The 55,036-nt window shown below is 41.5% G+C and overlaps 2 protein-coding genes and 1 long non-coding RNA gene across 3 annotated transcripts; 2 read left to right on the top strand and 1 right to left on the bottom strand.

Annotated features, from left to right (window-relative positions):
* Nucleotides 1-5,658: 5,658 nt before the first annotated feature.
* Nucleotides 5,659-8,140, top strand: LOC121645196. The gene is made up of 3 exons (XR_006011364.1): nt 5,659-5,777; nt 5,840-5,900; nt 7,209-8,140. It is a non-coding gene; the product is annotated as an uncharacterized LOC121645196 (long non-coding RNA).
* Nucleotides 8,141-19,097: 10,957 nt separating this feature from the next.
* Nucleotides 19,098-23,740, top strand: LOC121644998. Its single transcript, XM_041993273.1, has 5 exons — nt 19,098-19,137; nt 19,675-19,970; nt 22,986-23,061; nt 23,193-23,255; nt 23,535-23,740. The coding sequence occupies exons 1-5, from the start codon at nt 19,098-19,100 to the stop codon at nt 23,681-23,683; spliced, it is 624 nt and encodes a 207-aa protein (XP_041849207.1). The 3' UTR covers nt 23,684-23,740.
* A 2,811-nt stretch (nt 23,741-26,551) lies between these two features.
* LOC121644997 lies at nt 26,552-38,863 on the bottom strand. The gene is made up of 6 exons (XM_041993272.1): nt 38,708-38,863; nt 37,279-37,587; nt 35,785-35,885; nt 33,665-33,800; nt 33,447-33,566; nt 26,552-27,964 (listed from the first exon to the last, which is right to left on the bottom strand). The coding sequence occupies exons 1-6, from the start codon at nt 38,861-38,863 to the stop codon at nt 26,552-26,554; spliced, it is 2,235 nt and encodes a 744-aa protein (XP_041849206.1).
* Between the last annotated feature and the right edge of the window lie 16,173 nt (nt 38,864-55,036).

Raw genomic sequence — 55,036 nt, 5'->3', positions numbered from 1 at the left:
TTGTTCATGTGTGGAAACAACAGTGTCATCAGCGTAGAGTTTTACAACCTCACTGTCACATGTTTCCTACATTAAACTAAATGATCAGGGGACACACACACCCATCACATACTGGTTCCTTAGAAACACTTCATCTTAATACTGAATAAAAATGGCTTCCTGCTTCTTCCTGTTTATATATTTGTATGATGTGGAAACTTGAGGTTGGAAGAGAAAGAAACTTACAACCACAGTCTACCGTTGTCAACACTACCGAACCTGTAAAACAAGCAGAGAAACAAACACCAACAACCCTGTTTTACACTTTATTGAGATTATCTGAGGAATAAATGTGGAGAACCTACCACACTGTGCAGATACAGGAGATTAAAAATGAAAAACAAGATAAATGCTGAAATATCTACAAGGCAGCTATATCATCTTCATTTAGTTTCTAACATGTCATAACTAACATATTTCGTGAATCCTGATCAAAGTGATGAATGAGATGAATTTATGAGATTTGATGGACTGAGAAAATGCCAGCAGAAAACAGTCGTCAGCATGTGTGCAGTTGGTGGACGGTATCCCTTGTTTCTGAGGATCATCAGCAGAAAGAGTCCACAGCAGTACACCAGACTCTTCACTATCAGCACTGTGGACAGCAGCTAAGAGCAGCTTCACCCTCAACTCAGACTGGACAGGACACTGACAGCTTCACAGGGTGGGAGAACAGGAACAGAGGTTGCAGCTGGATCAGATGGTGGAAATATTTCTCCCTGCAGAAGTGGAGGAGTTGTTGCATGAACTGGGTGAGGAGAAACTGGTGGAGGAGAAGCAGGTGGAGGAGAAGCAGGAACCTCTGGAAGAGAAAAATGTTGGAGTTACAGTGAGAAATGCAGTCCTCTGCTCTCTTTGACAGCGTCTCTCATGAAGCTGAATCTCTGCCTGAACACAGTCTCCAAGCCTTCATTACCTTGTTGTGTTTGGGCCTCCACTGTTCCCCCCTCATGCTTGACGTAGCAGATGTATTTATATCTACTGAGAGCATCACCATCAACCACTCTGATGACGGCTGATTTCTGGACCCTCTGAACTGTCCCTCAGCAGGGAGCAGCTCCTCCAGAGAGCCGTCCTCCTTCTGTCTTTTCCAGGAGAACTGGACCAGAGAGGAAACATGGCTGAGGCCAGACACAGCAGGGAGCTCTTCCCCTCCTGTTGGACGTTGGATTCAATGGGGCAGACGTTCACCACGGGCTTCACCATCTGCTCCTCTGAAGTTTGACAGCACAAAGTTTCAACTACATACACTGGATCAGCTTCATATCACACACACTCATCACCTCATGGCAGCAGGTGGACCACGTGGAAATCTTCTTTATAACGTCAATAAAAAGATTTAATAACAGTTTATGTTTTTATTGATGATATTTAAATGAACCCTTTCATGGATGAATTTTTAAATAACAATGGCTTCATGTTTTTCACTTAGAATATTTTTCAGATGTAAACAGTTAATACTTTATTTCTTCGTCATATTTTACTTTTTATTTATTTTATTCACTTTATCTGTTTTATAAATATTTAGACTCATAATACTTTATCTTATAATACATTTTCTTTTCCTGGTTATCACTGAAGCAAACTTGTTAATTACAATGTATGAATATACAAATATACCGTCCTCACCCATGAATAAACTAGAAAATAGATTTTAAATAGACGTCCACTGTAGTGGATACTAAACATGAAATAGTTAGAATATGATTGAATAACTATGTTATAGTTTTAATATTTAATATTTTCAACTAACTGCTTTCAAATTGCATTAATTTAAGGAGACAATACAATAACATTCATACAGCAGGTTTAACCAGCAAGTTGTCTAATGTGTTAGAAGATAAAGAAATTTTATTTAAATTAATTAATTACCTTCACTAATAAAACACAAACACGTAAATTATAAATATTTTATATGAATAATTATAAATAAAATTTCAAGTGTAACGCTATTTCTGTATGTTTTTATGTTTATTACTAAAAGTTTTATTTTTCTGCTTCATTGTGTTTATTCTTATGTCCAACATGGAATTAAAGCTCATGTAACATAAAATGTTACTTCTATTCTACATAGAAGTTTCATGAAAATTTGCACGTAAATTTATTGAAAATGTATTTTTTTATTCCACTTTAATGTTTGTTTTAGTTTCTACTTTAAAACAGTTTGTTCAGATGTTAAACAATTATGAGCCTTTTTCATTTCTTAAAACACATTTTCAAATGGAAAATTAATTTAGTTTTTTTCTTTGAAAAATTTTAAAACTATTTTAAAGTAAAAAAAAATCTATTTCCCCCAAAACCAGCAGATGTCAAAGAATTACTGAGAAGATGAAAAAATATGTTTTTATATGTTATGTATACAAAAAATGTTTGTATCGTGACTAACATATAAAGTAGTAATTACAATCTATTGTATCTATGTAATAGCAGAATTGAGTTTTTTTCTGCTTCAGTGTATTTCAACATGTAATTAAAGCTCATGTAACATTAAACTGTTATTTACACTTGATCAAAACGTAAGATTTTTATTCCACTTTCCATGTTTGTTTAGTTTCTTGTTAAAATACAATTTGTTCACATGTTAATTTTTTGAAGTGACATTTATTTAATTTTGTCCTCTACAGAAAATTCAAAACTATTTTAATTTAACAAAAATTTCTTTCCCCCAAAACCAGCAGATGTCAGAGAATTACTGAGAAGATGAAAAAAGTAAATGTTTGTATCATGACTAATATTTGCAGGAATAAAGAAAAAGTTTAGTTGTTCAGTGAGATTTGAACACGTTTTCAGGAATTATTGAGCTTTTCTTCTTTAACAATGGCTGCATGATGAATTCTCTACTAATGATGAAAAAAACTAACATGTAAAGCCTGAAGCAGCAGAAACTGACTTTAAACACATTTTAACTTCTACAGAAAACAAGTGAAGGAAAAGAAATGTTTGTTCTTACCTGTTACAAACAGTTTAGTCCCAGAACCAAGATGGGGTAGTTATATCCTCCAAAGATGAGGTACCTCCATCCTCCACACAGTGAGAAAGACTGGTACAAAAACCTGTCTGCTGGTGAACGTGTCAGCTGAGGTGAAGGAGTTCAAATGATGAAGCAGGATCATATTTCAGCTCCATGATGTGTTCTCTAATGTTCATATCAACATGACTGTCTCTTCTTCTCTTCTCTTTTAGCCACACTAGCAGCATGGCTCTGATGTTAATGTCAGTCTGTTGGTCAGTCCACTACTTTAGTCCAGATGGACTGGATCTGGACTAAAGGATGGAGGGACGGCATGACATGAAACCTTTAACAGACATTCTTGGCCCCCAGAGGATTAACTTCATGAAGGGACTTTGTTGATTCTGACTTTTTATCTAGCGCCACCATCAGGTGGACATTTGTGGTTCAGACTGAAATATCTCAACAACTATTGGATGGATTGTCTGGTTCAGATGTTTCATGTTCCCCTCAGGATGAACTGGAATAACTTCTCCGACTCAGAATATAACTGTGACTGTTTATTATTTGTAGGCTGGGTTTACACTAGTCTGGCCTAAGTCTTCGGTCAGAAAGACTGCAGTGGATCGTATGGTTTGATGACTTCTTTAATAAATCCACAGTAAGGAACAGTACAGGTTGTTTGGGTTTGTGAACATGTGTGTGTATGTGTGGTTTAGCTGTAATGGAAATTTGAAGAAACATAATTAGCATAAAGTACTCAGTAAGAAGGTAACAAATGGTGTATCAAATAAACATCTATGACAAATATTATGACCCAATATGTACATTATTCACATAGAAAGTGGGAAAAACACAGTTATATTAGCAAACAAAAATTACTAAATTGAACATGTCGTTGCGCTAGCTATCCACAAGAGGGGTGCCAGTGCGCCACCAAATGACGGTAGGTATAAAAAGGAGGGCTCTCGTGGGTAATGGCAGCGGTGACAAGGCGAAGTTTGAAACTTATGGGACGAGACATTAAGGTGTACTGTCTACAAACTATATTCCCACAAATAACTACTATAAACAAATTAAAATAATACTTACAGAGGCATTTACGCACAACATTGATAAACATGAAGTCAGAGTCACGAAGTTCACTCTTGCCTGCTCTCTCATACAACCTGAACACAGGAGCAGCAGTGTGCATGTCCTCTGAAGGCAATAGTACGTAATACAGCGGTTCCTTAAAGGCGCTGCTGCGTTATTGCAGGGAAATTTGTACAATAACTCTTTTTTTACAACTTAAAATGGATAAGCACACAAATGTTGCCCAGGCAACAATACCTGGAAACAAGCCAGTAAATCCTGGTTAAGAACAACTAACAGCTAACAGCTAACAGCTAACAACTAACAGCTAACAGCTAACAGCTAACAGCCAACAACTAACAGCTAACAGCTAACAGCTAACAGCTAACAGCCAACAACTAACAGCTAACAGCCAACAACTAACAGCTAACAGCTAACGCTGCTGACGTTGTTTTCTAAGACACTTGGTGAGTATTTTAACAATTTGTAAATAACGATGAATGGTGTGACCAGTGGGATGTTTGTGAATAAACATCCCAAATGATTCTAAACAAGGAGAAAACTATAAGCGTTTCTATTAATTGTGTCACCTTTATACCTGTAGGGACCTAAATGCAAGTTTTTGGTTAATTAATGGTTTAAGTTATCAAGGTAAAGATTTCATTCATGTTTTCAGATTATTTAATTTGATCTAAAAATAAGAAGAAAACTTTAAAATTTCTTTATATAATTACATGCAGGAATATTTTTGTAACTTCATATTGTGGCTTTAAAATTATTTACAGATAGGATTGGCTTGGCCGTGCTAGGAGGGGTGGGGCTGTTACCGGATCAGACAAACAGTCAGGCAAACATTGATAGAACCGCACAGTTGTTTTGACTTCTCGTTCTTTTATTTGATTTCTTGGAATTATTCTTTATTTATTTTTATTTTTCCTACCATGGGGAGCTAAACGTAACATTTTAGTTTGAACCTTTTCAAGTAAACTTTTCAACTGAATCTGAAGGATCTTGTGGAGTTTTTTACAAGTGACACGTGAATAAAAGCGAGGGATTAGCAGCATCAAACTCAAGGCTTTAAAAGAAAGGAAAATACAATATCATTAGCCTAGCTACTGCTAATTTCTTGTTTTATTTAGTAGAGTTCAACCACATGGACGGTTGTTCAAACATAATCTGATCGGATTTGGTTATTGGATTGGATCAAATCTTGAAATGGGTTGTTCAAAAGAGACAAGAAGGATTCTGAAATCTGACTGATCATGTAATCCAATCCTGGTTGTTATCCAGATAAAACCCTCAGTTTGTGCTTGAGCTGAATACTTTTGAGTAAGATCTGGATAACTTTGATCCAAAAAAACATGATTATCCTGATCCCAACAGAGGGTAGGATTGCAAGCTGGATTTCAGGCGGAAACTGCAGTAAAACCTCAAATTTTGAACAAATATAGTATCTTTTTCAGTCAGTGCATATGCTACTATTTATATGTTGCCACCTGACTTGTTTAAGCATTACAGATGTAACCCACATGAAAATTCCTCTTAAAGGTCATGGTAGATATCCTATTGAGTTTTCCTGGTTGTCGATGAAGGCACCATTTGGTCACATGACATCTGTTCAGCCAGTCCCACTTCCTGGTAGTCTCCATACAAGCCATCTGTATTACTCCACCAACAGATGTGTGGGAGTATGGGAATGGGAAGGCTGCAACAGGTGAGTCTTGTCCAAATGCTTTCTATTTGCATGGTTGATTATTGTTTAAAACTACGTTGTAGACGCTGCAAACTCACTGCTGACACCAGGGCTCTCATGTGGGATGGATTTTTAAGAGGATTGGTGAGTCTGTTTGGTTTGCTACATGCTGTTAGCATTAGCATGCCTTGTGCCTTGTCCCACTAGCATAATGCTAGTGTAGCATTATACTACATTAGCTTTGCTTTGAATAAGTTATGTTTCATTGTTAGGCTAGAGCCTTTTAAAAAGCCATGTTGGCCTAGCATGTATTTTAAATTTACTTTTGGTTTTATTAGTATTTCTGTCAATGCACTTTGATGTCAAATGGTGCAACATTATTTGAATTGTATTTGCATTTTTGTACGCACATGGAAATGACTTTCAGTGTTTGATGGTCGATGGTTTATGATTCAAAGAAATTTTAAAGGTCCCATATTATGCAAAATTCACTTTTTAATGGTTTTGGAACAGTCATACTGGTCCCCCCGCATGTGTAGGAGAACCGTAAGTGTGAAACTCTTTCAGGCGCTCTCTCTCCCCCCTGCTCCACCTCTAGGGAAGTAAGCGTTGAAATGAGCTTGTTTGAAAGCGTGTACGTTATGACGTCATAAGGGACAATAACCACTCCCCACAGAGCGATGGACCCGCCTACCGGCTCTCAAAGCCCGCCCTCTAAAAATCACCTAGCGCCCAGTGTTTTTTCCCTCTTCGGCAACCCTCGTTAGCAGACATGGCTAAGCGACAGAAGCACTGTTCTGTTTGTGGCTGCATAAATGAACACGAAAACGTTTTTTACTTCCATCCACTGAACCCACGAGGACTGAGTGATTAATTTTATTTTTGGAGGAAATGTACCCGGAAAACTTCCAAAGGTTTTGCATGTCTGTGGCCAGCATTTCAAAGAGGACTGTTTCCACAACATGGGGGCATGGAAAGCAGGCTTCGCCAAACCGTTTGAAGCTGAAGCCAGGTTCAATACCAACTGTCCGTGACACAGCTGGAGAGGTAAGAGCTGGCAGTTATTTTATCGTTTCGGCCTTATTAGTCTGATAGCTTGAAAATATATTAGCACTGTTGTAAATGTAGCCAAGTCACTGGCATCACGGGCGATGCGATGGGCGGAGCCAACAGCTGAGCTGCTCCACCAGGGTTCCGCCCACCATAAACGGCACATTTCTGAAGCTGCTAAAAAGAGGGAGGTGAAGAGAAGCCGCTGCACTCAAACTGAGGGTCGATTTGTCCATACCATGGTGGAAATATTTCATTTAGATATTAATGAATGGTCTCAGATTGGGAATAAAGTGTATAATATGGGACCTTTAATTATTTAATGGGTGTACACCAAGATAAAACTAGCTAGTCGTTATGAACTTTGAATGACTGAATGTTGGCCTTGTTTGTCTGATGCAGGCCAGGTGTGCCCTGTTGGGTACAGATCCTTCCGGATGGCGAGCTAGACTCAAGAGTTTGAACCCTGTAAAACACACCAACCTTCTGCCGTCTGGTAGGAGGCTGTTTGAAAGCCAGTCCACTCCCATCTTTTTGCCCTGCTCACCGCTCACATTTACACTGGTTGAATAGCGCGCATATGGACATTTATTCAATTTTCATGGACTCTGTTTATTATTGGACAACTCATACATACTACATTGTGAAAGGTGGACAGAATGATTGTAACCTAACTTGGTGATGATGATGGAACAATTTCAGCTGGGTTGAGTTTGCATACTGGCTCATTATATGTTGTGAATCATTTGGAAGAGTCAACTCTTGAAATTGAACCTTGTGAACATGTTTTTCCCCCTTTATTCTGCAGATTGTAAATATCGTACATACTGTTTTTTGGGGGGGGGTTCCACCGTATTGTGATATAAATTCACTGAAAGACAAAATTCTGCCTGTGTGATTGCTGTACCTGCACCTCCCTGAGCTGACATCTAGAAACTTCTGATTCAAGCCCAGACATTATTTCCTTTTTCCCATAGCAAATCTTAAAACATGTTACACAGGGATAAAGTGGTTAAAGTAGCACAGGCTACCTATTAAGCCTGTTAGCATAGTACAGCAACAATTAAACATAACATTAACTCGTCCCCATGAAATAAACCCTGAAGTAAATGTTAATAACAAAAACAAATATAACAATCCATGTTCCTGTCATTCATCGCTGCACATTCAGGGAAAATCCTGTCAGGAATAATGTCTAATAATTGCATCCCTCACCACACGTCCAGTCAGTCCCTCATTCTGACAGAATGTCGGAGGTTGGTCCGGTTCCTCAACATGAGGCTCCGGTGCATCATTAACATGATCACAGAGAGGGACATTGTGTCTTTGTGAAGACGATTCCAGAATATCCACAATATAGTTGTTAACAGAGTATTTTTATGTTTGTTGTGGCTTCGATGGGAAGTCATACAATTATACATAGAAGTGGATGTAGCTCAAAAAGTTTGAGAACCTCTGTCTTATAGGATGTATTTTTGGAAGTCTGCCGTGGTTTCCTCCAAGTATTGTATAAAATACATGATTAGTTATTTTTCTAGAGTAAAGATACCAGTACCATCACCAGTATATGATGCAACTATTTCCCCACGTTTATCTAGATACCAGTACTGTGATCATCTGAGCAAGTCCATCAAGTGTCGTTCTTTCTCTCATTTTTAAAGGTTTCCATGTTCGAGGAAATATTCTGTGCTGCTGTGTTGTTTATTGATGTGGTGAATAAATAGTCCATGAAAATATCACTAAATCTGTCATTTTTTTTTCATTTTAATATTAATTAATTATCATGTCTCACCTCTATTCGTCTCTGTCCTTTTATCAGGATCCCATCATACGCTGTACATTGTTCAGGACATTAACTAGACCAAGCAGTCTTTTAGTTTCCACTGAGTACTACATAGAATAATGAGACTGGGAGGATGGTGTAGTTTAGGTTCATTAGACAAGCACATATACAACAACAAGACGGTGTACAAGCACTGTCACAAGAAAGTTTCTTTTCATTTATAGTCGTTGTCTTTTCATCAATACCTGGGGGGTATTCCATGAACGTAGCTAAAGAAAGCCAGGCTGTATCGGGAAAGCCTTGCTTAAACTAACACCATCTCTGAATTAAGGCTCAAACCGTTCCACTAACACATTTCAGCTGCATCTACTTGAGGCTAATTCAAGCCAGGCTTACATAGCCTGGCTATGTGGAGGTCCTGAGGAACGTAGGAAGTCCTGACGAGTGGATGGTGGAAAAGAGGAGCTACAGAAAAAGAGAGCAAGCCGAGAGCTTCATTTTCTCAGCAGCTGAACAAAGAATGGAGATCAGTGACGTGCGGTGGAGTTCATGGCTGGTGAGGCACTGACTCCTCTGGAGTCAGATTTATAATGTAGGAACCGAAAAGAGCTTCTTATTTCACTATTCATCCAACAGCATGCAACTATGCCCCCTTGAGGTGAGGAAGAGTACTGCCTGTCTCACCTGCTGACTTTTGTCTGTACTTTATTCTACGATAAGCAGGAATAATTCTGTCACACGCACATTAAAGACATTACACAGCCTGTAGAGTCATGTTGTATAACAAATATTTCTGTAAAGTTCATATTAGCGAAATGCTGAGGAACAGAAACGGGCACGTGTCATGCAACCCAGTTTGTATTGGATCAGGCAGTCAGAGGAGAAGCAGCTCACCACTGCCTCACCCGAGATTTCTGCCCTGGTTTTGATCAGGAAATCCTCATTCGGCAATTTTTGTATAGTTGTGCTGAAAATACATTATTAACACAGATCAGTGTGAGATTTTATCCTGTAAGGTGACCTTAAGTGTCAAGAAATGCGCCCACAAAATAAATTTATTATTTTTAGTGGAAAATATTAATATTTATTTTATGTAATTTTTTCTTTATTTTCTTTTTTATCATGACGTCTCTCCTGACCGCACGTCACTGCTGTCAGTTGTTGATTTTACTGTCCTAATTTATTTATGATCTTTATGGTTCTTTAGGGAGTCTGTATCAGACCCGTGAGACACAGCTAAGCTAAGCATGAACGTTAGCCTGCCCCCGAACAGGCTGGTTCTGGTGCATCAGTTACCATGGTTACTCAGCGGGCATTCACGTTAATTGAACAGAACTTTGGCTTAAAGTTACAAAGATATGAACCCTGTCTGGTTTTCTTACTGTCAGCTCACACAACTCAACCCTCAACAGCTTCCGAACATCATCAGTAGTATTTACTTCTCTGCTCTCATCATGGGATAAATATCTGGTTCTGGAGCTCAAGTCAGCAGTTAAACAACAAGAGCTGCTGGAAGTGTTTTCATGAAGAGCTCATTAACATTGTGAAGGAGGAATGGACTTTATTCCAGCAGCAGCTCAAAGCAGGAGATTCATATTTATCTGGATATTTGAAGGAAAACATTCATTATTAACCAAAGATGCTGAAAATGGATTGATTTGATTGATGGTGTGTTGAGGTTTCATTTCATCATTTAACACTGCAGATATCTGAAATCTTCACAGAGTTGATGGTTTGAGAAATCTCTGCTAATAAGAAAAAGAAGAATAAAATGTTAAATCCATAAAGACAGCAGTAAAGAAGAAACTCCCTCAGCTCAGTGTGTTTGTGACTCTGTCTGAGATGGAGGTGAAATATGTGAACCTGGGCTGTGCTTTACTGCTCTCTTCCTGCCACTAACACTGTTTGACATCTGCTCATCTGAAGGTTTTTGTACAGGCTGCAGGGATCATTTCTCACTGTGGAGATCACGTTTTACACAGTTACAGTAGTAGGTGGCTGAATGATCCAGTTTAACTTTCTCTATCTGCAACTCACAGCTGTTCTGAATATTCACAGCTGAGAAATCATCTTTCTGAGGATGATTGTAATCAGAGTAAATTTTATTAGTACTTTTATCAATGTCAAGTATCATCCTGAATGTATCACCCTCTTTATACTGTATCCAGACCACTCTCCCATTGGTGTCACACAGGTGAATGTTTCCACATCTGAAGGAGACACTTTGACCAACTCTCCTGGTCAATGTTAAATCATCCTGAATTAGCTCTGCTGCCATGGCAACCAGCGCTGTAGAGACACAGCCAGACAGATGAAGGTTAGTGTGACAGTGTTTGTTCCAGGTGGAGTTTGTTGGCTCCTGATTGGCTGGAAACACTCACCTGAACACAGCCAGCACAGAGCAGCAGCTGGGAGGAAAAGCATTGTGTGCAGTGGTGTTTCCTCTGGTGAACCTGGGGAGAAGTGGTGCTCTGATGCAGCTAAGGCCAAACAAGGACGAGCTGTGAGATCAGAGCAGGACCACGTGCTTTCTAACAGGTCCTCAAAGCTCCCATCAGCCCCTGCGGCCCACAGATCAGACTGCTGCTGCTGATTGACAGCTCAGCTGAAGCTGCTGTGTGCTTTCATGCTCTTGATTTCAATCTGACAGCAGATGAAAAAAATCTGCCTCACATGATGCAGAAAGACTAAAAACATTCATGTTCCCACAAACACGTTCAGGTTGGTGGTGAATTTAGTACCACACACTGTTATCTGTTGTTTAGCAGCTGGGATGAAAATACACAACTACAAACCCACACAGCTCCTCAACTCTCATTCAGCTCTTCAATGTGGGTCTGTGGATCCTCACTGGCAACACAATCAAACATACTGGGACATGTGGGAAAGGATCCCAGTGTGCATACTGGACATATGTTACAGCATCCACAGGAAGACACTTTCTCATCATTTCCATGTAGATTCTGTCATTTGAAGCTCTTTCACAGTCAGATCTGGACTATAAACCATGTTCTACACTGTATGTTGACATGTAGAAATAATTCCATTCTGCTTGTAAGAAGCTCTTCATAGAAACAAACATGGCTACACTGGTGTTACTGGATTATGTTGATGCATGAAAACAGCTTTGCTGCACAGCTGAATGATTGTGCTGAAAACACTGAGAACAAACTGAAGATGGAGCTGTTGTGTTACTTTGGCTTCACAGTCAGTGTAGACAATATACAAAGCAGCTTCAAAGATAAATGTGGAATCAAACAGAGTTCAGGAGCTGCAGCTTCCATCTTCATGGAAAACTATCAGCTGATTATTTCATTATTCTTCATATAGACGACTCAATAAAGATGAAACCACTTGATTTCCTAAATGTTTACTGGTTCCAACAAGTTCCTCCAGTCCGACCCGACTTGGAACAGAATCAAATATATTGGGACATGTGGGAACGTCAGCTGGAATATTTTGGAGCCTCCAGACAAAGAACTTTATCATTGATCTCTTTACTATTGAACATGTTTAAAAAGGGACTTTGAACATAATTAACATTCATTAACATGATGATCAAACTGGATTTTTCTCCAGTGTTTCATATTTGTGTGGAAAGTGGAAATAAACTCCAGTGTGGATGTTTCTGCAGATGTTCAGGATGAACTTGATGTGATGAAAGTTGTTCTTGTTGATTTCATGCTGTTTAATGACGTGTTTCCTCTTCAAATCAGACAGGACTGGAACAGGAAAGAAAATGTAGATAATGGCTGCAAAAGCCAGAATGATGCTAAAAGCCAGAATTCCAGCATGAAGTGAAAGCAGCAGAAAATAAGTCAGATGTTCTTGTAGAAAACAAAGTTGTGGATGAAGTCTGCAGATGAGGCCTTCTTTCCTGATTCTAGCCATGAGTCGACAGCAGCTCCTGCATGAACAACCTGAGATAAAACTCCTGGCCGTCATCCACACACACTTCATTCCACATTCCACAGGTAAGTACTGCAGACCTGTGGAAGCAACAAGAAAAGCTAAATTCATTTGTGTCCAACTTTCAGACAGAAAGCTTCCAGATCACTTTCGTGTTCAGTCATTTCCTCTTAGACACGTGTTAGAATGAATGAGGACGACATTCAGATGAAACATGAAGACTTATTTCCAAAGTTTACATCACGTCTATATTTGAAAAGATCCACTTTGCTTTGATTTTGTCACTTGTTCATCTGTGTCGCTCCAATGTGTGAAAATAATCATTACAATTCATTTTTCTGCAGCACACACTCCTTTCAAGGCCAGACAGAGCTTCAACATCCTTCTTCTGTAGGTAGGACCAGTCTTGGAGACAGCCATGCATCCATCTACTCATTGTGTCTTGGCTGGACTACTGTTGTACTCGTAGTTGATGGAGGAGACAACACCACCCCTGTGTTTGCTGCTCTTCGTGGCTCCAGCTGCTGCACCAACATGCTCCAGTCAGAGCTTTGAGGATTCCTGATGGAGGTTTTAGCTTCCAAGCTTAAATCCAGGGATGACGGAACTTGTTTGGTGGCTGCTTCTAAATTATGAATCAGTCTCTCGTTCACATCCGAGATGCTGACTGACTTGAGTAACGTTTCTCTAGAACCAGATATTGTCCCATCATCAGAGCAGAGAAGTGAATACTACCGATGATGTTAGGAAGCTGTTCATGGAAGGGAAGGATGGTGTGTGTGTGGGGGAGTTGTGTATGTTTGGGAGAGTGGGTGATGGAGGGGTGGTGTGTGTGTGTGGGAGGGTGGGGTACGTGAAGGTGGATGTTTGGTGTAGGAGAGGGAGGACGGTGTATGTGTAGGAGAATGATGTATGTGTGGGAGGATGGATAGTGGAAGGATGGTGTGTGTGTGTGTGTGTGGGAGGTGTGAAGGTGGATGAATGGTGTATGAGAGGGAGGATGGTGTATGTGTGGGAGGATGAGTGGTGGAGGGATGGTGTGTGTGTGGAAGGATGGATGGTGGAAGGATGGTGTGTGTGTGTGGGAGGACAGAGTATGTGAGGGTTGAATGGTGTATGCGTGGGAGGATGAATGGAGGAGTGGAAGGAGAGTGTGTGTGTTTGTGTTTGTGTGTGTTGGTCTGGGGGGGGGGGGGGGCAGGACTGGTTCTCGGGGTGTGCGGCTGGGCGCTGGGCTGTGGGGCTGGCCTCTGGCGGTGGCCGTCTGGGCGGGCCGGGTCCCCCCGGGTGGCGTGCTGGTCCTTGGCCTGTGGGGGTGGGGGGTGTCCCTGCGCTCCTGGGCCCGGGCCCTCTGCCCCGTCTGTCCCGGGCGGCCGGTGCCCGGGGGGGTCGGGGACTGCTGGCCTCGGCCTGCCGGGGCCGGTGCCCTGTGTCCGCGGGGCGGCTCCTGCTGGGGTCTCCTGCTGCTGCCTTCCTGGGCGGGCGAGTGGTCGTCTCTGTGGACCGGTCGGGATCTGTTGCCTGCGGGGGGGCTGGTGGCCTGGGTCTCGGGACCGCTGGCCTGACTCTGGCCTCTGTTCAAGTGAGGTGGCATCTGCATGATCACTCTGCATGGTCACTCCTTCCTGAACGTCTCCACACAGTCTTTGCGTCGCCGTGTGGCCGAGTTCTCCAGCATATTCACACAGGTTTCTCTGCGCGTGTTCGTGAATACAGCAGTTTCACTTATATCTATTATCATATTTTTTTTCTTTTTTTTTATTATTTCTGTTCTTATTATTATTATTATTATTACTCTTACTCTTATTATTATTATTGTTACTATTATCAACTAGTTGTGTAATGACCTACTGGCTAGGATGATCTTAGCTATATATGTTGTAAGTAGTATGGATTACATGGTCTTCTGTATGATGTTTCAAGTCCCCACCCGCACTCCCCACACCCTTTCTTTCCCTCTCTCTCCCCTCCCTCTTCTTTCTACTTTCTTTTCTCTCTCTCTCTCTCTGTCCCCTCCGGTCGAGTCCAGCATTAAGAGTCTGATTTAATAAAGTTTTTCATGTCATCAAGAGGGACTTTATACATGTAGTATAAATCCCTGCTTGATAGAGTAAAATTGCCCAGCACCAGACAGCAACCAGACAATCATTCTGTTTGCAACGATACTGGACAAGACAGGTTTAAAAAAAAAAAAAAAAAAAAAAAGGAAGCTGTTCATGGTTGAGCTGTGTGGGCTGACAGCAGGAAAACTGGACTTTGATCAGAACCAAATGGTAAATGTTCTGTACTTATCAAGCACTTTTACCCAAAGTGTTTACATATACGTCACATTCACATACTGATGGCGGAAGCTTCTATGCAAGGCGCTTAACCACAACCCCTCAGAAACAATTAGGGGTTTGGTATCTTGCTCAGGGTCACCTCGACATGACCTCTCCGGGCCAGGATCGAACAGGCAACCCTTGGGTTACAGGTCGACCACTCTACCCTCTGAGCCATGCTGCCTCAAGAGAACCAGACTGTGATTACTCAACCCAGTCTCACAGCTAAATGTGAAGTAGTCACCATACAAACATCTTTGTAATCATCAGATGGAGACGAATTCTCTTCTTTTTAGCCATCCTGTACAAATTTAACATCATGTATTTCTGTGTTTAGTCGCCAGCTGTGATAAAGATAATGAAACCAGGATTTACTGGTTTGTTTCCAGGTATTGTTACCTGGGCACAGTGGTACCTCCAGAACATTTTCATAGGGGTGGCCAGATAGGACCAGAGATAAGTTCACCTTGTGGTCCAGGTGCAGGTGGACTGGCTGGCCTAGCTCTAGCTCCAGTACTAGAGGGAGGCGTCTGTCCCCTCTGAAGTCTACCATCATCTCCTTGGTCTTCTTCATGTTGATACAGAGGTTGTTTTCTCTGTGCCAACCCTCCAGATGCTCCACCTCCTGCCTGGAGTCAGACTCGTTGTTTTCTCGATGCGTCCAACCACAGCTGTGTCATCTACAAACTTCACAATCAGACATGTTTGCTGAGCAGTCATATGTGAACAGGGTGATCAGGAGTGGGCTCAGCACACAGCCCTGGGGGGAGCCAGTGCTGAGTGATGGGGGAGGAGGAGACATCGTGGATCCTAACGGACTGTGGTCTGTGTTGTGGTGTGGTGGACTTTCTCTTCATTGTCTGCAAATTGACATGGAAGGAGTGCAGTTCAGTTTCATAATGACTAACGTTGCTCACAGACGATGCAACTTCTGTTAATGTAACTGTGAACTGTTAGAAAATTATCCTGTAATGTTAAACTTGGAAACTCCTGAATGTAGCTGGTGGCACCGTGGAGTGTCGCTCTGGTCTTAGGTAGTGATGGTAAGTTTGACTCTTTTCACTAACCCAGGTCTTTTACTCTCGAACAGTAAAGTGAACGAATCTTGAACGAATCATGTCGTTCATTTTTACAGCAGGTGGCGTTGTAAAAAAAGTCTCAAGCAGTAAGTACTGAAGGCAACAAAACTACTGGTAATGCCACAAGCAATTCAAACCATGTGAAAACGTAGGAAGCAAATACACCCCACAATAAAGTGATTTGTGTCCTACATCCTCCCTGCCATTGTTTAACAGCGCAACAGTGACTCGGTAGCTATCACCTGACAAATGAACAAGAGACCGAGCCGAGAGCGAACGTACTGCTGAGCTTGATACAGCTTGAGCTGTGAACGAACAAAGGAAGACCCGTTCAGAGACCGAGTTGCCTGTCACGTGACAGAGAGAAGAACTAGAGAGACCAATCCGAGAGCGAACGTACTGCTCGCCACACAGCCTGAATGATGAACGAGAACGAGACCAAGAACGAGAATGAGACCGTGCAGCCCGACTTGCTGCTCGCCACACAGCCTGAGCAGCCTGGCTGTCACGTGACAAAAGAATGAGGCCCTGAGGACGGACCTGAGCGAGTCCTGAACGAATCATTTCTGTTTCCTGTCCTGACCTACTGACTGAGTTTATGCAGCTGCCTGCCATGTGGCGAGAGGAGGTACCGCATGAAAATGAACGAATCGCTCACTGAGAGGACCCGTTACTCCCGAGTCATATAAAGGATTAGTTCATACTGAACGAATCGTTCGTGACCGATACATAACTAGTCTTAGGGCTGTTCCTCTATAAAAGAGGAAGTGGCTCTTCACCAGGCAGTGCCAGTTTCCTGTTGAGTGTCCAGGGTGTTGCTGGGTCACATCAGTCTTTGTCCATGTTGACCTTAATAGCGATCGGGTAAATATGTTTTTTATATAATAAATTTTATATATTTTGGATGGGTTGGTAAGTGTATTTTGTAATGCAGGGTTGGGGTCTGATAAACATCGATCCACTGATTGAGTGTTTGACTGGACGCGGGAATTCAACGCTGCAGGTACGCTGTGTCTTTTGACATGTTTTCTTAGAGATCAAATTAAAATGTTTTGGTTGTAGTAACTTTGTGTTTTTCTTTGCAGTTTTCAGGTACCGCCACCTGCTGTCCGTTTAGATTTAAAGATCTGGCTTTGTTTTTTCACGTTAGTCCGCTCCTGGTCCGAGTTGTTTCTTTTGTGTAGTGACAGTTGTAAGAGCAGAATAACTGTTTAATCATTATGTTTAGTATGTTTTTGTTCACTGGGTCACTTTCCCTTAAAATCATTTATGTCCTCTACAGGTGGAGAAGGAATCAGATACACTGACACTGTTATCTATGTACAACAGGACCGGAAAATGCCGCTGTTCTCCGGTAATTTGGACGCTGCCGATTGTTTAACACTAGATGAAAGGATGGAGTGAATGAGAGACTTTGTACATGCTTGAGGGCGAACAGAGAAAGAACACGCTCAGATAGTTTTTGACCATCTAGAGCACATATGTCAAACTGGTCCAGCAAAGGGCCGTGTGGCTGCAGGTTTTTGTTCCAACCAAGCAGCAGCACACCAGATTTGACTGATTCAATCAACTGATCTCAGTCTTCAGACAGCTGATTGGTCAAACTGTGTGCTCTTGGCTGGCTGGAACAAAAACCTGCAGCCACACGGCCCTTTGCTGGACCAGTTTGACATGCCTGATCTAGAGGGCGCTGCCAGAACGGAGATAAAGTTCTTACTAACGGCTTAAAACAAACAAGTTCAATGTATTTTTGATGTCCTTAGGGAAGTGTACGGTTGTATGCATTCATGGATATCATTACAACGCAGGTTCTATAATCGCAGACATTTAGATGGTGAGTCTTTGCTTGATAATTTACTTGTCTTGATGGATTTAATGGATCAAGTGGGTAAAACAGATGTACAGGTAGCTTCAAAAGATTTATGTGGCCAGTTCTGTGATGGTGTGAGAGATCAGGCCCTGAGAATAAGACTGAAGGATTTGGTAAATGTTAACCCACAGTGGACAATTCAGGATGTTAGAGGTGAAGCCATAAAATGGATGAGTTAGTATGAACATCAGTCCTCTAAATTAAACCGGTACACCAGTCCAGTTTTAAAGGAAGCATCTGTTACTGTGAAAGCAATGTGTCGTGCTCTCCGGAATATGGTAAACTGGTGTCTTTGTAACAGACCCAGTTAGAATTGGTTTTGAAGCCTTTAGCTTTAAATAGTGTCCTGCCCTCTGAAGCACGCAGTTTTAGAACCCAGAAAACAGCTGATGGGAAACCAGTCTGCTTTAAATGTGAACAAAGTGGCCACAGTACCTGTAATTGTCCCACCATCATTAAAACTGACCCTAAAGATGGTGTTCAGTCCCCAAAGCAAGCGGGAAACTAGAATTCGCCTGTGTGCAGAGCCAAACAAGGCTCTGATAAAGCTGTTACTCAAAATGTATGTAACCTGGCTGGTGAATGCTTGGAAGGGGAGGTGGATTTGCTGGGGTTACTGTGAACTGCCTGTTCGATAGTCGATCCATGGTTACAACTTTAACTGAAAGTTTTTTCAAAGAGAATTTTTCTCATATATCTGAAAATGGACTGAAAGACTGTGGCTGGCTTGGTTTAAATGATGCAGATGGGTTAAAAATCCCTTATATTGGTTACATGGAGTTTGATATCACTGTGTTGGGAATGTCACTTCCTCCTCTGGGAGAACTGATAGTTGAAGCCCAGCTGACAGTTATATGAAGCAGAAGAAGACTCATGTCCCAGGAGGATTGGGAATGAATGTGTTTAACCCTCTTTATGCTGAACTTTATGAGAAGTATGGCTCTGACCTGTGGGACAGGCCGGTGCTTAAGTCAGCCCCACGGGGATGGAGGCGAGCCCTCAGATATTGCCAGATGATGGAGGCCATGGTGTTACGCATGGACCTCACAGAGACAAAAGACAGTTAACATATCTTTATTGGATAGGGAATAAACAGGAATCGTCTTACTTCACAGGAGAGGAGATGGGTCCATGAGGGTAAGAGCATCAAGGTCCGACAGGGAGTGAGTGTGGTGCTGGGAAATATAAGGGCTAGTGAGTCCTTAGGAAACAGGTGTGAAAGGTTGACTTGATTGGAGTGTGAGGATCAGGGACAGGTGTGGAGGATCAGGGAACTGCAGGTGGAGGAGCGGCATGACAGGCTGTATGTGGCATGACAGGATGTAACACATGGCCAACTCTCCTGACCCTTATCCCATCAGAGTGCAGGGTAAGAAATATATTATATAGATACATAGATTGTAATTACTACTCTGCATCTGTGATAAACAGAAAAAAAAGAAAGTTTATATTTAAATAAATATTTTTATAGAATAGATAAAAATTAATCAGTAAATTTTAAATTTCTCAATTAAAAGCATGAATGTAGTTTTTATGATTCATGCAGGAAATGTTTAATATATGAAAAGAGTTGCAGAAAAATAGCAAAAATACCACAATAAATAGTTTTTATTATTATTTTTATTTAGAAATTACAAATAAAAAATAAATAAGTTTTAAAATAACTTTATTGACTTTCTAAAGAAGATTTCCACGTGGTCCACCTGCTGCCATGAGGTGATGAGTGTGTGTGATATGAAGCTGAATCCAGTGTATGTAGTGAAAGTGAACTTTGTGCTGTATTGATGAGGAGTTTATTGATCAGAGTCCATGTTTCCAGGATCAGACTGAATGCAGTGCAGTGCTGGAAGCTGCTGCTGACTGTGTGAATGTGTGTGTGCTGCTTGTTGCTGCTGTCAAACTTCAGATGAGCAGGTAGTGAAGCCCGTGGTGAGCGTGTACCCAGCAGCATCCAGAGTCCACCAGGAGGGGAGGAGCTCCCTGCTGTGTCTGGCCTCAGCCATGTTTCCTCCTCTGGTCCAGTTCTCCTGGAAAAGACAGAAGGAGGACGGCTCTCTGGAGGAGCTGCTCCCTGCTGAGGGAGATCAGCTGGAAATCAGAGAGTCAGGACGCTCCGCTGCCATCAGGGTGGTCGATCGTGATGCTTTCTCACTGGACAAACAGACCCAAGATCCGGAGAGATCCAAGAGGATACAAGTCTCCGTATCCTGACTGTTTCCGGGGATATACGGGAAGACTGGTCTGTAACAGATCCTGTTATAGGATACCCTCCGTATACACATCTATAGCAAATCCTAGTATAGGATATGCCGCGGATACACTTCTGTGATAGATCCTAGCATTGGATACCCACCATATACACAACTTTAAGAAATCCTAGTGTATGGTATTCTCCGAATACACATCTGTCGCAGTTAAATCTCCGTCCTTCAAACGTCACGATCAACGGCCGTGTTGCATTTAATTTTAAACATGTCATCTCCTGTCTTTCTGTCTTGATTACCTTACTTACATACTTGATACAAAGTGAACGGTGGATAACATTATAAAAACGATTTAGGATAGACTTACTAGCTTGATACACATTTAATCATCAGAGTGAATGGTGAATAATATTTCTTGCAATAAAAATGATATAGGAAACTATCTGTGGACTTTGTTTGAAACAAAATGTCGCATCATCCTCTAGACACACACAAACTGTAAGACCTGCACCCGCCCTCTGAAATCTTATGTTTGTGTTACGCAACTTCGGCCGACCAAGCTGCAGGTTCCGCGTCAGAGCCGGTTGTCCTGGCAACGCGTCACAATGAGCGATATTAAATAGTCCACTCTGCTGCTTCTTGTGAAAAACTTACAATTTTAACGGTAAAAAACAACAATAATGTATAAATAATTGATTTAATATTTATTTATTTATTTATTTCGTAAGTGACCATGGTATAAGCAGGATAATGCCCTTCAAAGTGTCCAATATCAGAAACGGTCTGACGCGTGGACACATCGTTGGGCATAAATTTTAAAATACATAACAAATCCCATAACCCAACTCGTACACAACTTGATTTTGCCCTCTCTGGTGACCCTCGTTCATTTTTACCCCTTTAAATGACATTTTGTTTGAATGACTTATTTACTAATTATTCACTTTTTAAAGTAAAATAAATATAACAATTGGAGTTTTGGATATGTCTAAGATTAGCTAAATAAATAAATAAATGAATGGAAAAAAAATTCATTGTATATTTACTGTAGTATCAAATGCTTCTTCTTGAGACTTTTGGGTAAAACTGTTCCACTGATTTTTATTACAACTATATATTTTAATTATTTGTAATCACAGTTTAAAACTATTCATTATTTAATGTTAGCATTTTATTTGCAAAAAAGCTGTGATATTTGACATTTTTAATTTTCACCAGATTCAGTTGTTTTCACATTGTAGGCAGATGCAGGAAATCCTGGTATTTTCTACAGTGATGTTATGGCATCATGGACCCACCAGGGGGCGCTAATAGTGATTTCTTTGCTTGTGTTATTGTATTATTTCAGATTATCAACATGTTGATTTAGATGTTAATTACAAACTTGTTTCACACATAAACTGGAAAAAAAAAAAAAAAATCTTGGTGTTCCCATGTGGTCCCAAAGCTCCATAATACAGCTCTCCATGAGAAGGTCACAAGACGAAGAATTATTAAAACAGAGGTGGAAAGTAACGAATTATATTTACTTAAATTACTGTAACTAAGTAGTAAGTAGTTTTTGTGAGTAATTTGTAATTTTTCCAAGTAGTTTTTGAAATGGGTAATTTTACTTTTACTCAAGTGCATTTCGACCCAAGTATTTTATTTCATTACATTGGAAATCTCCCCTGTTACTGAGTAAAAAATGCCGGGGAATAAAACATCAGCCTGAACAGCCATTATGCAGAACCACACAAATTGTCCGTCTCTGTTCCTAATATACCTCGGTCACGTTCCACACCTACTGAAAGGAAAATGCACATGCGTGCACGGGCATGCATGGACGTGTGCGGGTTTGTGCAGGCAGAATTCTCACTGATGATGGCTAGTGCCAAGCAAGAGATGGAGATGGAAGACGCTGATGCTGAGGATTGCCAAGCAGAGACATGGAATACCGGGGGAAGACATGAATCGGAAAGGGAAGGAAATCCTTGGCCATATCTCAGCCAGCTCTTTGTGTTCAAATGCAAACAAGGCAATAAGTTCATCATACAATATAAAATGTGTCTGCCTCGCCAGAGATGTCGGCTTTCAAAGATTCCACATCAAATCTACGAAAGCATGTGGCGGTAAGTAGCATCAGTAGCTTATTTTAGTCTTGTTCATTTGTTTCTTACTAACAAATACTTAGTAATAAGTGGACAATACAGAATACTATTATCTTTGTCATCTGAAGTTGTAGCTGTTTGTAGGACTCTAATGACAGATAAATAATTACTTAATTGTCAGATGTTTGTCATTCAACAGGTCTTCTCTATGTTAGACATCACCTCAACAAACGGCTGAGTCAGAGGAGCATGCTGGAAAAGGACAGCAGCATTCATCAGATGAGGAGGATTTCTTCTCTATCATGAGGTCCAGAAGGTCAGAGAGGAGTTAGAAAGCTACCTTGTCTGCGTCTAGAACGTTTGGATCTTCTGAACTCTTTTCTAAAAATAAACAAAACTGTCTGAAACTCACCACCGGCCTTCTGGCCTCAGCTGCTTGCAAGCTTCTTTCCAGCTCAGCTGGTTTGTTGTTCACAGAGAAGAGAGCGCGGATTAACGCTATAAACTTTGAAAATCAACCCCTGCTCAAGCTGAACAAGCGCTTTACAGTCTAATGTTGTCGTATTCACTTGGCAGAATATTCTGTGGGGCATGGTACTTTATTTCATTTCTTATATCAGCTGTCAGTGTTTGTTCATTAAGACAACTGATTATTTATGTTTGTGCTATAAAGAAAAAAAGAACACAGTTTTGTTAATATGGAATTGCTTTAAACTTTCATCATCGTGGATACTTTGATTTGGTTTTATTTTCTCTCTTTTACTGTAGTGTTTTAAAAGTTTTTATTAAGAACAGCGTTGGATTGGATTTATGACTCATCTTTTGTTTACATCTGGTAATTTAAAGTAACTCAAATAAATCTAGTACTTTTTACTTTTACTTGAGTAGATCTTTGGTGCTTACTATAACTTTTACTTGAGTAGAATTTAAGCAAAGTAAAGAAATACATCTGCTACGTCAAGCATGAGGGGGGAACAGTGGAGGCCCAAACACAACAAGGTAATGAAGGCTTGGAGACTGTGTTCAGCAGAGATTCAGCTTCATGTGGAGACGCTGTCAAAGAGAGCAGAGGAGCAGAGGACTGACATTTCTCACTGTAACTCCAACATTTGACTCCTTTTCTGTTTCAGAGCTTCCAGCTCCAGCAGCCTCCTGTCCTCCAGAGAGAGAACCAGCAGACCTGCAAGCTGACTGTAAGATCTCCTGCTGCCTCTCTGCATGGACAGCTCCAATGTCCAATGAGGACGCTAGAAGTACTTTAGGGGCTTAAAGCCACTGTACACTACCTGCTCAGCAGCAAACAGCAGACAGACCATAATATGTCAGAGATCAGTTTGGTAGTTGTTGTGGAGCTCTGCTGCCCCCAAGTGGACGTAAAAGAAAATTATTAAATAAACTTCATCTCATAATATTCTTTGTTTTTAGATTTGGACTTTACATTTTATCAATGATCTGATCTGTCTGTCTTTCAGTGTCCTTCCAGTCTGAGTTGAGGGTGAAGCTGCTCTTGCTGCTGTCCACAGTGCTGATGGTGAAGAGTCTGGTGTACTGCTGTGGACTCTCTCTGCTGATGATCCTCAGAAACAAGGGACCGTCCACCAACTGCACACATGCTGACTGACTGTTTTCTGCTGGACTTTTCTCTCCATCAAATCTCATGAGACTATGGAACAGGGTCACCATGGATTTGAAGCAGCGTCCAAGCATGAAACAATTTAAAATGAGCTGCAAAGACACTGTTTTCCAGAGGTATAGGGATGAGGGAGGTGCTGGGTAGCACTAATGGTTAAGAGGATAGTGTGCTGGTGTTAATTCTTTCTTCAGGGGTCATTTTTCTGGTTTCGTCTTCTGATTGTATGTGCATGTGTGTATGTAGGTGTGTGTATGTATGTGTACATTAACATTTAACATTGTTGTATTACGAGTATATTCACTAAGTTTACATATTTATCAAAAAAATACCTGAAACCAAATTTATTTAACTGCTAATATTCTGTTCTATTCTATTCTACAGACGCTTTTATCCAAAGCGACTTACATTTCAGAAGAACAACACAAGCAAGAATTCAAACAAGATGGGACGTCGTAATTAAGTGATCTTGTTCATCTGTGCCGCCCCAATGTGTGAAAATAATCATTACAATTCATTTTTCTGCAGCACACACTCCTTTCAAGGCCAGACAGAGCTTCAACATCCTTCTTCTGTAGGTAGGACCAGTCTGAAGAAGAACTAATCACCATGATTTCCTCTTTCCACAATCATAGCAGCTGATATTGATCATGAAATGGGACAATGCAGGTTGTGAATGTGGCTGTTATGGGATTGTTGTGTGTTTCATGTTGAATCAGATCGTTTGCAGCTAATAGTCGGCTGAAGATAGAAATTGTGTTTGACTTTAATAAGTTCCTTACTTTTAGGAGACATGAGCTCATTGTCATTTGAGTGTTTAACAGCCAGATTATACATAAGCTGCTATTTCTAACTAATGAAATGACATTTTTAGTCTAATCTAGAAAACACGTTTATAATTCTGAGTCGTCCCAACTGGTTGTGGATGAAGACGTGTTTTCTGGATGTTCTTAGCTATTTGTAATCATGACAGGTGGGTATAAAATATGTCTGTTGAATTGTTTTAAACACTTGTGCTGCACATACAGGCACACACATCTACACAAAGATGCAAAAAGCAAAGAATGAACAGTGTGATGAAGCAGCTTCACACCTCAGTTGTGGTTTTTCACCACTTTCCCAGTTTGTTGTGACACAAACAGCCATCTCTCCAGATAACAGAACTTTAAGCTTTACAAAGACGTTTCAGCTGAGTAGAAACTCCAGGACCAGTAAAAATAAAGTAAATTTAGCTCCTTTGTCTGGTGACAACAAAGATGAAAAGATCCACAGACCCACATTGAAGAGCTGAATGAGAGTTGAGGAGCTGTGTGGGTTTGTAGTTGTGTATTTTCATCCCAGCTGCTAAACAACAGATAACAGTGTGTGGTACTAAATTCACCACCAACCTGAACGTGTTTGTGGGAACATGAATGTTTTTAGTCTTTCTGCATCATGTGAGGCAGATTTTTTTCATCTGCTGTCAGATTGAAATCAAGAGCATGAAAGCACACAGCAGCTTCAGCTGAGCTGTCAATCAGCAGCAGCAGTCTGATCTGTGGGCCGCAGGGGCTGATGGGAGCTTTGAGGACCTGTTAGAAAGCACGTGGTCCTGCTCTGATCTCACAGCTCGTCCTTGTTTGGCCTCAGCTGCATCAGAGCACCACTTCTCCCCAGGTTCACCAGAGGAAACACCACTGCACACAATGCTTTTCCTCCCAGCTGCTTCTCTGTGCTGGCTGTGTTCAGGTGAGTGTTTCCAGCCAATCAGGAGCCAACAAACTCCACCTGGAACAAACACTGTCACACTAACCTTCATCTGTCTGGCTGTGTCTCTACAGCGCTGGTTGCCATGGCAGCAGAGCTGATTCAGGAGGATTTAACATTGACCAGGAGAGTTGGTCAAAGTGTCTCCTTCAGATGTAGAAACATTCACCTGTGTGATGTCAACGATTATGTGTTCTGGTACCAGAAGAAAGAAACATTCATAGTGATTCTTAATATTAATGAAAATTCTGGTTCTGTTCGAAAAGGTTTCAGTCATCCTCAGGAAGATGATTTCTCAGCTGTAAATAATTCAAACAGCTGGGATTTGCTCACAGAGAAAGTTAAACTGGATCATTCAGCCACCTACTACTGTAGCTGTTGGAAATATGGTTTCCACAGTGAGAAATGATCCCTGCCGCCTGTACAAAAACCTTCAGATGAGCAGATGTCAAACAGTGTTAGTGGCAGGAAGAGAGCAGTAAAGCACAGCCCAGGTTCACATATTTCACCTCCATCTCAGACAGAGTCACAAACACACTGAGCTGAGGGAGTTTCTTCTTTACTGCTGTCTTTATGGATTTAACATTTTATTCTTCTTTTTCTTATTAGCAGAATTTTCTCAAACCATCAACTCTGTGAAGATTTCAGATATCTGCAGTGTTAAATGATGAAATGAAACCTCAACACACCAATCTGGTTGCTGTATCGTGCTGAACAAATTTGCTCTGCCAAGGGGAGGCCTATGGGTAAGCCTCCTCTTGATAATCTGATTCATTTATTTATTTATTTACTTTGAATTACGGATTACAAGATTCTATGTAATCTTGCTGGACCTGACCGGAGGGGACAGAAAAAGACGGAAAATAGCAAAAAGAGCAAAAGGGAAAGAAGAAAGAAGACAAAAAGATCACAAGGCAAGGCAAGGCAGTTTATTTGTATAGCATATTTCATGTACAGGACAATTCAAAGTGCTTTACATAAAACAAAGACATTACAGATATTTAGAATAGTAAAAGGCATCAACACATAATCAACACATAATCACAATAAAATAATAAATTACATTAAAATGATTAAAAGCAAGATAAGTTAAAAAAAGTTACCGTGCAGATTTCATGCATAGGCGCATGAGAAAAGAAAAGTTTTTAACCTGGATTTAAAAATGTCTACATTTGGGGAAAGTTTAATCTCCACTGGCAGTTTATTCCATTTGTTTGCAGCATAACAGCTAAATGCTGCTTCTCCATGTTTAGTCTGGACTCTGGCCTGGACTAGTTGACCAGAGTCTTTGGATCTAAGAGCTCTGCTAGGTTTATATTCTCTGAACATATCACAGATGTATTCTGGGCCTAAACCATTCTGGGATTTGTAAACAAGCAGAAGGGTTTTAAAATCTATTCTGTGACTGACTGGAAGCCAGTGTAAAGATTTTAAAACTGGTGTGATGTGTTCAGATCTCTTAGTCCTGGTTAAAACTCTAGCAGCAGCGTTCTGGATGAGCTGCAGATGTTTAATGCTCTTTTTAGGAAGTCCTGTTAAAAGACCATTACAGTAATCCAGTCTACTGGAGATGAATGCATGGATGAGTTTCTCTTGGTCTTTCTGGGAGACTAAACTTTTAATTCTGTTGATGTTTCTGAGCTGGTAAAAAGCTGTCTTAGTGACAGCTTTGATGTGGCTGCTGAAAGTCAGATCTGAGTCTATCAACACTCCCAGGTTACAAACTTGGTTGGTAATTTTAAGAGCCCGAGTCTCCAGGTGTTTGCCAATGCTGACCCTCTTCTCTTTGCTACCAAACAGAATAATCTCAGTTTTGTCTTCATTTAATTGTAGGAAATTCTCCCTCATCCAGGTGTTTATTTGCTCCAGACACTGACACATTAAGTCTATTGGACTGCAGTCATCTGGTGACAGAGACACATAAAGTTGTGTATCATCTGCATAACTTTGATAACTAATACTATAGTTTTGTAATATTTTACCCAAAGGGAGCATATACAAGTTGAACAGAAGAGGTCCAAGGACTGACCCCTGGGGGACTCCACAAGTCATGGCCACTCGCTCGGATTCATAGCTGCCGATCGTAACAAAACAACTCCGGCCTTCTAAATAGGACCTGAACCAGTTAAGGACCGCTCCAGAAAGTCCAACCCAGTTTTCCAGCCTGTGCAACAGGATTCTGTGATCTACAGTATCAAACGCAGCACTGAGATCCAACAGAACCAGGACTGATACTTGACCAGAATCGGTATTCAACCTAATGTCATTTAACACTTTGACCAGAGCTGTTTCAGTGCTGTGATGAGGTCGGAAGCCGGACTGAAATTTATCAAGATTTCCACTTTCATTTAAAAAGTCATGAAGCTGGTGAAATACAACTTTTTCAATAATCTTGGAAATAAAAGAGAGGTTAGAGACAGGTCTATAATTGTTCATTATAGAGGCGTCTAGAGTCCTTTTCTTTAGGAGTGGCTTAATAGCAGCTATCTTTAGTGACTTGGGAAAAATGCCTGATGCCAGCGAGCTGTTAACTATCAGTAGGAGATCACTTTCTACTGAGGTAAAAACTGTTTTTAAAAAGTCGGATGGTATCATGTCCAGAGTGCATGTTGTTGATTTCAAATGCCAAACTGTTTCTTGTAGGACTTTTAAATTCACCATTTTAAATTGTGACATGACATCAGAATTATTTCCGGGTTTTAGACACAGACTAATTTTCTTGTTTGACTGTGTGGAATTAATATTTTGCCTAATTGTTTTAATTTTTTGGCTAAAAAAGTTTGCAAATTGGTTGCATTTCTCAGTGGAAAGGAGCTCTGGGCTTATCTGTTTAGGAGGATTAGTAAGTTTTTCAATCATAGCAAACAGAGTGCGAGAATTGTTGACATTCCTGTTAATCATTTCAGATAAATGCAGCTCTCTGGCCTTGCACAGCTCATTGTTATAGTTACGCAGGCTTTGTTTGTACAGCTCATAGTAAATTTGAAGTTTATTTTTCCGCCATTTCCGCTCAGTTTTTCTGCATTCTCTTTTTAGGCTGGTAACCACAGTGGTGTTTCTCCATGGTGTTTTCTGTTTGCTCAAGTTGCTCTTGATTCTTATCGGTGCAACAGCATCCATTACATTCAAGATTTTCAGATTGAAATTATCCAGGAGTCTATCAACTGACTCTGCACTGGTTGTTGGTAACATAGCTATGGCCTCCACAAACTTAGCACTTGTTCTTTCATTAATGTACCTCTTCCTAACGGAGAAGCAGGTTGGTTGAACATTCTGAGTGATCAGTAAATCAAACAAAATACAAAAATGGTCAGACAAGGCCAAGTCAGTGACCGCAACAGAAGAAATATCAACACCCTTTGAAATAACCAGGTCCAGAATGTGACCTCGAATGTGGGTCGGTTGTTTAACATGTTGCCACAAACCAAACATGTCCAATATGGAACAAAATTCCTTGACATTACCATCCGTCATGTTATCTATGTGAATGTTAAAATCCCCAGTTAAGATGAAATGGTTAAAATCAGTAGAGATAACCGACAATAATTCAGAAAATTCATCAATAAAATTTACACAGTGTCCTGGACGTCTGTAGATGATTAGAAATAGGATTTTAGGAATGCCCCTTAAAATAAAACTAAGATATTCAAAAGAAGTAAAATCACCAAATGACATTTCTTTACACTGGAATGAATCTTTAAATAAGGCAGCTTCTCCTCCCCCTTTCCTCCCGTTTCGACATTTATTCATGAAACTAAAATGAGGGGGTGCTGTTTCATTAAGAACTGTAGCACTTGTGTCTTCTGTTAACCATGTTTCTGTCAGAAAAAGAAAATCTAAACTGTGAGAAATGATGAAGTCATTAACTAACAGTGACTTGTTGGACAGAGATCTAACATTTAGTACAGCTAGTTTTATGAAGTTTACACTGGTCTCTGTTGTATTCTGAGTTATACAAGGTACAGTTAACAGATTAGATAGATTCACCCCACAAGCTGACCGTGTTCGATTCCTTATTTTACTAACTAACACAGGAATCCTACTGGGTCCAGGCTTGATCTCAGAACAGCTGTCAGTAGTAGCAAAACTACAGCAAGGACCCTGAACGCATCATGGCATGTTATCTTTGTTGTGAATTCTGCTGCTCTGGGAACCTCCTCCCATGCCCTGCTGGGTCAGGACAGATGATCTAATAGGAGGATGAGGAGGGGGAGGGGGGGGAGCCCTGTATTTCTTGGTAGATGGTGGTCGCTGGGGTTCAGACCTGGATAGAGACATCCTTTTAAGACCTTGGGTGATGTGGAGAAGAGGGTCTGGTGAGGGGGGAGAGCTGGCAGTTGATCGCTTCTCTGCTGTGTCCTTCGCTCTTATCTGTACACTCATGTTTGGGTTTGCCATCCCAACAGCATGACGCAAGTGTGCACCAAGTAATCTGCATCCAGTTAGATTTGGATGCACACCATCAGGTCTGAATCGCTCCTTACAGTTCCAAAAGATATTGAAGTTATCAATGAACTTTATCCCATGGGTGATACATGCGTTTGATAACCATGTGTTCAGGCCAAGAAGTCTACTGAAAAGTTCAATTCCTTTACCCGCTGTAGGAATGGGTCCTGAAATGTAAACATGGTGTGCTCCCAACTGACACAGTTTCTCCAACAGCAGAGAAAAGTCTTTTTTAAGGATCTCAGAGCCAATTTTCCTCCTCAGAATATCAAAAGACCCTGTGTGGACAATAATCTTCATACCATCTGGATGTGAAGACAGAATGGTCGGCAGCATCTCTGTCAGTTCCCTGACTGATGTATCAAAAAGTGTTAAATTTTCCGTCTTTGCCATCCTGACATGCTGTGTTATAGAGTCCCCAATCAGAATTGTGTCTATTTGTTTTTGTGTGGAGGTGCCGATAGCTTCTCTAGTCCTCCTGTTTGTGGGATTTTGGCCTCTCCTCCTGGTCTGGTTAGCCCTGGGCTGAGTTTTAGGGCTATTTCTTGAATTTTGATAAATCCTTGCATTACATTCATCATCATTCATTTTAATATGACTCAACACATCATATTTATTATGCAGTGAGACTTCAGATGGTGGAGTGAGTGCTGGAGCTTTAAATTTCCTGCTGGATTTACCTCTGCGACGAACAACATCGGACCAGGTTCTGGCCGGGGTTGATGACTTTGGTCTGGCACCAACAGTGTTCCAGAAGGAGAGATCAGTCTGATGGTCCGGTTTGGGATTTTCCTCAGCTATTCCAATGTCATTTGAACACATCCAGGGAAGTGTATCAGCCAGGTCTGTAGCGGGAGGCTCCACATTCGACATGCCTTCGCGTATGAAGATGTGACTCAATCCATTTGACAACTCAGTAGCATGTACAGAAGCTACTACAGAGTCAATAAATTCTTCATTCACACGAATGTCTTGCAGTGTTTCAATCCTCTTCTCCAGCTGTGTTATCCTCAAAGAAAGTTGCTCACACTCAGTGCAGCTCACTGATACTGCAGGGTTAGGAGACATCGTTTCACTAGTTCTCCGATGGAAATCAACTAAATTTATCAAAAAATATATTCGTTCCAGTGATTTATAAGTGACCAGGAGTCCTTGTTCCTAAATTTCTTGCCGGTAAAGATAAGAAAAAAGAAGAAAAAAAGAAGAAAAATGCAAGCAGAAAGGAGAGCAGAGCAGGAAGCGTCCGCACGGCAGCAAAGCAGGAAGCAGAATCACAGACAGAAGGAAACGACCCTTCAATCCACACCATCACCAGAAAACAAACTGTTACACCTGTACATGAACACACCAGAAAATTCCTACAACTTTTACAAAAACAGAAACACACACACAGAAAAAACAGAGCTGCTAGTCATTAAGAGTTTTTAAATAATAACCAAATCAAAAAGACATAACAGCAACCAGATACTAACTCACAGGAAAAATAAAAAAATAAAAAAAAATAATTATCGCTTAGTATAAAAACCCACTGGACAACTCACTGACTGTGTCAGCATGCAGAGCATGAGGAATAAGAGGTGATTAGTGATGAAGAGTGGTGAGTGAGATCGTGCAAATGCGACCACGCCTCTACTGTGGTCAGAGGCAGACCAGGGCCAGAGATCTGGGCCCTCAGCAGCAGCCCCGGAGCACCAACCCAAGCCGCCCCACCACGAAGACGATTCCAGCTCCACCTGAAGGGCGGCAGAGGACAGCCTGTCGTAGATAAATTCTTTATCAAAAGGGCCTGCTGATATTAAGAGTCTGCAGACAGAGGTCTTTAATGATCTTTCCTTTATTCGGCCGAACAGGGGGACACCCCCTTCAGGATAAAAGACCCCAGACAACCTTTTGCCCAGGCTTATATAGTCTGCTTGTCACTATCTTTAGACACACAGCATCCAGACACGCAGCCTTGTAGGGCTGACTGGTTGACATCATTTTGATATCATGTTATAATGTCATACTATTAATATTCTGCTTACCAAGGACAGTACACCTGTTGTTTTTCATTTCAACTCTGATATATTAATACTTCCACATTTCCCCCTTTCAAATATTTCAGAGTAATCGGCCCTAAGACGATACTCTGAAACTTACAATAGGGAAACCTTTTCATGCACACTTGTCCACACACGCAGGTCTCAAGCATAACATAGGAGCCAATCTGAGCCTCCCGTACGAGGGCGAAAAAACCCCGAAGGGAGAAAAAATTCCCCCGTGCCCCCCCTCTGGGCAAGCACCGGTAACTTTTGATCTTTCTTGACACTCAGGCACGGGTAGGCCAGTGAACCCCTGCATGAGACCTTCTAAGTACTATGACAGAAATTAATCATACACACACAACAAAGAAATTACATTACAACCCGTTTTCACAAGGATAACCTATTACAGAAGATTGCTGACTACAAAACCACACGTGAATAACACAAGATAGAGTCTTTTTCCAGTCCGGAGACAAACAGGAGCGTTGGGTCACCAGCCTTCCTTTGTCTGGCTACCGCCCCTTCGTCCAACCGACTGCAGTTATATTGAGACGTCACAGGTCCAACTCAGTACGGACCAATTGGGCAGCCATGATGACAGAGGTCTGTTTCTTGAGACTCGTACTCCACGCTTTCCTCAGGGCTGGAACGATGCACATGCCAAACAAGAAAAGAAGGATCAGAACCAAAGCTGACCCAACTCCCACCTTTATCAATACATTTTTCCAGTCAGCCATTAACTGGTCCAACCAATTAAGAGACCAGTCGCTCTTCCCAGCATGCTCCCGCACCTCTCTCCCCACCCGTATTATTTCTTCCATGGCCGAGGTAAAGGATCCATCTGGCGCTGTGTTAGCTGGAATAAAAGTGCAACAGTCTTCCCCAAACATTTGACATATTCCACCCTTATCTGCCAGAAGCCAATCTAGTGCTTGCCTGTTCTGTAGTGCGAGTCTGCTAGTTTCATGTAGCTGTTCTCCTAGTGCACTCAGTCCCTCAATGGTATGGTTAAACAACCGCTGTTGATTATAATATATATAATTTATCCAGTTAACATTTTTATTCACAGTTATCCATGGTAGTATAGATTCTATGCCGGCCACTACTTCATTTCTGGCCGAAAATTCCACAGGAATCCCTTTAGCCACTCCAATTGCATCCCGATATACCCCTTGAGAACCCGAGACCTGACGCCTACTCCTACGCAGCGCGCCCTTGTCTTGTTTTAAGTTAAGAATATTATTTACACCATTGTATACTACCATAGCTGGCACCTTTAAGCGAACAGTAGCACACAACCCCACCCAAGAGGGGGGTAGGGTGCTACGTAGCAGATTATTTCCACATAACCAGAAACTATCAGCGACCGCATGTGATTGGTCTCCGAACCAAAATAGGGTTGGAACCGTGATTGACATATCCTTGCAGTCCTGATGTATAGGCTCCGGGTTCTCAAACCATACTGCTTTTGTTATGAAGAGAGGAGACACACCAGACTCTGGGAACCATGATAATACCCATGTGACATTACATCTTACCGTCGTGTTCCCCACCATTATCCCATTTTGCTGGAGAAATCCTCCGCTGGCAAAACACTCGTATGCGGCGTTATAGTCCACCTCGTAGACCGTGGGAGGGGCCATGGCGGTATTTGCCACCTGGTAAGGTTCACACAATTCCTGGATTTTGTAACCCCTATATTTATTCAAATAACCATGCATCCTCTGGGCCCCATAAAGTAATCTACACTTCATACCACACATCGGGAGCCCGAAGAAAGCATTCGTCGTTGTAGACTTGAACGCTTCCTCTTCACACACTCGGCGTTGTTCCTGGGCACACTCCCAAGAGCTGTACTTATCTGGGACAACAACCGGAGGGGCTCCAGGCGCCTTTGAGCACCATATGCATTCTTCCGATGTCATTTCTTTTACTGACAGCCAAGCCCAGCGATACCAAGTATTGGCCATCGCTTCCTTCCATAAGTAATCTTCACTAGGTCTAAACCCTCGTACTTCCGGTTGCCCCTTTACATTCTTGACCTCCCCCCCCTTTAATGTTTTATCATGATAACTATTTACCAAAGTATCTAACCCTTGAGGGGGAAGGGTGAATGACTCAACCACCCCATTGTCTGGTTGGTCATCAGTAACCACGGTGGGCTGCGGTTCAGGAGTAAAATCAACTTTATTCACAACAGGGGTGTTAACTGTGGTCTGGTAAGAACTTACAACCTTCCCAAAGGTACGGTGCCCAATAACCCTGTTGTTGTATTCGATGTATCACCTCATCTCGCCCACAGTGGTCTGGTTTGTGACACTCTGGAATTAAAAGAGACAAAAGTGAGATTGGAGCGACAATCAGGCCGGTATGTGACCGCCATAACCCTCGCCCATCTTTTGTAGCACCCCTTTTTTCCCACATGTTTTGTTCACCCGCGCTGGCACGCGCTTGCATTAGTGTGATATCGTCGGGTGTGACAGATGGTTCCAACTCCACAGCTGGGGCCAAGACGGCGACCTTGCAACCTGAAGCGTGCTTTGCAGCTTCGTCTGCCGCATTGTTTCCCATCGTGGTGATGGAGTTGTCTTTTTGATGAGCAGGACACTTGATAATGGCCAATCGATGTGGAAGCATCATGGCCGAGATTAACTTCATAATCTGTTTTCCATGTCGAACAGGTTTACCATCTGATTTTTGAAAGCCGCGCAGTTTCCAAACTGCTCCGAACAGGTGACATACTCCGTGTGCATATGCTGAATCTGTGTAAATGTTAGCAGAAGTGTCTTCAGCAAGTTCACAAGCTGCAGTAAGTCCATACAATTCGGCTAATTGTGCAGAGCAAGGTTGTAAACACTTTTCAGCTTTTATTGTCACAAACGTCCCTTCCTTTTGTTGCACCACGGCGTAGCCTGCATGAGTTCCCATGTGGTCTCGAAAGCATGACCCATCTACATAGTACGTGACCTGTGCGTCGTCCAACGGCTCAGATTCCAAGTCCGGTCTCAGTTTTGTGTACCTCGTGGTCTCAGCGACGCACTCGTGTGTATCACCTTCAAATTCAAAAGGTAACATATTAACAGGATTTGTGGTCTCACATCTCTTAATTGTTACATCTGGATAGGTGAGCAATGGTAGATACTGAAGGCAACGTGCTGTTGTCAGAACAAGTTTGCTGTGATTGATCAACTCTGTGATTTTATGATGGGTGTAAATAACCACAGGATATGACTTAGTTATTGCAGACGCCTTTTCATACGCCATGTGAACAGCTGCGAGGCCCTGGTAGCAGGGGGGCCACCCTCGTGCTCCGTCGTCCAACCTTGCACTGTAGTAAGCGATGGGTTGTTTCCTTCCACCAGCACATGAGTCTTGTGCCAATACAGCCGCTGCATACATGTTACATCTGTTTGAAACATAAAGATGAAAAGTTTTATTATAGTCTGGCATTTTCAGCGCTGGGGCATTTTGCAGTTCCTGCTTGAGCACATCAAAAGCCAACAGTGCCTCTGTGGTCCACTCCAAAGACTTCTTTAAAGTCTTGGCTTCAGAGGACTTCAGGAGATCTCTGAGCGGCGCCGTCTTTACTGCGTAGTCCTCCAACCACTCCGCGCTGAATCCTGTGATACCTAAAAAGGTCATTAGTTGCGCGCATGTCTGTGGACGCGGTGCTCGACTTATGCCTTTGAGGTGGTCAGGAGACAGAGCTATTGTTCCATGGGAGATTACTCTACCGAGGAATTCCACTTGAGGCCGACAGAATTGCAGCTTTGTCCGAGAAGCTTTGTGTCCACATTCTGCCAGTCTCTGCAGCACTTTGAGTCGCGCTGACAATTTTCAATGGTGTCTGAACAAATCAATATATCGTCTACATACCGGATTAGGACGCCGCTCAAATCCAGCTCCTGTAGATCCTGACTCACGCTGGGCTGCTTGTTAGTCCCTGGGGCATTCTGGCGTAGCTGTATTGTCGACCTCTAAAGGTAAATGAAAACAGATATCGTGACTCTTCTGCCAGAGGGATACTGAAAAATGCTGAACAAAGATCCACTACTGTAAAAAACTTAGCTTTAGTAGGGATAGCATTCAACAGTGTGTGAGGATTAGCGAAGTCTGCCGCGACATCTTCAAGAATAGCATTGATCGCCCTTAGATCATGGACCAGTCGGTACTTTGATTTATCTGCTTTTAGAACTGCAAGAATTGGGGTGTTACAAGGACTAGAAATCTCAATCAGCACTCCTACTTTTAAAAACCCATCAATTAGGATTCCAATCCCTTCTTCATCTGCGGGATTAAGTTTGTATTGTGGCCGCCAAGGTAAGACTGCACCTGGTTTTAATTTGACAGTAACTGGGCTGGCTGAAACTGCCAGTCCCACATCCGTCTCATGTCTGGACCACAGTTGGTCCGGAACCTGTGTTAAAATATCAGTTTCCAGATCACTGTTAAATCCAAGGGGGTTGATTTTGCATGTCATCATTATGTTTTTTCCTGGTAGCACCACCATCTGAGGTGTTGCTTGTAATGACAGATCACACCTAATCCTTAACATTGATCCATCATCTGAAAGAGAGATTAACGGGTTCTCTGTACTGTTCCATGTCAAGTGTTCTGCGGTTCTTACCATCGGACCGAGGTCCCTGGAATGGTATCCTGGGTTTACCAACAGTGTAATGTGTGGTAAGGATTGAGTAACACAGTACCATTTATCAATAAAGGTATTGTGGTTTACCTTTAATGCTGCGCCTTGGCCTCCAATCAGGATATATGGAGCCTGTATTTTAACCATCACTCCATCCGTCTCCTTTTCCCACTTATCCTTAAATGTTGAGCTGGCTGATGGATCAAAAAACATTGTACAGTGAGGAGGTAATGTTGGTGGAGAACCCCCCGGGGCCCATGCCTTTATGCATGTCTTCCATTTTTCCAACTCCGAACCCAGAAGCCCCTCTATGTTCCCCAGCCAATAAACATTTGCTGGTTCTACTTGGGCATTCATTTGTAAGTTTAATCCACAACTTTCCACATATATTCCCAAAGGGGAACATAAAATTTTGAGGCCCAATTTACAAAGTGCATCTCTTCCTAACAGATTGACAGGAGTTCGGTCCGAAACCAAAATGGGCAGGGTAATTTCATCATTTCCTACTTTCATCTTCACTGGATCAGTAATAGGGACCAGTTGACTTTTTCCCGAGAATCCCACTGTCTTGACAAAGTTTTTTGACATGGGAAGGTTCTTGGCAAGGGATCCCTGTATGCATGAATGGGTCGCCCCCGTGTCAATCATCATTTGGACCTGTCGATCCTCAATTTGTACATTTATCATGGGGTCGGTGCGTGTATGCATAATCAATGGGTACGAACCTTTACCCGCAGGATCCTCGGGACCCCCCTAAAACTGAGAGGGTCTTGGTCGTGTGCCACCCAGGGCTCCACCTCCACCTCTTCTAGGGACGCCTCCGTTTCTTCCAGGACCACCTGCTGGGAGGGGCATAAAACGTGGGCAAGCCCTTGCAAAATGTCCAAACATTCCACAATACCAGCAGCGGTTGGATCCCTGTCACGCCCCAGACGAGGGAGTACCAAGCCTTGAGTATGAAGGGCGGAACGGCTGGGGACCACTGGCGGCCTGTGTTGACTCAGGAACTCCAGCAGTCTGACCCGTACCTGGATCTGCGAACACAACAGCTTGAACCTTTTCTTTCAGCTTGCCTTGCAAATCATTTAGTTGCATCTGAGCCAGCTTCCTTTGAATCTGGAGGTCCTGTTCAGAAGTCTTGGTTAGGTCTTTTCTGTATCGGGCTACTGCATGAATCACATGATCACGGAACTGTTGTGCTGGCATAGATGTTAAACCAACGACATCCTCCAAACGTCTACTGACATCCTTTGGCATTGAGTCGATGACTGCATTCCTGAAAAGAGTGAGCAAAACAGGATCATTTTCCACATCTTTCTCAGTCTCTAGACGCCACCTTTTCAACTGTGTATCGATGTATGCTGCCGGGTTCTGGTCGTCCTTCAGAGGTTCCCCTTTCAAAGCATCAACATCAATTTTATTAGGGTACTGTTGGCGTATGCCTTGCCAAATCACCCCCTTATATGCTGCTAATTCTGTTCCATCTGCCCTTTCACTCAAAATCCAGTCCAGTTCATGGTCTCTGAAAAACTGCTGCATTTTAGACAACCCCATTACCTGAGCGAGGACAGCTTTAATGTCTCCCAGTGAAAGCAGTGATCCAGCCGTGTTTGATTCCAAAGCTTTAATCCACTTGCCTCCTCCTGCGGATATTTGAGGGAGTTCTGAGACCAAACCTGTCAGGTCCCGAGCTGAGAAAGGATGATAATCAGCCCTTGTTCCTCTTATCAGAATTGGGAACTCCCCCCCCCTCAATCTGTCAGGAGGTCTGATGTTAGGCCTGTATCTTAAATCATATTCATCTCTAGGGACCCCTGCGGACGTGCCGGGTTTCTGCAAGCATGCAGGCATGGAAACTCCGCCTCCTGAAGCCGCCCCTTCCTCCACCTCCTCATTTAAATCATCTATTTCCTGTTCCATCTCAACTATCTGGCTCCGTCCCAACTCACGTTGCAAATCTTGCTGACGTGGTCCTAAGTTCATCCAAAAGCTATCATCTGTCTTACCTTTCCGAGCCAATTCGGTTCGATCCTGGTAACAGTTAATGATTCCAGACTGACGTCGCTGTGTACTACAGTATTTTGGAATGGCCAGATGGGGAGGAGTTTCCTGTTTTTCTCGAGGAGAATGTATAGAGTTTGAATGCCTTCCTACCTGGGCGTGTACTTTCCCAGTGCTCTGTAAGGACGCACCCCCCTGTTTGGAGTTGGGTGGGTCTGGTTGGGGCAATGCATCAGTGGGAGGTCCCTTCTCAGCGAGCCCTGAAACAGCAGATGACCTATTTTGGATATTACTTACGGTTCCCGACATGTCAGCATTAGCTGGTACCCCTGGAAGGCTTTGCTGGTCATCAAGATTAAAGTTTCCATCTATCTTTATTGTTCCTGTTAAGTTTGGGAAAAGTTCAGCGTTAGTACAGTTTTCAGTTTCCCCTGGATTATCCGTAAAAGATACAATTGTTTTGACATTTCTTTTAATTGGCTTGCTGACTCTAAATAAGTTTAAAATTTCCAACTCAAGCTCTCGCTTCTTTTGTCGTTTCTTAGAATTATTTCCAGCTTTATAATCCTCAATGCGATGTTGCATTATTTCACAAAGTTTTTGATCAAACGACCCTGTAACAGGCCACTGGTCTTTAAGCCTTTTTGTTCTTTTATGCCATTTCTGGGACATGTGTTGAACCTCTTTCATCCTGTGCGGGTAGCAAACGATAGCCTGGGGCGTACTCATCATTTTCCTATTAAGTCAACCCTGCTTTTAATACAATATGATAATCATGCAACTCAAATGAAATCCACTTGGGTGTGCTGCAACTCCGTGTCCTGTTTCTTGGTGTCAATCCAATGGGAGGAGTCGTGTTCTGTTGGAAGGAAACCAAAAGAGTTCAGCGGTTTTATTTTAACAGCTATAATAATAGAACAGATTGCATCCCTTGGAACTGCACAAGAGAGGAGCACTATTTTATTTGTCAGTTCTTGTGTCTATGCGCGTCAGCAAGTAGCTTAGTGTCAGATTTCACCAGACCACTATCTTGTGAGTTGGGGAACGAGTCAATTTATGCACTGCAATTCAGATTATACTCTTTACAACACCATGCATTTCACTGCAAACCAGAGGCCTCTGTCTCATGCATAAGTTTTTCGGTATTTCCAGCAGCTGCTTCAATCTCCAATTTCACTGGTCCTTTTTACTTTTTAGCTCACTTACACATACACACACACTCGTCTCAAGTTTCGCTCAGACGCGCCTTACACACACACTTGGCGGTTTACACACACTGTCAGCTCACCAGTCATACATTCCTATCCATTGCATCACATACTATGCTCTTACACCCAGTCATCAGCTGTCATATTACCCTTAGTAAGAAGGGAAGTAACAGTCAACAAACAGTTTAAAACTTTTTCCTTATTTTTTCCACACAGAAATCACAAGTTTACTTTCAGTGAGAGGGGTAAGGCAGTCAAAGGATAGTTACACACTCAGCCAGTCACACATTTCTGTCCGGTGCATCACACACTATCCGCTTCATACACACACTTCAACAGCTGAACAAATCACCATTAGTCAGAGGAGAATAAAACAGTCAAAACACAGTTTAAAACTTTTCCCTTATTTCTTCACATAGAAGACATCAGTTTACTTTCCGTTAGAGGGGTAAAGCAGTCAGAAGACAATTTTCAGCTCACTCAGACACCCATTCCTATCCGCTTCACACACACTATCCGCTTCACACACACACACACAGAAGACATCAGCTGTCATATCACTCTTATTGAGAATAGAAGAACAGTCAAAGGGAGGGATATGTCAAAAGTCAGTTTTATGAAGTCTTTTTCTTTGTCATTTAATGTTGCAACAAGGTTTTTTTCACAGCTGTACTGCGCTAAGCCCCTTTTACGCAGATTTCCCGGGTTAACAGAGCTTAAACCTTTCACTACTGGCTCTGTTTAATTTAGGATCAGATTTTTGATCGATCTTTGCACCTTGCTTTCCTATGAACCTAGTCATAAGCTACTTAAGCTCCTTATCTGACTCCCTACAATACCAGCCTATAAGCTCGCAATATTGTGAGCCCTGTATTTAACACTAGAAGTCCCAGGAATTTTGATGTCTCCCTAAAGTCCCAGAGAAGGGTCGAAAGACCTTTAGTCCAAACTGACGACTCTGCTGGCAAAAATTAGCATCTCTTCATTTGTAAATGCAGCCATTACCTGAGGAATGCACCCATTGCATCCAGCCCCTCCTTGTTACCTTGAAACGTCTGGTAAATTCTGTGGCAGTGGGGGATGGTGGGCTGAGGGGGATAAATAGTAGCTAGCTTCACCTCGAACAAATAGAAGGAAGCAAAATGCAGAGGCGGCTTACAACTCAGCAGGCATTGGACCTGATCCTCAGCGATACAAACCCTTGTGACTCAGATGGAGAAGAGATACAAATTCAGCTGGATTCGGACTCTGACTCTGAGCAGTCTTCAGGTAAGATTTGAAACTATTATTGAACTTTTTGGTATGACAAATTTCTTTCTTTCTGCTTTGTCCTGTACTGTGAGTTGCAACACTGGAATTTCTCCATTTTGGTACAAATAAAGGATTTTTTTAATCTTATTTCCAAAACATCCTATTTTCGTCCTCTGAAATTGTGAAATTGTTTACCTTGCAGATGATGAGACTGCTCCACTGCCAGAAAAGAGGGCTCGGTTGGGAAGTGAGAGGACAGAGATGGCTAAAGATGGCACAGTGTGGCATGAAGAACAGCTGGGGACATGTCTCAATTTCACCCCAATAGAACCATACGGCACAGATGGAGAGCCAACTGCTAAGGCCAGAAGAAGTATCCGGACTCGTCTTCAAAGCTTCTTCTGTTTTATAACACTTGAAATGCTTCGTAGCATTCAAGAATGGACCATTCAGCATGCACGGCAAAAGGAGCAGGCAGATTGGTTCATGAACCTCCCAGAACTAATGGCATTTATTGCAATTATTATCTTGCGGGGGGTGAAGAAAGTTCCATCACTACGTGACAATTGGTCAGCAGAGCTGGGAAACCCACGAATCATTGCTACTATGGCCCGAAAGCGCTTCCAAAACATCATGCAACACCTACGCTTTGATAACATGTTCACACGCAGTGAGCGAGTGGAGACAAATAAGTTTGCTGCAATTTCTAATCTGTGGGAATCTTTTGTCAATAACTGCATCAGATCTTATAACCCTGGTCGACACATCACTATTGATGAACAGACTCGCTGCAGTTTTCTGCAGTACATTGCAACAAAACCGGACAAATTTGGCATTAAGTTTTGGCTGGCTTGTGACTTGAAATCAAAGTACATTTGCAATATCCTGCCATATCTTGGCAAGGACCCCAGTCGTCCCAGTGGAGAGAGACTCTCTGAGAGTGTAGTGATGAGGCTGATGGAGCCGTTCATGGATAAGGGCAGAACTGTAACAACAGACAATTTTTTTACATCGCTGTCCCTTGCGCAACGACTGCTTAGCCGGAAAACCACCATCCTTGGCACAGTCAACAAGATTCGCCGGGAAATTCCTCAGTCAACTAGACTGAAGGACCACACTAAATTCACCACTCGAGTGTTTTCCACCACTGGTGCAACACTCACAGTATATGCGCCGAAACGGAAAAAGACTGTCTATCTTCTCAGCAGCATGCACAATGTGGTTGAGACTGAGAATACCACCAAAAGGAAGCCAAACACTGTCACACAATACAACACCACAAAGTGTGGTGTGGATGTGATGGACCAGATGGTGCGGGAGTACAGCGTGCGTGCAGGAACACGGAGATGGCCAGTCGCCGTGTTCTACAACATGATCGACATGGCGGCACGGAACGCTCATGTTCTTCATAAGGAATGCACCGGAGTGCAGGAGAGAAGAGTGGACTTCCTGGTTGAGCTCGCGAAAGAGTTGGCCAACTCTCATGTGAGTCAGAAGAAGGCACATAAGGAGCAACTGCTTCAGCAGCAACCTCCCACACCTAGCCCTGGGAAAAGGGCAAAATGTCAGGTCAACCATCGATGCAAGAACAATTGCGCAACTGTAAGATGTGTTGACTGCTACAAATACACATGTGGCAAATGCAGGATGGAGATACCATGGAAGTGCCAAGCATGTTTGGACTTAGCACAGACGGACTGCTGAAAGAGCAGAAAAGCCATTCACACAAGGGCATGCCACTGTAGCCTTGTGTAAATATTTGTGAAATTGTTTCATTACTTGCATTATTTTAACTGTTTTGTTGTTTTTTTTATGACAAAAATAAAAAGCATTGGAAAAAATTCACAGTTGTTCTTTTATATCTTTGTCATGTTGACATTTATGCCCTCTTGACTTAGACACTAATGCTTCTGGACATTTTACTCACAGACCCTGCCTGTACCACCACAATCAAAAAATGTTCATTTTAAATATTCAAAATTGTTCATTGCTTGGGCTTTTTGGACATATGAACATTGGGTTAGAAAGTTTGAAAAATTGGTAAAAAATTCTGAAAAATTTGTATTTTTTCATTTGTATGAAAAGAGGAGAGCTGGACCTTTTAAAGTGATTTTTTAAAAAAATATGAATTCATCATTTTGTCATATCATTCTAAATTGTTTGCTTTTTTATTGAAGGCCCACAATGATTATCTTTTTTTTTTTTCTTCTAAAAGCACACAAATGTGTCGAGGAGGTATATATCATATATCATATCAAATATATTTTTAATTATTTGAAATATACTAGAATGCAGGAAAACCTTTCTGAATCTGTTTGAGGTCTACTCCAATCTCATACTCAGGGGACCAAGCAGTGTCTCAAGCCAAGCTTTGGGCAAAAGTTGACAGTCCAGTTTCAAGAGTCTACAGTGTCTCCCCTAAGTATGCGCCCTCCTGGGGTGTGCCAGTAATTGACTCGTCTACAAACAAAAGAAGCTGTTCGCAGCTTAAGACAGGATTTTAGCTAAAATCCTACTGGTCAATCGACCCATCTCTGGGTTGTAAAGGTAGAAAGGTCAATTGACCCCTCTCTGGGACTTCTAGTGTTAACTCTTTACTAAATTTGGAACTCGAAACAGATCGATCGGTGCATTTTCATCACTTTCACTTTTACTTCACTTTCACTACTATTTTTGTTGCCAATTAACTTCTTCACCACTATCTGACTCTCCTCTCAAAACTCTAGGAGGTCTGCGTCCAGCCCACTCCCGAGCTATGATAGAGCCCTGAAATATTACACACCCACTGAACTGACTCCCCTTCAGACCAGCCTATAAGCTCGCAATCTTGTGAGTCCTGTGTAATTCACCTTAAAACTGAGCCCCCTCCCACTAATTGGTGGACCCCTGTTTATTTCTACTTATCTTCTCCTTTTCTGACCTCCCTCCCAAACTAATTTTGGTGAGGTCCTGTTTATTTCTACTTATCTTCTCCTTTTACTGACCTTCCTCCCAGCTACTTCTGGTAAGGCCCTCATAAACTACCCAATATCGCCTTATACTGACCTTCCTCCCAGCTACCTCTGGTAAGGCCCTCATAAACTACTTTAGTTGTGCGCACAAATTTATCTGTCAGCAGAGTCACAGCAGCTGTATAACTAAGTTCAACTTGTAGCCAGGACGGCCCTCCGCTTCGGCTCACTCCACCCAGAAGGATTTAAAATGGGGCTTACCTCCTTAAGCGGTGAGTCAAAGCGGTCCACACGTCCGGCCCCAGCGGTTAACTGGCTGGCTCGCCAAATGTCGTAGATAAATTCTTTATCAAAAGGGCCTGCTGATATTAAGAGTCTGCAGACAGAAGTCTTTAATGATCTTTCCTTTATTCGGCCGAACAGGGGGACACCCCCTTCAGGATAAAAGACCCCAGACAACCTTTTGCCCAGGCTTATATAGTCTGCTTGTCACTATCTTTAGACACACAGCATCCAGACACGCAGCCTTGTAGGGCTGACTGGTTGACATCATTTTGATATCATGTTATAATGTCATACTATTAATATTCTGCTTACCAAGGACAGTACACCTGTTGTTTTTCATTTCAACTCTGATATATTAATACTTCCACAAGCCCAGCAAGAGCCCCAGCAAGAGCCCCCCACGATCTTGGGGCACAGGTTCCAGTGGGCCAAGATCAGCAGCCGCCGGCCCTGCCAGGAACAGGCCACCCAGGGAGGCCCAAGTGAAGGGCCCAGGGCCCCAGGAGCCCAGAGGCGACCGCCCCATCCCCCAAAGGCAGAGGGCCCGCAACATGCCTAGGAGGACCAGGCCCCCCCAGACAGCCACCCGGTGTAGGCCAGCACATACCCCGATGTTCCAGCCGCACATCCTGGGAACCCACCCCTCACCTACTCCAATCCGCACCCCATATAACCTCACACTTACAACCTCCCCTGTGCCATACCCACAAGCACTTATCATCACACAGTCATGTCACACACAACCCACCCACCATGCCCGTGGGGGACAGAGGGAAGTTTGCTTCCCTCTGGATGTTGAGCCTCTAGTGGCATTAGGCACCCCCGCTCCCCAGGAGGCCCCCCAGGGCAAGACAGGCCAGGAGAGGCCGCCCCCCATGACCGGGCCAGTCAGGGACTACAGCCAGTGAGCCGTCACCGACCCCAGAAAGTACCCACCCCCCACATCCCTAAAGGAGCTCTCCATTTCTGATGTCATAGTTCCATTCAGTGGATGTCAACTGCTTGGAGAAGAAAACACAAGGGTGCAGCTTTCCTTCATTCTCTGATTGCTGTGACAAAACAGCTCTCACACCAGAGTCAGAAGCATCTACCTCCAGAACAAACTCATGTTCTGGGTCGGGTTGAATAAGAATGGGAGCTGAGATAAACCACGCCTTTAAAAGTTGGAAAATCCAGTCTGTCTCTGGGGTCAAAGAAAACACAGTTTTGACAGAGATCAATCTTGTGAGGGGAACTGCCACCATACTGTAATTTCTGATAAAGTGACAATAGAAGTTAAAAAACCAAGGAACCGTTGCAGTTCTTTCGAACTAGTGGGTTTGAGCCATTCAACAACAACTTTCATTTTTGTTGGAACTATCTTCACTTGCCCACCCTGGGCCACTCTCTGCCTTGACATAAAGACGGTTCTCTAACAACTGCTGCATGACCAAACGAACGTGATGTAGCTGCTCCATGATAGTTTTAGAGAAGATGAGAATATCATCAAGGTAGAAAAGACAAAGTGGTTTAGGTAATCACGTAGAACACCAATAATAAGGGCATGAAATACAGCTGGGGCTTTAGTGAGTCTAAAAGGCATTACCTGATACTCGAAATGAAAGAGTGGGGTGTTGAAGGACATTTTCCACTCATCGCCCTCTCGAATCCTGACCAAATGATATGTGTTGCAGAGATCCAATCTAGTGAATATTGTGCCCCCCTGCAAAGGTTCAAAAGTAAATGTGATTAGTGGTTATTCCTAATAGTGATTTGGTTCAGACCACAACATCGATGCAAGTACGCAAGGTCTTGTATTTCCTTTAGAAGAAGAAGAATCCGGCACTGAAGGGAGAGGAGGAAGGTCTGATGAGACCAGCGTCCAGAGAATCTCGGATGTAGTTTTCCAAGGCCTCCTGTTTGAGTCTAGATAGATTATAGAGTCTACTTTCAGGTGAAAAGCGCCAGGTAGAAGATCAATAGCACAATCATATGGCCGGTGTAGTGGTAAAGATAGAGACTTTTCCTTACTGAAAACTGTGTCCAGATCATGGTATGTGGACAGAAAAGCAGATAGTTCAACAGGACGTTCTGGAGATTAAGAAGGTCTGCTCGTGGACTGACATGCTGATTTAAGGCAGTTGGATAAACAAAACAAACTCCAATCCTTCAAGCGGCTGTTAGCCTAGTCGATATCAGAATTATGTAACGTTAACCACTGGAAAGAGGAGAAACTACTCTGTCACTGTGATTACCAGAGACTAGCAAGGTAACTGGGCCAGTCTTTTGGATGATAGTAGTCAGAACCCTTATGTCCAAATCAGTAACAGAAATGGGAGTAGACAAGGGAAAGGATGGGAGGCTGAGTAGGTGGGCTGTAACAGGATTCATCAAGGTTTTGTTCTTCTCCAGAATCTATGAATGCCTAAAGATGGTCAGTTCTATCAAACGAGAGGGTTACCAGAAATATGCAATGAGGAGGACTTTGCTGTTTAATCCTGCCCCCAGTACTTCTGCCTCTACTGTCGGCGTTGTCTTTTAGGCAGCTGGACACAAGATGATCAAGAGAACCGCAGTAGAAACATAACTTATGCTGGATCTGGCGTTGGCGTTCTTCTGAAGTCAAACTAGCCCTTCCCACCTGCATTGATTCAATTTGTCCTTCTAGAGATGGTAGAGCCAGGAATGAACCACATGCCAAGTTCGGTACAATATCAGTCTTATGAACAACCTTCTTAAAAGACTTCAAAAGAAGTTGCCTTCTCTCTGACGGAAAGCTGATCCTTAAGTTGGTCATTCAAGGAATTGAGCAATATTCCCTGCAAGACATTGGGAGGCCACCCCATCTTTGCCGCCAGAATGCAGAGCTCAACAATGAACTCAATAGCTGATTGATTACCCTGTTTAAGATGTACCAACTGGTCATTTTAATGGGTGGTCAATGCTCTTACAGAATTCACCCAAGAAGGAGGTAAATTGAGTGGAATCAATGATATAGGAATGGAAGTAGGCCAAAGCCCAATCTAGCACTCTTTCACGTGCAATGACAAAGAAATCTTGGAAGCATCTGTGGTAAAGGATTGTGGAGAACAAGATATAGCAAGGGAGCACTGAATAATTAAGCCCCCACATCACCAGAAACTGGATCAGGTGTAGATCCTTGTCCGGGCATGGTTACGGTTGAGGAGGATCCAGAAGTGCCAAGAAAAAAGACAATAAGTTGAGAATGCGCTTTATTTGATCAAAAACCTTATCCAAACGGTGGTTACAATGTCCTTGCTGTTGCCCCAAGAAAGCGTTGTGCTTTCTCATATTCTCTGAGGCAGGGATCTTCAACTCCGGTCCTCTTGAGCTACTGTCCTGCAGGTTTTGGATTCTACTCTGATGCAACACACCTGACTCAAATCACTGGGTCATTAACAGGTTTGTGCAGAGGTGTGGTGTAGTAGGAGACATCTAAAACCTGCAGGACACTAGCTCACAAGGACAAGAGTTGAAGACCCCTGAAGGATATCTCCTTGTTCAGACAGGGCTGATTTAAGGGCATCTGCTGGGTCTATTGTTTTGGCCAGATTGTACTGTCACAGATTTTGGAGCCGTAGCAAGAATGCATACCAAAAATCAGATAACACAGAGGGCTGAGGAAGGAATAACAGTTTTATTCAAATGATCATGACTTGGGCTTAATGTGGATCTGGGAAGAGATTATACGCAGAGTTGAAAAGTAAAGTCTGTGGCTTACTATTATCTGGATGAACCTTCATAGCAGAAGAGAATGGTCAGAGAATAATCTCTGGTTGTGGTAGGTTAGGTTCTGGTAATAGGCAGGGTGAGCAGGCAGGTAGCTAGGAGCTGGAAGCAAGGTTGGCAAATAGAGGAAGTCTTAATCTAGAGTTAGCTTAATGGTAATCCAAGGGATCCTTGAGGCTACATGGAGGACTTTAAAGAGTATAAGAACAGGGTAAGCAACTACAACGAACCAAAAGAGAAATACAGGTAAAGGCCTGATTACCGTGCTCTAAAGAGAGACAATCTGTTGAAGACTGGAGCCAAGGTTATTATAGTTAACGAAAACTAACGAAAAAACAAAAACTAAAATTAAAAAAACATTCTCGTTAACTGAAATAAAAATAAAAATGAGAGTTTTAAAAAAACGAAAACTAATTGAAACTGTATTGTGTATTTACAAAACGAACTAAAACGAACTAAAATTAAAGCAAAAATGTCCTTCGTTTTCGTTTTTTGTAAATTTATTTCATACATAAGGCCTCTGGGTTGATATGAAATCTATTTACTTCGCTCTGCCGGATTTACGCCAGGTGTCTGCGTCGTACGTCCGTGACATCACGTGTCAACAGCGTGTCAGCCCGCGCCGGCTAGCGTGATGCTGCGGAGAAAGTTAGGAGAAAGCGAGGAGAGTCCTATTTGGGATTTCTTTCGTTATGACCACGTCAAAGATAAAGTACCTTGTAGAAGAAGCAGGTGGTACAACATGTGGAAGGAAAAACCACGAATCTGAAAATCCATTTGAAAAGCTGCACATGAAGGTTAACCAGGAGCACCTGGACCAGGTAGCCTTTCTGCCCCCCTCCACGGATTGATAAGCTTCAGCCAGGCCAAGCAGCATGGGGAGGGAACGTGAGTCACAGACACACTCTCAGTTACACACACACAGAGTCTCGCACATGCACACACATACGCAAACAGACCTACACATAGAGTCACACACAAAATCTTGAAAAGCTGAATTTGAGAGGCTTAAATTAGTTTTTGTGTACAGTGTTGGACAGTAGGTTATGTATGTTCAGCATAGAAGGAAAGACAGTTTATATGTACAACACATTTCATGTACAGGACAATTCAAAGTGCTTTACATAAAACAAAAACATTACAGATATTAAGAAATAATAAAAGACAGCAACACATAGCAAGAATCACAATAAAATCATAAATTACATTAAAATTATTAAAAGCAAGATGAGTTAAAAAGCTAACATGCAGATTTCATGCATAGGTGCATGAGAAAAGAAATGTTTTTAACCTGGATTTAAAAATGTCTACATTTGGTGAAAGTTTAATCTCCACTGGCATTTTGTTCCATTTGTTTGCAGCATAACAGCTAAATGCTGCTTCTCCATGTTTAGTCTGGACTCTGGTCTGGACTCTGGTCTGGACTCTGGTCTGGACTAGTTGACCAGAGTCTTTGGATCTAAGAGCTCTGCTAGGTTTATATTCTCTGAACATATCACAGATGTATTCTGGGCCTAAACCATTGTGGGATTTGTAAACAATCAGAAGGGTTTTAAAATCTATTCTGTGACTGACTGGAAGCCAGTGTAAAGATTTAAAAACTGGTGTGATGTGTTCAGATCTCTTAGTCCTGGTTAAAACTCTAGCAGCAGCATTTTGGATGAGCTGCAGATGTTTAATGCTCTTTTTAGGAAGTCCTGTTAAAAGACCATTACAGTAATCCAGTCTACTGGAGATGAATGCATGGATGAGTTTCTCCTGGTCTTTCTGGGAAACTAAACTTTTAATTCTGAAAAGAAAAGAAAAGCACATCAGCATCCAGCTTAGATATATCAGTATCTTAACCAGCTGCTGGTTCTGTGTTCTAACAGACACGTTTACTTTCAGTGTGTAAAATATCCACAGCTTTATCCTGTCCAGTATAACATGTGAGGTCCTGTACTGATAATCAGCTGCAATGATTTGTACTAAAGTTGCTGCACCTCTGGTTCAATTCTTTATGTAGTTAATTGTGAATTGCTTCATCTGAATGAATTAAAGCTCTGGTCTAGAGTTTGTTGGGTTTTTCAGGTTGTTCATGATTAGTTAGATTTATCTCCTTTAGACCCCTGGCTACCAAGAACTGTAAACTGTCTATTGAATGGATTCATGTTATGTTGATGTGTGTCTTTAGTATGTTGGTTATGTTGATTTTTACCTAGCACACTATCTCAGAAGCAGCATTTCACACATTTTTTTTTTTTACTTAAGGCTACTGTCTTATGGGCTGTTGTCTTTGATTTGTCGTTGGCTGTTCATGTTTTCTCCTGATACAGTTTTTAAAAAGTGTATCTTAAGTTTTTATTATATAATGCTTATTCTGATTATTTTGAATTTTGCACCTAGAAAAAACAAACAAAAAACTAAAACTAACACTAAAACTAATAAAAACTAAACTAAAACTAAGCATTTTTAAAAAACGAAAACTAACAAAAAATAGAAAATATGTTCTAAAAACTAATTAAAACTAACTGAATTTGAAAATAAAAAGTCAAAACGAAATAAAAACTAAAACTAATAAAAAATCCAAAACTATTATAACCCTGACTGGAGCTTCTGCAGATCTTTAAGTAGCAGAGTGAATGAGCTGCAGGTGAGTGTAATCGTTGCTCCAGACTTCACCTTGAGTCTCCACGGCAACCTGATCAGCCCCACCTGAAATTTCAGTAGAGAACACCAAAACACAGCCAGAGCAAAGCATTAAAAAACATCTTAAAATTACTCCTACGAACACTGGTAATAGTCTAATTACAAGTAAAATACTTTCTCACTCAAAGCTGCATTTAAAAGTTACTTATCAAATGTCTCACCCATATGGAGAGAAAATCGACTCAATATCATTGTGTGTGTGTAATACATAAGTTGTAAAGTGTGTAAACTAATTTGTGTGTAATTTTTGGTAATTGTGTGTGTAATACATGGTTTGTAAACCGTGTAAACCATTTTGTGTGAAACCTTAGGTACTTGCAAATGTGTGTTCTAATGCACACACAAATACCTAAAAATTACACACAAAGAATAAATTTGCGCATGCACAAATTACAAAAATACACAAACATTAATATTTTACACACAAAGTTTTTACCCTCAACCTCACAAATCTAATAGTTTCGAGTTTAAAATGCTCATTCACATACGGATCGTTAAATACGTGTGCACGAATCGCCTGATACACACAGACAAATATGCAGTTACGCACAGATCTGTTAACTCGCGCTCGAGAGGTTCTGAGACTCTTTTAACGCTTCCGGTAGCCTCACTGCTTCCTGCGTACACGGTGCGTTTAAAAGCTGGTGGAAAGCTGGGTCGTTTGGGTTTTCATGGGAGTCTAGTATTTTCTCCACTCTTGCCGAATTGGGAAAGGCGGTTTTCTGTAGGACAAAAAGAGTAGCTCATCGCCCACTGATTATAACACATAGGCCTACATTTGCTTTTCTGTATTTTAAATGTCTTATATAGACAAATAGGCATTCATCAGCCGTACAAATGTAATTAGATGAATTAAAGAAACGACCGCTAGGTGGAGTAGTGGTTCTTTGGCTGAGAAAGGCAGAACGTCAAAGCAAGAGGCAAGACGGTAATGGCGGGGCATCCCAGTCGTCTTCCATCTGAGGTAAGAATAAGTTAAACATGTACACTTTACAATCCTATTATAATAAGACAAGCGGTATATCTGATTACATCGGATACTGTTTGCTGTCTAATAGTTTGGTGTACTGTCATCCTTACATTGCTCTGTTAGCAGGAGCTAATACGTGTACCTGAGCTAAGCTAGCACAGTAGATGGTTGCTAAATCGTTTTATTTAATGTCAGTTTTAGGACACACTTTCTCAGGCCATTAAACGGATTTTATCGACATTTACACCACACTAACCTATTTTTATGATGCCTAAGCATCGAGCTAGATGAACCCTCGTTGGTAATTAGCTCTTATTAAAATACATTTTTAGGTCACATTATTTGATCAAATGCTTTGGCTGCTTCTAATCGAAATAATTAAAGATTGACTGTCCACCAACATTCTTCCTTGAAGATGATCTTAACTGATTTTAGTATTTTCTGCATTCTCAGTCTTCATAGTTTTTTGCTTGATACAGACTTATAATCTGACCCTTCTGAAACAGAGAACATCTTTACCACAACCACAAAATGTGTTCCAGCATGCCGAAGACATTACAAGCAGCCAACTATATCATTTAGGATTTTATTACTTACTGAACCTGGAATATAATAATGATTGTAGTACTTTTCAATGGGATGCTCAAAACGCTTTTCTTAAATCGAGATGGTGACTGTTGTTTTTGGGCCAGACATTGTATCGAGTTGGGCCACCCAATTAATGGAGTTCGTGTTATTTCTGTCAAGACAAACATTATAATAATTTTACCAGTATACTGTATTTTTAACCATCTCTAGATATACTAGAGAGCAGTGGAGCTGCCATTTTTCAGCGCCCAGGAAGCAGTTGTGGGGTGGTTAAGGGCCTTGCATAAGGGCTGTGTGTAGTGTATTAAGTGTTGACAGTGCATTGTCTCACGTTAACTAACTTTTTTCCTATAATTTATTCATATTTTAGGTCTTGAAGGTTTTGCTGACACTAATCTTCTAAAATGGAGAGAAGACAACAAGAAACATGAGTATGTAGTTAAGCAGTATAAAAAATATTAGCAATCTGCAAATAATTGTTTAGATTTGGTAGTGTGATTTCCCTAATTAGTAAATTGCATTGGGCAGATTAAGTGAGAAATAAATATAGTCATAAATAAATACAATAATTTAAAAAATAAAAATAAAAAAAGGAGTTTTCTGAATTTTAGTATTTAAACTAACTTGTTCTTTACGAATGCAAAACTGCAGTATTTATGAATTCTGTATAACTATGTTGTCCCATTCTCTTTGCCATCTTTAAATGACTGAAATGTTTGGTTCTTTAAACTACCATTGGCAGCACTGTAAACTGTTTATGAAGTATTTATTTTAATTGGGACCTCACTGGCTTGAAAAAAACTCCCATCGATTACTGATATATGTCTTATTTGCATTCAAAGTGAATAAAAAATATTAGTGTGTGGTGCAGTTTTGTCTATACTTTCACTGAGCCTGTCCTTTTTTCTTTTTAATAGGATCTATTGAAACAACATATCCTGGAGAGACTGCATCTGCGTGTCTCACATGCACTGCAACACATGCCACTGGATATTGACTATCTGGAGTTTGTTTGTAACCAGGAAATGGTTTTCATTGAAGCTCTGTCTCAACATATTCAACTGTCACAGGACATCACAGAGAGGTTGACTGATTTACACAATGCCATTCAAAACCACCGAAATAGTCAAGAACCTCCACCAGCTGTTAGAATTGAAAAACAATCTGCAAGTGGATGTCCAAGGATAATAATCTCCATTGAACATCTGGTTCATTTGTTGGAAATTGGACTATCTGTAAACACCATTGCCAAGTTATGGGGTGTGTCACGTGCAACATTATTTAGGAGGATGGCAGAGAACAATTTGTCAGTCCAGAATTTGTACAGTGCTTGCACAGATACAGAACTTGATGAACTTGTCACAGAAATCAAAGACAGAATGCCACATGCAGGCTATCGACTGGTAAAAGGTACTTTGAAGGCACAAGAATATCATGTGGGATGGGACAGAGTCAAAGCATCAATGCATCGAGTAGACAGCGTTGGAATTTTGTCTAGAATGACTCAGTTGGGATGTGTTATCCGGCGAACATATTCAGTGCCCTGCCCAAAGTACTTAGTACTTTGTACATATAGATACAAATCACAAGCTCATCAGGTGAGTTTTTTGTATCTTTTTATGTTGTCTAAAGGCAAAATGTTTGCTTTGTGTGAAACACCAAAACGATGCGATGACCTGGTATAGTAAGTACAATAGGGTCATTATATTTTAGGTTAAAAATATTTAGCCAACAGTACAGCTATGCTACATCTCAGTACATGTTATTATCAGCGTTTTTTTTTTTTTTTTTTTCATTCTATATTTACACTAGTGTGTTAACTAAAGTGATTCCCATATATGTTATTAATGCATACATTATTCACACAAATCATGGAACATAAAAAAAATAGTTTCAATGGCTTCTTTAGAAACCTAGAATTTTCTTTTTGAATAAACACTTAATGACAACGTGCCTTTATTGTTATAATATGTTATCTGCTGAAAGGAGTGCTTTGACATGAATAAATATTTCTGTGACTTTTAAGTATTCACTTTTATAAATATCACTATGATTTCTTTAAATTTTCTGTACTTTATGACTGTGAAATTTGCTAATGTTTAATTTCTCGAATGCTAAAATGAAATGCTTACAGAATATTCCATACTAAAATCCCAATGCCAACTTTTTGTTTATTTATCAGTAATAGTTTACATTTACCCAGGACAAGTATGTGGCAAAGCTGTCCATTGCATTTCATTGTTTGTTTTCCTACAGGTACAATATCGTATTGTTTGGTGGCATTGATGGGTACTCTCGCAAGGTGAGAAAGCTACTGGTAAAATTATCTTGACTTTTAAAGTTAATGTTAATTTTAACAAAATAATAATTGTCTGTCAGTTAGCAACATAACTCCAAAAATTATGGATGGATTTTGATGACATTTTCAGAAAATCTCAGAAATGGACATTGCAACAAGTGATTAGATTTTGGTGGTGATCCGGATCACCTCCTGGATCCATTTTTTTTTTAAAGATTCTTTACTTTAGGGAGATAAGGATAATTTTGTCATTAAAGCTTCTAACAGAAAAATGATGCCCATGATCATTGGCAAAAAAAAATACATCACTATCTTTGAGTGTGTCCAGTTTTTTTTTTTTTCTTCTAAACACTGACCTATATATCATTAAAGCAGTAGAAGTTAAGCTGACACAAAGATCAGACAGTTTGACAGACAGAAAATAGGGTTTTGAACATAAAAGCCTTTCTTCACCATCAGTTGTTTTATATAGCTAAGCAAATGACTCATGAGTCATAATTTTGCTTAATCACT

The sequence above is a fragment of the Melanotaenia boesemani genome, chromosome 8 (genome assembly GCF_017639745.1).
Source record: "Melanotaenia boesemani isolate fMelBoe1 chromosome 8, fMelBoe1.pri, whole genome shotgun sequence".
In the NCBI taxonomy this organism is placed as follows: Eukaryota; Metazoa; Chordata; class Actinopteri; order Atheriniformes; family Melanotaeniidae; genus Melanotaenia; species Melanotaenia boesemani.
This window is presented reverse-complemented; position numbering and strand designations above follow the sequence as displayed.

Excerpts from the sequence above, each read along its gene's own strand:
- LOC121644997 (XM_041993272.1), bottom strand. The coding sequence starts at position 38,863 with ATGTCGGGAACCGTAAGTAATATCCAAAATAGGTCATCTGCTGTTTCA. Across the intron at positions 33,801-35,784 it reads TTGAGCGGCGTCCTAATCCG|GCGCCTGGAGCCCCTCCGGT; the intron begins GTATGTAGACGA and ends TGGTGCTCAAAG. Across the intron at positions 27,965-33,446 it reads TAATGGTGGGGAACACGACG|AGCTCGCTGGCATCAGGCAT; the intron begins GTAAGATGTAAT and ends CTGATAGTTAAC.
- LOC121644998 (XM_041993273.1), top strand. The coding sequence starts at position 19,098 with ATGGCCAACTCTCCTGACCCTTATCCCATCAGAGTGCAGG. Across the intron at positions 19,138-19,674 it reads TTATCCCATCAGAGTGCAGG|ATGAGCAGGTAGTGAAGCCC; the intron begins GTAAGAAATATA and ends GTCAAACTTCAG. Across the intron at positions 19,971-22,985 it reads CCAAGAGGATACAAGTCTCC|AATTTAAGCAAAGTAAAGAA; the intron begins GTATCCTGACTG and ends TTACTTGAGTAG.